This window comes from Dermacentor andersoni, chromosome 9 (genome assembly GCF_023375885.2).
Source record: "Dermacentor andersoni chromosome 9, qqDerAnde1_hic_scaffold, whole genome shotgun sequence".
Classification (NCBI taxonomy): Eukaryota; Metazoa; Arthropoda; class Arachnida; order Ixodida; family Ixodidae; genus Dermacentor; species Dermacentor andersoni.
Window position 1 is genome coordinate 101962633 of NC_092822.1, and position 72089 is coordinate 102034721.

The following is a 72089-nucleotide window of genomic DNA, read 5'->3' on the forward strand; positions in this document are numbered from 1 at the left end:
CGCAGCTCGCAAAAGGCGTATGCATGTTAGCCTCACGGATGCAGGCTCTGTGCTTGTTGCGCCATCTCGTGACGGCATGACGAAGTGCACCGGCAAAAAGGCGTCGCGGGAATTTTCGTATGTGATTTATTCTTACACAACGAAAAGCGGGTGACATCTGCCAGAGGCTTGTGAATTGAATGAATTTACCTAAAGCTTAGGATTACATTTCGATTTTATCTGGAAGTGAGCACTGTAGAATAAGCATACGCGTGCTACATGTTGATTCATGAAAGTAGGCTATAAGAGTGCGTGCGTGCAATAAAATGCATAAATATTTCGTAGTTCGAAACAATAAAGTGTTTCAACAACATGCGCGCAGAAGCGAATTTGTAGAGAGAGATTATCGATACACCCTTTCAAGTGATTGCGAACAGTTATGCGGAAAGAAGGTGTTTCCGAATTTCGGCGCATCAAATTTTCTTACGTTCCAGTAACACATCTTGCGGGTATGTTTTCAGGTCCAATTACCAAAGTTCGTCTGTTGGTTAGTTTCGAACCTTGCTCCTTCAGAATAGCCCAACGCTGTGCCCCTTAAAAAATGATCTACCCGAGGACACATATTGGCTGGAGAGAGAGAGAGAGAGATAGATAGATAGATAGATAGATAGATAGAGAGAGAGAGAGAGAGAGAGAGAGAGAGAGAGAGAGAACCTTCATTAAGATAAAGTGAAACCACAGGGTCCTACGACGGGCTCTGCGTGAAAGACGGGGAAACGGTTTGACAGAACAGCAGATATTCCCCTGAAAGTGCATTAAGTGCCCCCCAAAATTTAATCGCATGATAAGCTCACTTGATGTATGACGAAAGGAGAGGTTATTCGCTAAAAGTGACGAAACTGTAGTATCTATGGGTGCTGCTGTGCGACGTATTGTTGTGGTTTTGCACCTAGCCCATCCTGGAATTCCAGGAGGGAAAGGGATGAAACGTGGCTTCCACTGACATTGCCCGCGACGCCAACGAGGACAACTTTGGTACTTGGCAACACTGTGCGCCTAGTCTTCGAATCCTCAGTTTGACCGCCTACCATCTCAACAAAGATGCATTGTACGCCCGTGAGCAAAAATATGCAGACCACAGGGTCGCCAAAAGAATGAATTTCTTCGTAATTAACAGGCATAAAGGGAAACTGACGAGTGCACTAGAAAATCCTCAACGCCATGTTTGGAGTGCAGTCTTTAATTTCAAGTTACACTCACCGACCAAGGAGAAAATCAGTTTTATCGCGCAATTCCTGGCACGTATACTTTTGCTCACAGGTGTACTAGCACTTTGAAGAGCTCCCATTGATGTGTTGCTTACATGACGTATAGAGGTGAGCTATATGTATACTGAGCGAGATGAAGGATACGTTGGAATATGTGTGGTGTGCTGAGCTGTGTGATAATGCCCAGTGACCCAACTTGGCGTGAAATAGATTCATTGAAGAGCAGCACATACCCAGTGACCGATGTTAGTCCAATGATTAGTTCCGAAGTTGCGAGCCTAGTTTCGTCAGCACATCAGCAATTCTCAGTCTGGACCTCCACGGAGCCTTCAATAACGTTTCACATTCCGCCATCCTCCGACAGCTTAATCTCATTGGGGTTGGCGGAAAGACATATGACTACATATGTACCTTTTTATCCAACCGTACCGCAACGATACACATAGGCACAGAGCAATCCCTTTGATACGCTTTAGGTAGCTACGGCACGCCCCAAGGCTCAGTGCTGTCCCCTTTTCTTTTTAATCTTTCTATGATGCCGATGGCGCAAGCATTGCGGTCTATTCCCGATCTCAAGTTTTCACTCTACGCCGATGACATCACTCTTTGGACGACTGGCGGCTCCGACGGAGAGATTCAAGACACTCTACAGGCCGCAACAGACGCTGTCGTGGCTCATGCCGGGGCTATGAATCTCACATGCTCCCCTCAAAAATCCGAGCTGCTACTTCTGCCATCCCACCGGGGGGCCGGAAAACACATGTCTAGCATAGAGGTAATCCTAAACCACATCCCCGTTACTAGAGTGGACAGGCTCCGGGTGCTCGGTTTACACATTCAAAGCAACCGGCTCAACACATATACCCTACATACACTCCAGACCACAGTCGATCACACCCTGCGTCTTCTAGGGCGAGTCTCCAATAAACATGGCGGACTAAAGGAGGCCGAACTTCTCTGCTTGATTCAGGCCTTCGTTATCAGTAAAATTACATTCGCAACACCATATCTACATTTCCTTAAATCAGAATCAGATAAGATCGACACTCTTTTACGCAAAATATATAAATTCGCCCTCGGGGTCCCCATACGTACCTCCACTGAAAGGCTAATGCTTACTGGAACTTTCAACACACTTTCTGAACTCACAGAAGCCCACCTCACATCCCAATATAGCAGACTGTCTAACACCGCAACAGGTCGACACATTCTACAAACTCTTTCTATCACTCCGGCACCCATCATCAAGACTAAATACACCATTCCACATCACATACACGAGAACCTCTGCATCCCCCCACTTCCTAAAAACATGCACCCTGTGCATCACAAACAGCGCAGGAGGCAGCGAGCAAAGGCTCTCCAAAAACAATTCTCCACCTCTAAAGACGTGCTCTATGTTGATGCCGCCGAATATGCGAACAGAAATCATTACGCAATATCAGTCATTAACTCTCACGGGCAGGTCGCTGCGGCCGCCTCCATTCCTGGCTCTTCCTCGGAGGAGGCGGAGGAAGCGGCCATAGCCCTGGCCCTCACAATTCCAAATTCATCAGTTATCGTTAGTGACTCCAAAGCAGCCATACATAACTTCGGAGCGGGTAGGGTCTCTAAGCCAGCTTTCTCTCTTCTCTTGGCTCATCATTTCAATCAAACTGTGGCATTAACCTGGACTCCCGCGCATGCGGGCCTTGCCGGAAACGAGGCGGCTCATGCCAGTGCCCGAGGATTTACAGTCCGGGCTCAGGCATCAGATGCGTCGGACCTCGCCACGGAGGAGGCGCCGTTTACAGCGCGGGATCGACTTATTACTTACCACGAAATCTGCACACACTAGCGATTAGACCGCTTAACCTTTCCGCCACTCATGGGCAAATCCCCGCGTAGGTGTGAAGTTCTGTGGCGACAGCTGCAGACTCGCACCTTTCCATCCCCTTACCTCCTCCACCGCATTCATCCCGCCATTTACCTTTCTCCCTCTTGTAAATTCTGTGTCTCTCCCAGAGCAGACTTAAATCACATCATGTGGGGATGCCCTAAGCACCCCCTTCCCCCTTTCCTCAAGCAATTCATATCTAGTGAGGAGCAGTGGGAGGCTGCCTTGCGCAGCTCCAGGCCCGAACTTCAGGAGGCCATCCTGGAGTGGGCTGAGAGGATAAAGGAGGCCTACTTCAAGTAGTTCCTCCCCCCACCCTCTATTAGATTGCCCCTTCCCTTTAAAGAGGGATAAATAAAGTTTTTTCATCATCATCAACCTGATAGCGTGCCCGTCAAAGCATGGACTACCCAGTATACCTAAAGTTTGCGGTAACACCGTTAAATGGTTAAATAGTCCCCTGAAAGTGCGGGAAGTTCGTCAAAAGATCTAATCAGATTAACAAAATTACTTGCTGTACTGCGAAAAGAAAAAAGTTCAAGAGGCACTTTATTATCCCTGCGTAGATGAATGCGAAAGCAATTGCGACCCCCGCGCGATGTCTATGCCCTTTCAGACGTCTTAATTTAACGTCGCCTTAATTGACACCAAAGGTCGCGGGTCTGACTCCCAGCAAAGGTCAAGGGTTCGAGTGCCTTACTAAAATATATCTTAAATAACTGTTCTTAATTAACTTCGCCTTAACACCAAAGGTAGTGGGTTAACATGGATGCGTTTTTTTTTGCCAACTTAAAGCTTGGAAAAGCTTGTGCCGTGATTTAGCAGGAAGGTACGTTCACTGCTCATTTCTCTATAAAACATAGAAACCCTTCTGTCTCTTGCGTCGGTGGCATCATTTACGAGATTCCACCATCTTGTGGAAAAGCCTACATTGGGCCGACTGGCAAATGCGCGATCGAGCGCCTTCATCGGCACAAAGATACTTTGAAGGGAACGTCTTTCTCGGATCTTTCTGCACACTGCAAAGCACGTGGTCGTAGGCCTCTCTTCGATAGAACAAAGGCTACTGTCAAGAACGAAATAGCTCGTGAACCTGCAAAAGCCTTTCGCACACGAAAGATGTGCGATGATTGTAATTGGGAGCCGTCCATCTCTGTCAGATTCTGCTTTGCAGATGCTTGGCGATTTATTCCATGTGGCCTATATAATGTCATGCGCACGCAGATGGCCTCTTCCTTGTTGCTTTTTTTTTCCTTTTCCTAATAAACTTCAGTTGCTAGACAACTCTCGTCCTATGTTCGCTTTCTGTTTTGCCGTGGATTTCCGCGCTGATCCAAAGAATGCATCGATTTAAACTCGCCCAGCTTTCCACCTTACTGCAATAAACATAATGCAGTGGTATCTTTATATATACACGGTCTACTGGACATCGAGATATCAGGCAATCACTAATTGAGTAGTGACCTAAACTGTGTGATGAGATATTTAACAGCGTTAGGGGACACACTGAAATGGTTAAATTCCAATTTGCTCATTTTTAGGAGACTGCTAGTTTCGCCAAAAACAGACCAGCACTAGTTTCATGAAATAATGTGACCAATATTTCCAGAAAAAGTACATCGGTAACCGCATCAGTCCTTCCGACTGGCCCTTACTAACTTTTTAACATCAATTAACCAACGCACACGAGCACGGCGCTAAGTTAGTAGCGTCTACTACCTCGTCGGGCGATGATGTGACGCTGCGATTGTGAGTCATATAAAAAATTTAGACAAACTAGTTTCTTTCATTACGTTGGATCAACGGTCATGTGCTACGTCGTCCCACACACTTGCAGACTGTACCCTACAGGAATTTCGGTCTGTAACTTATTCATTATCAAAATATATGCTCACCGGTACAATTATTCCTCGTCGATTTGCGGCTATAAATGGTCTCGAAATTGTCCATAAAGTAAATGTTGCAGAGCTACTTTGATGCCCTTGTGTGTTCTCGTTTACCATTCGTTCATCTCTTTGCATACATAGTTGCCCGAAGTCGCTGTGCCATAATGTCACCGGTAAGGACTACCTCTCGATAAATGATGCCTAATGAAAATTTAACTAAGGATGCGGTTCACCTTTTATGCCGAATTTTTTTTTAAATTTTACCCTGCGCTGTTGCAATAGCATAAACTTAATGTGACTATGAAAGTGGCACTTGTAAACCACATAGATCCCACTGCGTTCAGGCTATATTAAATTCATTTGCGTTAGTAGCTTATGTCCACGTCACACGGGCAAACTAAAGCGCACTCTGAGCAAGTAAACTTCAGCGCGCTGAGTCATTTTCGCGGCGCGCTGCTACACTATAAAGAAAAGGGTTCTTGCAAGTTCATGGCGATGGCGATAGGGAGTCAGAAGGCAAAGCATATATTTGTAGCGAGGGTAGCTTTTTGCTGCTTTGTTTTTCAATGTGACACATTTTATTACTTTGTAACGTTATCAATTAAAACAAAAACAATGTTAAACATTGCTCCTCACTCTGCTTTCAATATTACTTTACGTATTTTTTACTCATTGCTAACGCGGCTGAACAGTTCGCCGCCTCGAAGTGTGTTCGCCGAACACTCTCCGACGAGTGCGCTCTGCAGTGAGTGTCACCAAGCGTTCCCGTGTGGCAGCCTGCGAATGCCCCTGTGGCAAGGGTATTAGTAAATGTACGGCAAAGATGCCAACCGACCGTGTTGTAGCGTATGTAGCTCAGCGTTGCATTTATAAACTCGTATGTCTTCCTCACTGGAATAGCCAACGGTTCCACGTGCGGCATATGCAGCTGTGGCGAAACACGCATTCAGTGTCTACCCCTGCTACAAAGCCGAGAGGCAAGTGCTATGCACAATGATAGAGAAACAGGACAGTCGCCCACTATAAGAACAGAGCGCCCTAGGCCCGCGCTCAAAAAAGAAAAAAAAAAACTGAGAAACTCAGCGCAGAAGGTTTTATTCGCACTACTCAGGCTCTTGAGGTCTACGGGCTTTCATGTCAGACTACGAGTGCCTCCTGCTACAGCTCTACAGTGTTGGATACGCGGTTATGTTGTGCTTTTCGCGTTATCGCTGTCTTCTCCCGGTATTTGAGTTTGAGCTTATTTAACCTTTCTTTTTTTTTATCCCTTCGCCCCTTCCCTGCACGCAGGATAGCCAACCGGAACTGCACCTGCTTAACCTTCCTGCCTTTCTCGAATAATTTCTCTCTCTCCCTCTCTCTCTCTCTCTCTACTACCAAGGTAGCCGATATCGTGACAAAACGTCGCTAGGATATTGTCACGACGGAGTGGCGGTGAAAAATCAGCTAGCACCAAAGCAGGGTCACGAACTTAACTCTCTATTGGGTGAACTTGTGCCCAGAAAACACTCGAAGAGCAATAGCGGCAAGCAGAATCGTTGGTCGTTGAAATCCAAAAAATGGGTGAGAGGCGCCGGCTATGTATACGTGACACATCGAACATTCCAGCGTAATCGCCAGGGCTCACACATTCCGGAACATAATGTACTAAGGTCCGCTACGTGTAGGGACGCCTTGCGCCGAGCGGTATATACTTGTAACAATGGTTAGCCGGGGCAAAACGGCCACCCAAAAAGGTAAACAATATACGCGTAATTCTTTTTAGTACATAAAATGAAGTTACAAAGAGTGCGAGTCTAAGTTAGGGCCATTTAGAATCTTCAGCAGGTAGTTAAATAGCTTTGGAATAGGGGCCCCGAGCGTTTGGGGCCCCAAATAAATAGCGTGGAAGCCACTGCGCATGCGCGAGACGCGAATTGCGCTTGGGTTTTGCGCCGGGACCACTATTTCACTGACTTAACGGCAGTCACAAAAGCTGCCACAATAGCTTTGCGTGAACAAACATGGCGGCACCCGTCGAAATGGCGGCTCTCACCTAGCACCAAACTGGGTTCAATTCGTGGTAACGCGAGAAGTTCGCAAGCTAGGAGAAGTGATTGCGGTTATAGCTTTCTCTCATCCAGCGTGTGTTATGAAGATTGATTCATTAGACGCCGCTGATACCGAATTCGATTGTCGATTTCAGGACTCGTAGGCCTAACGCGGCTTAACTTTGGTGGTGAAGGCACGTAACGATGGCTACTCAAAAGAAAGTGCAACTAATTAATTGCCGCTAATAGAATAACCTCTAAATTATAATTAAACGCGGAAACACGAATGCAAAAATTATTCTTACAACAGAATGGCGTTTTATTTATTTATAATAGCTTTTCTTTGACGCCGTATAGTGGTGCTGCAAGCGCAAGACGCTATCCGCAAACGGAAAGCCCTATTCTAAAACTTAAATCCTGCGTGCCCAACGCTAATATCCGTAAAGCTCTTTAGGAACCCCAAAAGTTACCGGCCCCTATTCTAAAACTATCTAATATTAGTAAGTAAAGGTAGTAAAGACAGTTACTAAGAAGGCTGTACTTTTTGTCACATGTAACCTGTTAGTATTTAGTTAGTGTTGCTATATGCAGATACCTTTTTTATTTATGAGTGTACATGCGAATAATAGTACTTCATCTGCGCCGAGTTCAACTTCCAGCCTGAAGCGTGGAGCTCCATGAGTTCGAGCAGCGTGCTACGCGTGCGAGGCGACACCCCCGACTGCAGAAAGGCGTCGCGCATGCGGTCAATCAGCATCTCCATAAGCCGTGGCGTGGCACACTGCACGGCTTGGCCGGCGACGGTCAGCGTCCACCACAGGCACTCCATCTGCAAAGGGATTGAAGTGCGCTTCCTGTAGTGAAACAAGGTGTTGTGCTAGCTTCAGCGCAAAAGCTTCGACTGAGATGTACACCGTTTTATGCATAACGGGCAACACTGTGCACTCTAAGCGAGTAGCGCGTCCATATAAGTCTCAGTCCGCGCGCTTCGCAGTGCAGCAGCGGTAGACGATTGGTGCGTTCAATCGTGCGCATGCGTTTCGCATGGGATCCCGAGTTTCTGGTCTTTTCCGAGTGACTATCTGCACCAGAAGACCCGGACTTGCTCCCAAAAGGTCAGAGAGAGCAATCGCGAACTCCGCCGCTGTTTTTCTGTGCCCGTAAGACCCCATTGTGCTTCTTTAGGGTACTTCCTTCCCCCGGCCGCACGTAGTCGAGCTGGGCCTACTTTAGGCCTAGCGCGACAAGGCGCGCTTCGGCGTCGCCACCGGCCGCCCGAGGCCGTCACCGACGTTACTGTGATGCGCTACGCCGTAGACGGAGAAGAAATATTTCCGGAAGAATATGAGGACTGAAGCCTATGGGAACAGGCTGCAATCAAAGCCCATGATCGGGCTCGTCCGAAGAATAGGGACGCCAAGGCCCCCACAGGAGACGGCTACGACACCGACGGGCGTCACCGGCAAGGCCACCCAGACAAATGGGGCGAGCCCATCGATAAGACGCCCCCCCCCCCCCCCCCTATCAAAAGAAACCGCTCCCGTGCTTGCCAGAGAGCGACTAGATTATCGTACACCGACCGAGAGACTGACTTCGGCTCCGAGACTACAGGGACACTACGCTCCTGTGCGCCCTCTGCCAGGACGTCGGAGTGAACTTTGGCGAAATCAAACACGACCATGTAAGGATCAGCCCTTTTAAGAACCCCTTCGATGGAGCGCTCCAGAAAATACGCGGTAGTACAAAACATCAAAATATTAGACCAAATCTATTCAACATGTGCCTACGTGACGGCACCGGACCACAGCATCAAGGGGATAGCATATCACGTTCTGGAAGACCAAAGCTACGCCGAGATCATGGACGAAATCATTATGGTCAACCCGCAGCTAGAGATTGTGGACGCAAGAAGGATGGGAAAATAATCAAAAACCCTTCTCATAACCTTCGGCAACACCAAGAGAATCTCAGACTCCATTCGATTCGGCGGAGGAATCCACAACTGCTACCTCTTCCGACCCAAAGTGGAAGCATTCTGCAACTGCAGAAGACCGGGACATCGCTCGGACGTGTGTCCGGAAGAACGAAGAAACCTATGATACAGGTGCAGCGAACAGCACCCGATGCAAGGTGCATCCCGTGCAATGGACAGCGCTTCACGGGATCCAACCAATGTAAGGTCAGGCACGAGAAGCCGCCCTCGAAGGGAAACAAGAAACGGAGTGGCAAGCCTCAACTGCAATTTCAGCGACCGGAAGAACAGCGAGCTCAACCTGGCCACGCGCAACAGCAACAGCGAGACAGAAGCAGATAGAGAAACCCAGCCCAGGGCAACGACCGAGGAAAACGAGACCGCTCAGAGTCCCACCTGGAGCTCCCGAACGCGTGACGGGAAGGAGCGCCACAACAGGTGAGCGGAACAGCACAATCATTCAACGAGAGTAATGTAATTAAAGAACTTGAAGCAATGATATCAACGCAGGAAGATCTCATTCAGGAACTACTGAAGGCAATAACATAACAGCAGCAAGATAGCAAAGCAGATATTGCTCGACAACCAGCGATCCTAACACAGGAACCGCGGAGAGCCTCCCTGCCCCCGTCAAACGCATCGACGAGGTCACCTTCACCTGCAAGATGCCCACCGGCAAAAAGGAGGTTGATAGAAGACACAGAATGAAAAAAAAAATGGCTGTGGCTTAGCTAAGGTTAAGCCCAGGATGCGAAGCATACTAGCCTTTATTTTAGTTGTTGAACCACTGTTTAGCCTGGTGAACTGCTGTTGCTTGGCTATATTTGGTTCGGCTAGACGAAGAAACAACTAATGCGTTACTCTGCTTCGCCTTCAAGAGTGGAACGCGACAGCGTTCCCGTCGACCCGCCAAGGGGTGTAAGACAATGGGCTACGGCGCAGCGACTACGCGCCCCGCGTTGGACGCGGTGAGCGTCGAGCAACGCAGCGTTCGGCGCGGCAACGAAATGTGCGCCTGAGCAAGCAACGCACGCCTGAGCCTTAGAAACAGCTCGTTTCTAAGGCAACACCACATTCACTAGAGGCGCTTTTGTACCGCTTCGAAGCATCGTACTCGTGGCTCAGTGGTGGCGTCTCCGTCTCACACTCCGGAGACCCTGGTTCGATTCCCACCCAGCCCATCTTGCAAGAGTTGAGCCAAAGCCACCTAGAAAAAGCGCAGCTGCTTATATACCGCCGCGACGCCGCGAGCGACGGCGCGAGTTGGAGCCCCGTTTCTCCTCTGTCGTGACGTCACGGTGTCACGTGGTATTGAAGGCGACACCGCCGCGCCTGAGGAGCTGGGTTGAGCTCTAGTAATATGCTTCGCATAAAACAGAATCAAGATTAAGTAATGAGCCGATTACGAACAGTGGAAGCCAGATTCGACAAAACTGAGGAAAGCCAAACACTATAGAAGAAATCATAGAAGCGCGCTTGACAACTATCAGAAACGAGACCAGGAAACAATATATAACACCTTAGCCGGTCAAGTAATAGTCCTTACAAACACAGCAAAGGCAACAAACCAGCTAGGACGGAAACATGGCAAGCAACATGTTAAAGCGATGGGCCAACTCTTCTCGACCCACCACAGCGAGATCCCTCCCCCTCCCTAAAGCCAGTCATGGCGGAAAGGCCAGACGGAGAGAAGAGTATCAGGGTGTTTACCAAGATGACATATTTAATTTCCCTGAGTTTTCCAGGTTTTCCCTAAGTGCCTTTGCAAAATTCCCTCAGTGACACAGAACTTTCTTTCATGTGAAGACGGGCTGACACCATGTCGCCCAATGCTGTCACTATCTAGTAAGCATGTTAAGAAGTAAAACAAACGACTTAATCCAGTTTGTATAGTAAGGAGTAGCGTTTATTTTATTCAATATAGAAAAATCAAGGGAAGGGTTGGTAAAATGTGCAGCGAATAAAATATATTCAAGAAAAAAAAAACATGGTGAAGCTCATTGCAAATCGAGTCGAACGTCTTCAAATACGAATAACGAGAGTTGCATACAGAAGGAAATATTTTCGAAAATGAGCGATTTCTATCAATTGATAGCAAGCTCATTGGTATTAGGTCCGAACTTTGTGACAAGTGAGATTCTCTCAGCAGCTGGAAAGTCAACCTCCACTGTCCTAACCTACGCTGGGCCTGTGCACAACGCCTCAGTGCTTCATTTCACTGCTTTAAAGAGCTTGGCTTGGATGAGGGACACCTGCACTTGGCGTCAGACAATACTTCGTTTTTCGAGCTCAAGCTACTTCAAAGAAGCAGCGGCACACTTCGTTTGCCTCTCAATGCGTCGGTATTTTCTGTTCTTGTACTCCTTCCGCCGCACGTTCGCCCCACGTACTATTTTAAGCATCCTCTTGGTCAGTCGTACAGCCAACGTCCGATTTTTCGGACTCTCCAGGGGCCGCGAGAACATCCGAGAAAAAAATAAAAGCAATGCATGTCCATAAGGGCTCAAATTGCCATAGGCACATCCGAAAAAGCTCTGAAGGCCTGCCAGTATGCTTATTAGGCCTATCCGTGATCGTACTATGACAAGAGACGGCGGGTGCACGCATGTGTAATTACGGAATACTTACTGTGTCCCGAGGCAATTGCCCCTTCTCACGTTTGTTAAGCTTTGCCGTAATACTTTACGTACGCTTCACCGTGTGACATTATTATCTGCAGGTGAAGCTGGCCTTCAGAAACCAGGATTATGCAACGCTCTGTGCTTTCCAAGCTTCAAAGCCAATCGCGAGGAATACAGAGGCGGAGTCGCCACCATTGCTGGCATTGGCGAATTCGTTCAATAAAAAACACGGCACCGAACGGCAAGAATCTTGATATCGAACGTCGAAGGAGCTAGGCTTCGCGTTGCCGCGGTGGTGGCTACGGCTGCCAGCGGATCTGCATGCGAAGGCGCCGGTTTGAGGCGGCGAGAAAATTAAAACGGCGGTGTTGGCTTTGATTAATGCCCCTTTGGACCTTCGGTCACCGCAATAAGTCCAGCAAGTCGGACGACGAAGGGCCCTTGCGTCCGAAATTTCAGACGTTCTTATACATTGACTCCATGGGGTACGTGGTGGTGCCGCTAAGCCTCCCGGATTATCGGGCATGTCCCAAAGATCGGGCATACGGAAAATCGGCCGTTGACCGTAGACTGGCAACTACAGCCGACGATATGGCATCAATGACAATTAGTTACGATTCCTCTCTTTTACTCAAGCCAGCATCAGGGCGACTGTCGTTCCCTTTCAATAAAATGACAGCTAATTATCCCTGACAGAAGCACAAATTCCCTGAGTTTTCCTTGAATATTTCCTGACTATTCAGAATTCCTGAGAATTTCCGGCTTTCCCGTTAGGTAGACACCGTGGAATACGGCGATGGAACTGTACGAGCTTCCGCGGAAAGCGGCAGAACCTAGAACTCCTCATTAAACCTCGAAAAAGAAACAAAAAACAGATGTCAGAGACCTAAAAGAAACAAGGAAAAGTAAAAGTTCGGGATTATAAAACACACGAGAACGCCAAGGAAGAAAAACCACTCACGGCCTTCTTGGGCCACAGGAATCTAACGGCAATAGACAAAAATAAATGGAATGGCGCAGACTGCCTCCTCATAAAGGTCATACCGCTAAAATGAAGCAAGGACTCGCTCTTCGTCGTAACACATATACCATCCCCAAAGCGGAGAACTCCCCTTTAATAAAAGCGATGAACGAAGCCAGAAAAATCAGTAGAACGAGTCCTTTACTAGTAGTCGGAGATATGAACGCACAACATATGGCATGGCGTTATAGAACAAATTGAAAGAAAGGAACTAACCTCTGGGAGCATATTCAGGACGAAGTATGCGCGCCTCTGACGAATCCGGTGCCGCCAACTAGGACAGAAAACAGCGTGCAAGGCAAAATCATGCCCTGACTTCACCCCATGCAATGCACAATGGCACAAGTAAATGCACAATGGCGCAACACAAACGAAAACCTAGGGAACGACCATTACATTATAGAGTCCACTATACCGAGCAGCACGCTGAAGAAGAAAAGAAGGGTGACACGAGTAGTACACTGGGATAAATTCAGAGAAAGGTGACTGGTTCACGCACATGGCAAAAAGATTGAAAACCTAAATGAATGTATTCAGAAATTCTTGAAGGACGCGGAGCACACCACCAAGAGGATAGAGATGAAAGCCGAAAACAAAGCCGCTGACAGTACATTATTACACACGTGACAGGCAATAATAGCTTACAAAAAAGATGGATGAAGCAGAAACAGAGCAGAAAACTAAGGATTAGAATCGCCAAACTAAATAGAGAAATCGAAAGCCATTCTCAAAACTTAGTAAAACAACAGTGGGTAAAAACATGTGATCAAATGCGCGGAAAATCGCGGCTCAAAGACATGACATTATCAAAGACTGCTTTTAGACCCAGAAAACAGCTCAGACCCGGTCGTCCAGCCCAGAGCCGTGGAGTGGGCCACCCAGGTCGCCCTCAGCCATGAGCTGATGGCCACCTAGCACGTAATCGTCCGCACATTCGTTCTGACAAAAATAAAGTTTTTCCATCCATCCATCCATGAAAATACTATTCCATAGCGATGCGACGAAGAAATGATAACGGAAATCCAAATCAGATACCTATGCACTACGAAAAACCAGACGCTTCCCAACTACATCGGCAACCCCAACCTTGAACTCGGTGAAGACATAACGGCAGCAGAGGTAAAGGTAGCCATGCAGAAAATTAGATCGTCCTCTGCTCCAGGAGCGGATGGGGACACCAACAAAATACTAAGAAATCTAAACGAAGAACCTATTCAAGAGATCACGCAGTACTTTAATAAGTGCTAGAAGGATGGATAGCCAGAGATGTGGAAACACGCCAAGGTAACTTTGATACCCAAGCCAGGCAAGAACCTTGAACTAAGCAACCTCAGATCCATATTCCTAACATCATGCTTAGGGAAGCTTTGGAGCACGTGGTGCTATCTAGGTTACATGACCACATGGACAAGCACAATTTCTTTCTGCACATGGTAATAAGCTTCCGCCCCAACCTATCTACGCAAGATATAATTCTCAAGCTTTAGGAAGAGGTAATAAATACACCGAATAACACCAACAATAAAGCAATAATGGCACTAGACCTCCCCAAATCCTTCGATACTGTCGCCCACATTGCCACCATGAATTCCCTCTCCGACGTAAACATTGGAGAGAGAATATATTCATACAAAAATGCTTCTCGAACAGACATAACGGCGGAAATCACTTTCGGAAGCATCAAGTCGGATGCACTACAATTAGGGGAAGGTACACACCAGGAGCCGGTGCTGTCGTCCTTTCTTTTCAACTAACCCTCATACCCATGGCTAAACTTGTTGCCACCGTACCAAACCTATCCTCGGCACTCTACGCAGACGACATCACCCTCTGACAGTGAGGGGAAACGAAGGTGATATCGAGAGCACGCTACAGATGGGAGCGGATATAGTGACCGGATACGCCAGGAGAGTCGGGCTCGCATGCTCCCCGCAAATATCCGAACTCCTAATAGCCAGACACAGACCAATGAAAAGCAATCCACCGGTACAACTGGATATTAAGGTTGGTTGTACAGAAGCTCCAGAAGAACAAACCTTGCGAATCCTGGGAATGTACGTTCAAAACAACAGGGAAAACACAAGGACGCTAAACAAACTGGGAATGTACATTCAAAACAACAGGGAAAACACAAGGACGCTAAACAAACGAATTGCGTGCGTTGTACTTACCAACAGGTTCACAGGACGTATAGCTAACAAACACCAGGGAATTAAAGGAACAGATTTGAGGAGGCTAGTACAGGCGTTCGTACGTTGCCGAATAGTATACACCCTCCCGTATCTCAAACTTCAGGCAGCAGAAAAGAACAAGGTTGAATGCTTCATAAGACAACCGTACAAAGTTGCCCTTCACCTCTCCAAGAATACATCAAGAGACAGGCTGCTAATGTTAGGCATACACAACACGCCTCCCGAGCTGGTCGAGGCGCCCAGAACCTCACAGTACGACAGACTAAGAAAAACACCCACAGGAAGACACATTCTGAGGTCCTTGGATATCAGGTCGCGAGCTAAATGCGGCATTCGTTCGCAAGCACTCAGCAATATATATATATATACGCACATATACAAACGCGCACGTATATATAAGGAGCAGCACCGCCCTCGATCCCTCGAAATGAAATCCTGACTACGCCTGCGGCTCGAACAGCTCAAAGGTTCGCGTGCAAACTCGCATTACCTTGCAACAAAAAGCAGTGCAATGTTTTTCAGCATGCATATTAAGTTTTCTCACGGAGGCCGGAAGGCAAGAAATGTTTTAAAGGGTGTTTAAAGAAAGCTTCACAGCAGAGCAGAGCTGGAACATAACAGTGAACCTATAATTAACTCTGCTCCCTGCGGGAGCATATACAGGGACACTAATCTAAATTAATATCAGAACATTACAGGAGAGTATGACAACGTAGACCGCAATATTTTGTGGGATATTCTGAAAGGGGAAGGCTTAGGCGACGATTGTCTACAACTTTTGGTAGGGATGTACCTATTCACAGCACTTGGATTCCGACTGCCTCTCAAGGTCACCGATTGAACCGCCGAGCGCCGACGAGGATGAATACGCAAGTTTTTTAGGAGTTGTTGATCGGGCCGCCATCTCTGGGCAACAGGAAGACGACCGGGGGCTCAGCTGACTCAGAGTTCTTGAAATGGCAAGCTACGACTCTCTCTCGAGATTATTTTCAAGGAGCCTGCCTTCGTTCTGTTTGCATAATGGAATTCTCTACAGGAAAACTTCTCTTCCACCGGGAAGAGCTATCTGCTAGTAGTTCCCGAAAATCTCCGCCACGAAATCTTGCAAGCCTGTCATGACGAAACCACCTTGGCTCACCTCGGTTACATGTGAGCATTGGTACGAATCAAAGAAATATATTACTCGCCAAGGTTCCCAGCAGAGGTGAAACATTAGGTTAGAATTTGCCTTGAGTGCCAGCGACGCAAAGTACCATCGACTAAACCCGCTCGGCTATAGCAACCCGTTGGACTATTGGAAACGCCGTTTGCTCAAATTGGAATGCACTTTCTTAGCCCCTTTCCAATATCTCACATCGGCAACAGATGCGTCATATTCGCGACGGGCTATCTCATCCGATAAGCGGAAACTAAGGCGATCACGAGCGGCACTGCAGGTGAAGCGAGACGATTCTTTATCGAGAGCATTGTCCTTAGACACGGTGCTCCTGCGGTCGTCATTACCGACAAAGGAACCGCATTCACAGCTGAGCTTTTGCGCATTGTGCTCACGCTCAGTGGCACAGCGCATAGGAAGACGACAGCCTATCATCCACAAACGAATGGGCTTATAGAACGCCTCAACAAGACTATCGCAGGCATGCCTTGCACGTACGTCGATGTGGAGCACAAGTGGGACAACATATTGCCGTACGTCGCATTCGCATATACTACGGCACGCCAGGAAACAACCAAAATGACGTCGTTTGGTTTGATCCATGGTCCTGAAGTCACTACGATGCTTGACGCTATGCTGCCTCATGACTGCAATGATTGACACGAAGATGCCGCAGAATTCACTGAGCTCACCGAGGAAGCATGACAGCTCGCGCGCGTAAGGACAACCACACAGCAAGAACGTGACGCCCGACGATACAATTCGTCGCTTATACACCCGGGGAAAGAGCCTGGGTTTGGTATCCGGTACGACGCCGAGGCCTCTCTGAGAAACTTCTACGACGATACCTCGGACCATACAAGGCTCTGCGCCGTATTAGCGACGTGAATTACGATGTCGTGGGTGACGGTTCATGCAGCTCCAAACGCCGTCAACAGGTGCCTCAGATAGTGCACGTGGTGCGCATGAAGGCGTATCTTTCTGAATGATGTGGACACCGACAAGCTGTTTATTGAGTCTGACGACTACCATTTGGTGAGCATCAGGACGATCTTCGCTCTGGAGGGAGGGTGATGCCGCGTCACTATTTGTGCCCACTACACCCTGGCGGTGACAAAGACGACGACCGGAGCCGCTCGAGAGTACGAGCACGACAAACAAAAGACAAAGACGTTCTTTTGTGCTGGCCTGCACCTTGCACGCTCTTTTCGAGTACAACGCGGTACTGATATTTGCCGCAATAAAGCCCCTGTGCTTTGTGACCTGCGACAATATGTACATTTACAGATCAAATATTTATCCGCGTTGAGCGCCTCTAGCCGAAAAATATAAATTAAAGTATGCGATTGAATTACACTACTTGCGAGCTTCATATTGGAGCACGCCGCGGTTCATTTTTCGCCTTCTGTGGCGATCGCTGGAACTTGAGTGTGCGGGGCTGGATACGGGTTCTTCCTGGAATTTTTCCAGCTCCATTGCGTCACTTAGTGGCTATGACAAGTGCTTGCTTAATGACTATGGAGTTGGGCTGCTAAGCACGGGGTCGCGTGATCGAATCCCGGCCACGGTGGCTGCACATATCGACGGGGGCGAAATGCGAAAACACCCCTGTACTTATATTTAGGTGCACGTTAAAGAACCCCAGGTGGTCCAAGTTTCCGGAGTCCCCCACTACGGCCAGTCTCATAATCAGAAAGTGGTTATGGCACGTAACACCACATAATTTAATTGAAAGTTATCTTAAACATTGAGGAAGCTAAAAAAAAAAGAAAGGAGCTGCATAAGGTAGTGTCAGAATTGGGGGCTCAGTCCCATCTCTCGAGATCCGTTGCCAAGATTGGAGTCCGGCATGAATTCGAAGGTAGCTGGCCCATGCCGTCGTCCAACTTAAACACGCTGAGGACGTTGATGAAGGGAAGAACTGCTTCTCATCGAGAACGAGGAAAATGGGTTTATTTACAGAATTTAAATCAGTCTAACATGACTGCTTAAGAAAAAGAGTGTCAGTCCAACATGACTGCTCAAGAGAAAAGTGTGTCAGTCCAACTTGACTGCACGAGAGAAGTGTGTCGAGCCTCCGCCCAACAGCCGTTTTTAAACACTCGGTCCTCCGGCGATGCAAGGCAGCGAATGTTCGTTTCGTCATGGCAAAACTAGCCGCCTCCCGCGACAAGGTGACGCGAGCGTTCGTTTACTCATTGTAAATTCGCCGCTGCCCCGCAGACCGGTTTACGCACACACACACGCAAACACACAGGTGCGAAGGACTGGAGCCGACGACAGAGGGGAGTCGTTCCGGGAAGCTCGGAGACATTCTGGGTAGCTCGTTGTCCCGCCGCGGCTTGCTCATGCGTAGCAAAATCAGGTTCGCGCTGGGGACCTCGGGCACAATAGTGCGTCAGTCGAACACGTTTCGTCACAACGGAGATGGGGCTCGTAGATGGAGGCGGTTTTCAGCACAAAGCCCGCTTCTTCGAACGCAGTCTAGCTGCAGCGACGGAGAGTGGGGGATGCGCGCCTTGTCCCCCAGTCGTAAATGGGTGGCAATTTTTCCTTGCAGCTCGCCATTCTTAGGGCCGATTTACGCTCAAACCGCCCATGGCCGCACGCCGCACCGCAAGCCAGCGGTCTGCCAGTAATGGCCGACGTGACGTCACGAGGGGCGGTCGTGAACTTTTGCCTCCGTGCGGCGCCCGCATAAACATGGCGCTGGTTCGTAGCGAAGCGGAGTGCGAGGCCTAGGCCCCTAGGCTGCAGCGGCAGTTTGTTTTTTATGTGGTTTATTGTGATCATTGCAAGAGCTATTCAGCACCTGCAAAGCTATTTGTCTAACGCAACAAGCAGCTGCACCCTTCCTGACCTCTTCAGTACGTGCGATCACCAAAGGAAACAGACGAATGTGTGTTGCGTTTACGCGATGGTCGGAAGTTATGGAGCCGCCGATTTCGTGTATTTTGCCGTTTTTTGCATGTGCATTACAAACGCGAAGGCCATCGCATACACCTGAATTCTAATCATGACACTAATTCGGTACACGCTAAAATGAAAAGATTGCGATCGCCCTCCTCGGCATATGGTGTTCGTAGGTGTTGTGCGTGCGCGCTTCATCGATACGAAGATTGCAAGTTTGTGCAGTACTGGTTTGTGTTTCAGAAGTGATGGCACGATGTGTAGCGATGAGGTTCATTATCGCCTCATCGCAGTCATTCGTAATGTGCTGTTTGTGTCTAGCTTCGTGTGAGCTGTTTTGCGGGCTGCGATGCGCATTGGTGACCGCGAACACGTACAGAACGTTCGAGCGCTAGGGTTCTTACTTTTACGAAGCGTAAGTGTACTGTGATATGTAGTACGTGCAATGCGTCGCAGTGGTGCTAGGTGTATAAGTGTTCGTTTTATGCAATATGCACATGTTCTGAAGTGAACAGTGCATAAGCGTTGCGGGCGAGTTTTGGTTCCGGCCCTTTCTGCCTCGTTCACGTATCTTGTGTGTTTTTCAGGAGTTATTTCTGTGCTATGACGGTGTTTGTAATCTGTGAGGGCAATATAAGGAACAGCTTAAAAGTTACATGAGTACATGCGCGCTGTCGTGAAATGTGGACGCGCGTGTGCACTGTTCTCATGAACGCAAATTTCGGGCACTCTTCATTTTTGTCATGTGGACATTGGTGTAAACAGCAGAAATCCTGAGGCGTATTTCTAGATTAAGCAAAGTATACATTCTTATACTGAGAGATGTGAGCGCCTTGCATGTGCAAGAAATTCAGCTGCTTGTTTCTTGTTAGTGTCTGAGTACACACTGTTAGTGCCAACACCAGTGGCACAGCATGATAGGCATATAATGTGTGAAAACTAGATACTTCATTTTGATTCTTGACAATTTGCATTTTTCGATAAAAAGCCATATGCATGTAACAAAGCATGAAGATGACAACACAACTGGTATGGTCAATATATGATTCGAGGATTGTAGCAGAAGAAACAGAGGACACAGAAGGAACGACTATAGTCGGATACAACTTTAGAAAAAAGGGAGGCCCCGCCCAGATGACCACAGCGTGATGTCCAATTGCCTCCGTGACTAAAATAATTCCACTCGAAAAATTGTGCTTCTGAAACATGCAATTCTAGGTATAAATAAAGACTTTTGTATTTTGATAACTGGTTTAGTAGAGCTCTCATGTGCTACAGCATATGCCAGATCGCGACCGCAAAATAACCCCTTGTCTTCCACAACGCTGCCCGTCGTCTGCTCTTTAGCTTCATTGCAAGTGACAAAAGTAGAAAGAGCAGCTCTGGCTTTTGCACTTGTTTACATGTACACGGCACATTTACTACTCCTGTTCCGAGCTTCAAATGAATCGATTTCTATTGAAGAAGTACTTTAATAAAACAATGCATTTATCGCAACCATTACAAACTCAAGATGCTCGGTGTCAGCGAAAGCACAGTGTTCAAGGTGAGGAGGGAGGTTAAAGCTTCGCATATATCGGGTGGCGAACTGTTGACGCCCTCACAAAAGCGCCCACGAAATGCGGAGAAAAGACGCAGCACGAAGTATGACACGTGCACACCAAGGTCGTGTGCACGATTTCTTTCGCCGCAACGAGATACCGACGGTCGAGAAGATCACTAACGAGTTCTCGAAGCATATATGGTGTTATGTTTGTGCCCTGGGATTTGTCTGACGGAAGGCCAGTGCTATGGTGTGTCGACCGTGGAGGCAGCATGCATCCCCGCATGGTCCCTGCTTCGGGCACACGACTACGTGCACGGCTTGGGTTTCCCTGCGGCTGCATGGCGTCCACGACGGAAGCGGCCACCGAATCACAGTCTGCTATTCGGCCCCTCCCCGTGCTGGCAGCAACGCAACCCCCCCTCCTTTGACCGGCAGCGCCCGCACCACGAACGACTCCCACTGTGTTTGGGACGGTTTCCAAAGGAGGGCTGTGTTTCGACCCTGTGCCTTATCCCCTTTGTCCTATGCGGGCCATAAAACTTCCCTGGTGCACCATTCTGACCGACCACTAGATCGTCCCAACGCCACAGCACGGTTTGAGGAAGTGCCGGCCACCGAGAGCGGTGTTAGGACCACGGAGGCTGCCCAGACCCTCTCTCTCTCTACCTTGTTTCGTCCTTAGGGACTGTCTGGGGAATCTGTGGACTGAGGGGTGTTATTTAAGCAGCTTGCAGCTGCTCCGTTGGTCTCTCTCCTGCTAACGACGACATGTAAACATTGTATAAAGAATTCTTCACCGAGAAAGCTCTCCTCGTCTCTGACTCTGCGGGAAGTGGGGTCCAGACCTCCTGCCAGCCACACATACCTCGACACACGCAACAATGGATCTCCCGTCACTGAAGCGGTGTACTGTGCGTCACCTGCTTGTCGAAATCTGATGCAAGCACAAGAAGAGGAGCCGCAATTCGCTGCTGATCGACCGGTATGACATCGCTGAATGGCGGAATCGCTACCTCCTTGACGTGGAGCGCTATGGGCAGAAGGCCGAAAGATCTTTTTCCTGGACGAGACATGGGTGACGGCGGTACGCACTGGGTCGATCGTGTGGACAGACATCGTGGTGCAGACGCGCGGACACCTATACACTCAAGCAAATGGCCTGTCGACGGGTCTGAAACAACCTTCTGGAAAAGGCCAGCGCCTGACTGTGACGCACATTGGCAGCGAGGATGGCTTCGTCGACAGCTGCTTAGATATATGCCGAGGCCAAAAAAGAAGCGGCTACCACGAAGAAATGGACGGCAATCACTTCGAGCGATGGTTTAATGATGTTCTGCAGAAGTTGCCTGCTGGCAGTGTCATTGTTTTGGGCAATGCACCTTACCATTCCCGGCGAGAAGAGAAATTGCCGACAACAGCTTGGAAGAAGGAAAAAATACAGAAGTGACTCAAAAGCAAGAACATCACCAACAGCGAAAGGTTGGTTAAAAAGCAGCTGCTTGAGTTGGTAGCATCTGTAAAGCCACGCTTTCTGAGCTACTTCGGAGACAATGCAGCTGAAAGGGCTGGTTGCATTGTACTCAGGCTCCTACCGTACCACTGCGAATTTAATCCTATCGAGCTCGTGTGGGCAAAGGTAAAAAATGGCATAGCTGAGGACAACAGAGGCATCAAACTGTCCATGGTCAAATACGTCTTGAGGGGGAAAATCAAGCACGTAACGGCGGAAGACTGGAGGAAGAAACTTCACCATGTGATGGACCTGGAGGCAACGTTCAGGCTTGATACGTCTGGAAGTGACCGCATCCAATCCATCATCATCCAACTGGGTGAAGATGACAGTGAAGAAAACGACTCCGACTGCGAGCTGTCCGGCATTGAGCCACTCGATGAAGCATAACAGCTTCTTATTAATGAAAGAACAGCCCTTATTAGGGCTACCAAAATATTGCTGGTGGGTTCGCAGCAGCCAAGCATTCTGTCGTGACCTCTCAAATAAATAAGCATTTCATTTGGTGACATATTCCTTCTAATGGAAGCCCAATTTTGAAAAAGCAACGTCCTGCACAGATCGTGCTCAATATAAGTATTGGCATGGAAACATGCTGAAATGCTGGAAAATTTGAATGCAAATACAGTTGTTAACCCTGAATAACTATGTGGGGCCCAAAATGCTCATTCGGGCAGCTACTGTCCAACTTCACACGAAAAAGCAGTAGTCACTGTGAAAGTGACAGCCACATCAATGTGCACGCCAAAGCACATTGTGCTTTGCATGCAGTTGTGCTGCCCCTACTGTTATTTCCAGCCCGTTGAGATGAATAATGCCAATGTCAGAAGCCCCAAAATACTCTATTGGGCAGCCACCTACGAGCATGACGGGTCCTGTGATGAGATAACAGTCGTCAGGGCACGCTTGAAAGGAACCTTTAGCATCTGCACTTCAAAGCGCAGCCACGTCGTAGACATTGTAGGTGAAACAGCAGCAGTCAACGTGAAATTGACCGCTACTTTTGGCAGTTTGCATGCAAAAGCACATTCATGTGGTCGCATTCTTTATTTTGGTTATATGGCTCAGGCAAGTAATATGGACAAGAGAACACTTATCAAACATCATTAGCTTAGTGAGGACCAAAATACTCATTCGGATAACTATTAATAGCAGTAGTCGAGGGCACGCTTGAAAGGCATCATTAGCAGTCTACACATCAAAGCACAGTCAAGCTGCCGCCACTGTTGGTGAAACGGCAGCAATCAACGCGAAAATGACGGCCACTGTTGGCAGCTTGCATGCAAACACACATTAATGTTGTGCCATTATTTATTTTGGTTATCTGGCCCAGGCAAGTAACGCAAATAAGAGAACAATTATCAAACATCATTAGCTTAGTTAGGCCCAAAATACTCAGTCAGGTAGCTATCAATAGCAGTAGTCGAGGGCGCGCTTGAAAGGCACCATTTGCAGTCTGCACTTCAAATCACAGTCATGCCGCAGCCATTGTTGTATTTGTTTATCTGACCGGGCAAGTAACACTAATGTTAGTACAATTATTCACTCTATATAGCTCTCCTAGCATTGTTTGTACTAAAAAATGCTGAGTGAAGTTGAATGTGTTTTATTGAGGCAATTATTTAATTCACAAGCCATCGGCGTAGCGATTGACGGCCAGGTTCAGACAATGACATTTGTGAAGTAATAAATGGTGAAAGTTGCAAAAGCTCTCAGTGCACTGCTTTGCCGGGCTCCATTCACTGAAAAATGTCTTTGCAACGACGAAAGCATCAGACAGGAAATGATACCCCACTGCACAATGTTATTCATGTTGAATATTTTTGCCATCATATGTGGTGGGCAGCAAAACCGTCTGTTTACTAAGACTGAATGCATGAAAAAGGCAACAGCATAGCAAGGTGTTGTTTTGCAATATGCAGCCTTTCATGTGCACTTCTGGCGAGCTGCCACATGCACTGATGCATAAACATGAACAGAGGTAAGAGGCAAAGTTACTGTGCAACCCACATGACGCTTTTAAGAAAATGTATCTCTAAACCTTTCTGTTTTCATAGGCGATCAAAATTCGTTTTGAACAAGTTGGTTAATCACATTGCAGCAACAACACAAGAAGCAAGGACAGAAAACACAGCGAGTAGGCAGATTGAGAAGACGAGGTAGACCAGTGAGACAGGTTTTAATGAGATGGAAGAGGCCAGCCCTGCACTGTACAGATGATGATGATATGTAGTGTTTATTGGCGCAAGGGCCAAGTGTGGCCAAAGAGCGCCAAGGCAGTGGTGATGAGCACTGAATAGACTAATGGCTGATGTGACGTGGCTGTAGAGAGGCCTAAAACTCAGAGCTATAAATTGCTTAAAATACATAAGGAATAAAAATATGAGAATCACTGAAGTAGGGCATGATGTAAGTATGGGATGTACAACAATGGTGTTATAACGTTACATGAATATAAATCGACAGGTGATTGTTGACGAGTAGCACAAGAGCCTCAGCGGATACCTTGAGCACAAGGGCCCGGAGGCATGTGCTATACCAAAGGTTGACATTGCAACCGTGGCCTCTCGCAAGAGGCCGTGTTACGAATTTCTCGGACAGAAAACGTGGAGCGTGTCAACGTCGCTTAAGAAGGCCAAGGTAGATTGCATGTCAAATAGCGGTTCTCTGCCTAGAAACAGTGCCAGGTGAAGTGGTATACACTGACTGTATGCTAAAGGGAAGTGTTTTTTCCTCTCGACTTGTGTTTCGCGGCATTCTAGGCAGACATGCTGGACACTGAGTGTCTCCCCACATCTACTACACATTGGACGTTCACCGCCACTCAACAAAAAGCTATGTGTACCGTAAGTGTGCCCTATTCTGAGACGACAGAATAGGACATCACTTCGTCTGGACTTGGTCAGTGATGGCCAGTATCCTAAATGTGGCTTAACTATGTGGAGTTTATTAAGGGTTTCAGCGTCCCATTTATGCTGCCAGTAGGTTCTGAGTTTTTTCCGTAAGTATGGCCTTAGGTCTGAGACCGGGACGGCTACGGACATGTTGCAAGCTTTTGTGTCTACGGACGTAGCAATTCGGTCTGCCAGGACGTTACCTTCAATACCTCGGTGTCCAGGCACCCAGCATATCGTCACATGTTGGCCAGAGACATACATAGTACAGAGGAGAGAGAAAAGATCTGCAATTACTGGATTTGTGTGGTTGAAGCATGACATCAATGTTTTCACAACGCTTAATGAGTCTTTGTATATGACCGCCTTATGTAGTTTTAACTGTTTGATGTGTTTCGCAGCCGACCACAGTGCATACGCCTCTGCTGTAAAGATGCTTGTTAGTGCTTTGAATGAGATTGGTTAATGAAAATGTGTAATGACTTCACTAAAAAAGGACTAGCTAAAACAAATGCTAATATAAAATAAAAGGACAGAAATAAGAGTAACCGCAAACCCGCATGGTGGCAGGCACGTATTCACACACAAACGCGAAAACTAAGAAAAACTCAAATATAAAGAAATGTGGGAAATAAAAAAAAATTGACAAATGCAAGACAACACACACATTTACGAACAGACGCGGGTAGAGATATTATAGGAGTGGGTTCACAAGCTGCTGTGCCTACCTTCTCGTATGTTTTTTTTTTTACCCCTCTCTTAACACTGTCTTGGGAATTTTTAATTGCAACATATCACGAGAATCAAAAAGCAGCGCGAAGCTATGTTGGGGGAAACCATATCGAGCGCTGGCAACACAACTTATGCGTGACTGTGCCACAGCACGCATTCTGCAGCTTGCGCGCGCGGTGAGCACTGGTAGAAAGCAATCAATCGACGGTGCTACACAATGCTCGAACACCAGCGTTAGACTATCTCACTGCTGACAATGGTCGTTCACGCTAAGTTGATGGTGAGACATCTTTGCGTTGGAGGCTTCTTTTGCAAATATTTTCTGTTGAGACGCTCGTAAGTTTGTTTCATGCGCGCACGCTTTTCTCATTTCTCCTGAGAATAGTTTTGCTCCATCGCTTCACCCCGTCCGACGAGAAACGCAGAGACACTACACGAACACACACGCCGCTGACAGTAGGCACCAGACTTTGGCAAACTTTTCTCGTCATAACTATGAAGTACAAGTCCTGAAAAGGAACGACAATAGGTTAACTCAGGAGATCCTTGAGGCATTCGAGATAAGTAAAACAGGAGCGTAATGTGTAAGCACACTGTCAGTGTCCTTGACAAGAAAGGAAGTCACCTTTTTGAGACAGCCTCAGATGTATAAGAGAAAAGATATGGCGATGAAATCAATAATAGTGGGAATTTCAATCAAGAAATCAGTTGACAGTGCAGCTGCGTACTCGTCTAGTCGTTCCTTCTGTGTCCATGTTCCTTAACTTCTGCTGCTACAATCCTCGAAGAATAACCAAGTAGCCCAGTTAAACACCCTTTTGTCAATATATGATATTCTGTTGGCTGCTGGAGCATGTAGTGTGTATGTAAGTGTTGAAACGATTATTTTAAGCTGTTGATATTGCATAAGGATGTGTGAATATTTGCAACTTTGTAATTATGCATTGAATAGTGCCCTATTCGATTCGGTGGTCACTTTTTGTAAATGTGAATATTTTTTTCATACGTTTCGGGTATTTCAAAATGCCAACTGCACCCACATAAACACTAAATTGCAGAAAAGTATGGTAAATTTTCACCATGACAGGCGTGCTATAGCCATAAAACATGAGAACTTGCGTAGAGGAGCAGGCTAGGTCACTCAGGCAGCCACACTTTACAGGCTCTACAGTGATCATTTGCATCCTCTGAAGAGCCCTGTGCATGCGAATAAAGTACTTGTTTGCTCGCATGCTCAGTTTGTGTTTTTCAAGTACAATACTTAGTAAGGTACTATACTATTACAGAAACTTGCTAACTTCAAAAATACAGGGATATAAACATCAGTTTATGTTAATAGTGATAATGGCAATTCATGTTTAGAAAAGTATTCGATTCAATTTGCTTCTGGTACTATACTATTCGGCCCTGAAAATCCTTATTTGCTCACCTCTAATGTTGCATCTTTTTTGTGCTGTCTTTGACATGTGCATTGCAAACAAGACTCACATAAATGTGCACTCAGAGCATATTACATATAATTAACGAAAATTTCCCAGTGGGCTAGTTGGTTCGACATAACACTGTTGCGCAAAGTGACGAAGGGACAGGACTTAAGAGAGAAAAACAATGCACGACACCCGAGTGCAAACTAACAACTGTCTTATTTTTCGGAAAATAAGACAGTTGGCGCCAGACAGAGTCTGGTGCCTACTGTCAGCGGCGTGTGTGTTCGTGTAGTGTGTCTGCGTTTCTCGTCGGACGGGGTGAAGCGATGGAGCAAAACCATTCTCAGGAGAACTGAGAAAAGCGTGCGCGCATGAAACAAACTTACGAGCGTCTCAACAGAAAATATTTGCAAAAGAAGCCTCCAACGCAAAGATGTCTCACCATCAACATAGCGTGAACGACCATTGTCAGCAGTGAGATAGCCAAGCGTCTAACGCTGGTGTTCGAGCAGTGTGTAGCACCGTCGATTGATTGCTTTCTACCAGTGCTCACCGCGCGCGCAAGCTGCAGAATGCGTGCTGTGGCACAGTCACGCATAAGTTGTGTTGCCAACGCTCGATATGGTTTCCCCCAACATAGCTTCGCGCTGCTTTTCGATTCTCGTGATATAACCTTCGTATAGCCTACTCGCATGTTCAGGGATGTTCTTCCCAGTCTAACCACACCATCTATTGTCATTCATTAAGCTAATCTCCTTGTTAGGTGATATAGATGGCACATGGGGTCATCTTACTACATTTCAGCAAGATCCCCATCCTGTGGAAGATACGGCATGAAGCGCCATGTATGGCAAGGTCTCAGGGTGCTTGTCACAGACTGCAGTTGTATAGATGGTCGCACAGTCAATCATTTACGCACATGCCTGTTTGGCGCATGTAATCAGCCCAACGTGTCAAAGGTATCTTGTAGACGATGTCTATCGTGCATTTAGTCAATCCTTTAACGTGGTTTATAGTGCATGCATTCAGGGTATTCCTTTCGCTGGTCATTCCATTTACTTTTGAGCACATTTCCTTTAGCTTTTGTCGTGCTGTGAGGACCACTCGTTCGCTCGGTTAAACTGAGCGAACGAGTTCAGCGAAAGATGAGAGCAAAGGCAGCATGCAGTGGGAGATTAAAAAATCGGCAAGTGAGAAGAGGCATGAGGAGGAAAGTGGATAGGAAGGTGCAACAGAACCATGAGGCAGTAAGCAGAGGAGTGTATGTCGAAAGCATGCGAATAAAAGTGAAGTGCAGTGACGGTAGCTATGAGATGGTGCCAGAGTAGCACGCAATGTCTGGGAGGATTGTTGGCGATGGCTTCTGTGAACCATGCCTACGCGTCACCCATGCGCTGGCTCACGCAATCTCCAGATTGGCAAGGCAGTGGCGCCACACTTCGCTCCGTTTGCAACATGCCACACGAGACCGATTGTCCTTGCCCGCGAAATGACAACACATGTAGAGCTGCACTAAAATTTCGTATTAGGGAGTATCGTAATTGTCTGCGATTTTTTTTCTGTCAATTGCATGTGCTCTGCAGTAATAAACATTGCAGAAGCATCGCTGGTCGCTTATGCTCTTATGCCTCTCAATATAGGTATTGTATCAAAGAAGATTCCTTGCTTTGCACACGTTTGTTTCCAGAGCTGTCTGCACATTTTACACTTTATGAAGAGGGGAGGCTAGGGAACAGCTTAGAAGTTATATCACTGCTCCACGTATTGCAATTATTCATTTTGTGCTAGGTGTCATGTGCTGTAATGTAAGCTATGCAAATGCTCCTTATGAAATCTTTTGCACATGGGGCGACACAGCAAAACACCTTCTCTGCCATTACCCAACTGTCACATATCTGTACACGTGTACATGTGTGATAGCGTTTCCCTTTCTGTCATGCGGGCCATATTGCGATCACATCACCCTCGCTCACTATGTGTATATAATCGTTGGCCGCCAAGCTGTGGTGTACTTTTTTGTCCTTATATTCCTTGGCTGTCATTCTGCCACGTTAAGTTACTGCCATGCAATAAAACATGTTCCAAGTTCAGTCTGCCTCTTCGTTCATGGAAGCCCTGGAACATGACACCAACTTTTCACGCTAACAATTTGTTCTGTGAGCTGTACTCCATCTCAGTAGTTCCTTGCCACACTGGGGAAGCTGCAGGGCTCCTTAGTTAATAGGAAGGCTGAATGACCCTCAAGGTGTTTTCATCGCACCGCACCGTCTGCTCGGTGTCTGCTTTCCATCCTGTCAGCACATGCTCCATTCTTGGAGGATTGATGAAAAAAATGTTTTCACTCCATAACCAGAAGCTTTGTTTACGTGCATGCGACAACGGAGCTTCGCTTCACCTGCACACTTTCCCTCCATTTACCTTGCAGCCACCTTAATAAACAGAAAGTATGAACGCCCTCATAAATGTTCACTTGCGGCGCAGCGTCTGCTCGGCGTCTACTTGCTGGAATGAAAGAAGTTTAGGAAATAATCTAAAGCTCTATTTTACTGACTGCAGCATTTATAATGGGTGCGAAGAGGGTGTTGCGACAGAAAGCCTGTGGTGCAAATTCAAGGAAATGTACTAGGATGCTGATCGAAAGTTTTATAGGTGTATAGTGCAAAACCACATTTACATACAGGAATGACATGACACTGGCCATAACTTAAAGCAACGGTTCATGGGGCCCACATATATGGGCACATAAACATGATTCTCAATACAAGTTTGACTTGATATGATAGTCACTTTTCAGATAGAAGTGACATGATGACATACTGGTAATCAGTAAATAATGATCAGTTGTATAATACTTGTGCTCAGATACAATAACGCATCTCTGAATCACAGATATCACGTCCCATCTGCCCTATGCAACTTTGCCTCATGAAATGGGAAACTCATTGATATAATCAGTTACGGATTATGCCAAAGTGTTATGCTGTTTCTTGCAGTTTTGTCTTTCATGAGTATTTGCGTAATGTGAAAAACAGTAGCCTGATGTTCTAAATGTTATGTATACTATATGACAATACTATTCTTTTTCCGTTATCAGAGGAGGCTTTTGTGTCAATATATAAATTGGAAGTTTTTTAACAACGAATATGTGACAAGTACTTGCATGTGAACAAGCGTATGCAGCCTTCCAAAGGCAAGCACGGTAACGAACGTATCTTTTAGCCGTATTGACACAACTTTCCCATAGGCTTTTTTTTGCCTAAAGCCAACCACCCATCTCGATCTAGCAGATTTATCTTTTATGTGACAAGTCTGTGCTGTTTTCCTTGCAACAAGTCCTTTTACATGTGTCCACAAAACATTGGCCCTTCATTATGTTTATTTTTTCTAAAACTTTCATGTTTTTTTGGAAACAATTTATTTTGCATTTTTGGAAGCTCTTCATACAGCAGCCATTATTTCTTGGAAAGCTTCTTTGCAACGAGACCCTAAAGTTGTTGATGCACTATTCAAGTATTTTTTTTATATATAACATTAGTAGCCTTGCATTTAAAACTTATCCTTTGTGCCCAGTAGTTAGCTCTATTTTGCACTAGTTGGTTAAAATGTAGTACCTAAATATACCGAAATAAATATTGCTACTACAAGTACTCACGTCGTCGTGTCACTATTCAATATTTGACACTTACTATTTTTGTTCAATTTCTGTTTGAAAAAAATTAACATTCGCCCACCTCACAATGCACGAAGATGCGCCCAAGCCATATTTGTGATGTAAAAAAGAGGTGAGGCGTGCAGACAGGACACGAAGAGTAGAGAAGTGGACTTCTCTACTCTTGCTACCTGTCTGCACACCTCACCTCTTTTTTGCACAATGAACCCTTACCAACTAGCTCAACTTTCTGTCATTCTAAGCCATATTTGTGCTTTCTGAAGTCTTACTTTGCTGCAAATAATAGTGGCAAAAAGCAGCTTTTCAGAGAGAACTTAATTTTGTTGTTCTGTGTATCCTGTTGTTCTGCCATAAGTATAGTGAACTGATAACTATATCGCATACACACAGCCTCTCAATGGAACAGACATTTATTTGATACACATGAATTTGCACCCTGTTCATCTAGATTTCAAAATTATGCTGATTGTGGCTAGCCTCTAGTATGTACAGAAGCATGTCTACGATGTGGTCTGAGGGTACACGTGCAGTGCTACTGTGAAGCTAGTTATAGTTCTCACAGCAATGCACCAAGTAAGGTTGTTGCTTCATTGTTATAAAGAAAGACAGCATCAGCTAGGCTGTAAGGGCGACAAAAATGATTTGTGCAATTCTCCAAACATACAAACAGAATATAATATGACTATAATGCCATGTGCTGGTTAGTATATCAAGTGATTAAGAGATGATGTAAGGGCTGTTTGGTTAATCTGGTTTATTTGTCGTGTTAAAACATAGGCTGTGAAGGTAACTTCAACATGTCGAGGTTGTCAACATGTCTAATTATTTACGAAATTGGGGAGGTGGCAGTGAGACTCCCTGGGAAAGCAATACCTCAGTTGTACTAATGGTATGGCTTGATTATATAATTTCATCATTGCTTGTTTAGAAATATGACGGTGGGTTAGAACCTATGAAATGCCACAACAGCAAGGCTGAACATCCATCCTTACTTCTCAGAGGCTTAAAGAATGATAAACAGTTATGCTTTAGAGCATATTTTGGTAACAAATATATGCCATCTTCATTTCAGTGGAATGGAAAGAGGTGATTGAGCACAGCCATGCTATTGTAGCATGCATGAAGGAATGCAGGAGAGCCTGCGGGCTAATATATGTTAATAGAGTGAACAAGTAGCTGTGACTGGCAAGATTAGTTTACTCCACAGAGGATGCTGCAGTAAGGTTTGTGCAACTGTAAGAAATACGAGAACGAGTGAAAGATTACTTGTAATATATAGCAGATGTAATATGGCAGATGAGAATGTGCACCCAATTTGCCACTACGCATTTTTTCTATTTTATGTTCAGCACAGAGTGTGAGTCACTATGTCTTCTTAACTGGAAATTTCTGCGTTCCGTTTCACAGTGTTTATGGGGCTACCTGCATTCATTTGACTACTTATGAAGTGATTGGATAATAGAACATGCCCACATTACAGATTTACACAGAACATAATATGAATTCATCATAGAGCTCCACCCAAGAAACTGTCTGTCGGTTATGAAAACAAAAAATGGCAACAAACATCCCCTTACTTTCTTGTGCTGCCCTGCACATGCTGCTAATTAACTAATGCCTACGATGCAGACATTCTGTTCTTTCATTAGGGGTAGGTGCAAGTTGCCCTGACAATGAACCTGCATTCATTGCCTATAAGCTACTGCATGTTGGAATTGGTGTTACAGCAGGCATGGCAAATGTTCTCCCCTACTTGTGTCTTGTGCACCATATGAGCCAGAATTTCATTTCATTGTCGTGTACCTGTTTCAGCTGTTACTGATTCAGAAAGGCAAAAATAAAACCACTTACTACGTCAACCATTTCGCATGCAAGATCACTGCACTCATTGCAAAGCTTACTAGAGAGTTTTAGATCAGGGGGATGCAATCGTTGAGGCTCGAAGTACTAGGGGGCCTCAATGCTTGCATCCCCTTAATCTAGATCTCTATAGTCGCTTGATGATCTTGCTTTGCTTTGAGATGAAGTACATGTACTGTGCACCTGTCTGTTAGCCTATGCACTTCTCTTTCTTTTTAATGTGGCTGTGCATTAGCTGGCTAGGTTGTCACTACATGAATGAGATTAGGGCCATGCCCAACGCTATCAAATAACATTACTTTGCTATAGCTCACTGACTGTGCACGCTTCTTTTTTATCAAAGGAAAAGAATAAAAAAGAGAATGCATGCATAAATGATGTTGACCGCAGCAAACGGTCTCAAGGCAATCATTCTTGATTGTCGCCATTGCTGAGAGAGCAAGCATGCCTGTATTCACTTTGACCACAGCCTGTACATTGTTTAAATGCTGATAGAGGTATGGATAAATAGTGAAAGGGCAGCAGATTGGTGACCCAGGCCTTTATGCATGGGCATTGCTGCCTTGTGTGCCCTGTAAACCTCTGTCATCTCTTAAGGCATGAATGACATAACACTACTTCTATTGGCAGGGACATTTTTAGCACCAACAAGAAATGTAAACATTAGGTGAATTCACGCCTATATGGGGTGTCTTTTCAGCTATATGAATTAATATTTGTTTTCATGCAAACATTCTTCTCTTGAAAACATATCTGACAAGCATCTCTGCCTGAAGAAGTAACCGTGATATGTACATATCACTTTTATGTATGTCATAATTGCAATCAATTGCTCAAGACGTACTGATGGCTAGTTGTTTAGTCATGACTTAACATGGCAGTGCACTTTGAAATAATGACGTAAAATAGAATGAACAAATGCTAGCTCTGTGCGCTCCTGTATGTTCATTTGGTGTTACATCATTGTTCAGAAGTGCGATGCCATATTATATCATGTAAGCAATTGTAGGCTCACTATTAACTTGACAGCTACTAAAGAGACCTCAGCAGCAAAGTGCAACTAAATCAACAAGCCACTGTTGATGATTCACATGCGTGCTCGGTGACGAAGTGACTTGTCAATCAACACAGCTGTATTCTGTGATAATAGAACCATCTGTATAGGAGTATGTTAATAGATAATGCTGCGGCGCTTCAGCAGGCTACGCTGTTGCTGTGAGAGATCCCTTGCTCATTGGCTTAGATACACCTGTGTGTTCATGTATGCGCGTTCTTCCAAGCTGTTACGTACAGGGTCTGGCCCCATCCGTGAAAGGAATGCGCATTGGTTGGTGGCAGACAACAAACAGAGTTTATTTTCTACAAGAGATCCAGATGAGAGCCGCATGTGTTCGAGGGGGCAAACTCTCGGTCCCTGTCTAGTGGCCGAGACGCTGGGGGTGATGGAGAATTCTTGGAACTCGACTCGGGGCAGGGTCGCTTCCTGTTTCGTCTGCACTGGTGCCTTGTCCAGCCGAGGAGTGGTGGTGCATCGCTTGTACACAACATTTTCCTCCCTTCTCAGATGGAGTCGCCGTAGTGATCCGGAGGGTGTCGTTCCCGCAGCGGGCACGACTCTGCAGTTGTGTTTGGCACGGTCTCAGGGGCAGTGCCAATCTCTGGTTTGGTCACCGATGATTGCGAAGGCTTCAGCATTCCTGAGAGAGTGGCCTCTGACGACGTGGAGTTATCTGCTTTTATCCCAAGCATAAATGGGAGCGGGACACTGCTCGCGGTTAGCGTACAGCCCTTATCCTGTGTCGCCGAATCTTCTGTGGGGTGTCTCAAAACACTGGGCTTGATGTGGTCACATTGTCATCACACTAACCTGTTGGGGCCTTTAATGAGCCACGATCTGTGGCCTAGCTTTTCCAAAACCGTTCTTTCTGTCCAGATCGGATTCCCTCCAAAGTTTCGAAAGAAAACTGCTTGTCCGACAGCGAGTACTCTCGACTTTGTGTCCCTGTTGCAGTTGGTATGGATTTCGTTCGCTTTTGCTTGGGGCTGAATGCACGTGAGAGCTGTATCAAGCTCACGCCCGAACCCAAGTGCAGCTGGCATTTCACCTGTTGATGTGCAGGTGGTGTGTCGCTCTAGAAAAAGTTGGCCAGCCTACACGCGAATGTTCCGTCCTTGTTTTTGGCTAATGCTCATTTTGTTTCAAAAGCCATCCTTTCTGCTTGGCCATTTGTTGTAGGATGGTACAGTGTGCTTGTTACATGGGTCACTCCATTCTTCTTTAGGAAGCTCTCAACTTCTGCTGAAACGAAGGATGGCCCGTTATCAGTCACAAGCTTTTTGGGGAGCCCAAAAGCTGCGAAAAGGTTCCGGAGTTCCTCAATCAATGTGGCAGACCGTGTATTATGTATGGAGCACACTCCCAACAATTTGCTGTATGTGTCCACAACAATAAGCCAGCATTCTGCCTTCTATGGGACCAACGAAGTCTGCGTGAACTGTGTCCCAAGGCCTTCTGGTGCGTTCTCATTTGGGCACTGGTGCACTGGCTGGTGCCCTTTGGTGTTGACAACGAGTTGCGCAGCTTCTAGTGAGCCGTTTGATATCTGTGTCAATGCCTGCCCAACAAAAGTACCTGCGTGCACATGCCTTCATGACCACAATTATATGGTGGTTTGCAGATGCGAGTTTAAGAAGGTAGTTTCTCGCTTTTGTGTTAGAGTTACCATCCGGGAACCTCTAACAAGGCACCCTTCCTGCGCTGAAAGCTCAGTCTCCAGTTTCCGGCAGGATGAAAACTGTTCTTTTGGCAGTTTATGAACTTCGCCATTTGAAACAGCCTCCAGCACTTGGGACAGAACTGAGTCCTCTCGAGTCATTCGTGCTAGTTGACACAGTGAAAGCTCGAAGCTGAGCATGGTAGCCAACATGAGCACGTCTCTTGGGGGATAAGTTCAACTTGTGCCGGTAGTGGAAGTCAGCTTAGAGTGCCCGCATTTTGGTGCAGTAGGCCAGGCTTGTACAGCAACTTGTAATCGTACGTTGCTAGTTTAAGGCACCATCGCGTAATTCTTGATGAAAAGACCCGGGGTACTTGCTTTGTTTCACTCATGATTCCAATCAATGCCTGGCGATCTGTTATGGTCACATGCCGGCCAGCTATGTACTTATGAAAATGACTGATGCTGTAGATTACTGCTGCACTTTCTTTGTTGAGCTGGAAGTAGCTCTTTTCGGCACTTCCCAGTGTTCATGAACTGAATGCAATGGGCGCCTCTCGGCAAATAGCATCTTCCCGAGCGAGGACGGCATCAACGCTGTACGGCGATGCGTCCACAGACAAAAGAAGGGGCTTCGTCCCGTCGTAGTGAGCGAGCACTGTAGATGCACGAATCATCTCCTTAAGTGCCTCGATCGAAATTGGCTTGATGCTTGCTCTTCCACTTCCAGGGCATGTTTTTCTCTAGGAGCCTATACAATTCCACCACGACCATTGCTCTGTTCTCCAAAATGCAGTCGTCAAATGAAATAAGGCCCAGAAAAGCCCTTAGGGATGTCTTGTCAGATGGTTTGGGTGCTTGAAGTATAGCCTCAACCTTTTTCTCGGTGTTGCAAATACCACTGCCATCAATTCGATGTCCCAGAAACTAAACTGACGTAATTCCGAACCTGCACTTTTCTTTCTTGAGGCGTAAGCCTTTCTCAGTTAGTCTCGACAGAACCTGATTCAGACGCTGTGCGTGCTCATTTGCACTATTCCTGTTGACAATGATGTCATCAAGGTGAACACTCACCCCTGGAATTCCAGGTATCTTTGTCTTCCTCAGGCACTGGAAGATAGCTGGTGCAGCGTAAATTCAGAACGGGAGGCATTCCACCCTGAATAGTCGTTTTGTGGTGTTCACTGTGAGCAGTGCTGCTGTTTCTTCATCAACTTTCACTTGCTGATATGCTTGATAAAAATCCAACACTGAGAAGAGGGTTCCACCATGTAGGTTTGCAAACACTTCATCTGTAGTTGGTAGCGGGTAAGATGCCTTCTTCGCTGCTGCATTAACAGTAACAGTATTAACAGTACTCCTGTAGTCACCACAGACATTGAGTGTACCATCGGTCTTCTGAACAAGTGCCAATGGGGCTGCCCATTTGCTATGCTGCGTTGGTTTTAGGATGCCTTGGCGCTGTAGATGGTCAAGCTTATGTTTCATAAGCGCCTGCAGCACCACTGAAATCGGACAAGCCTTGCAAAACATTGCTGTCGCACCGTCTTCGAGTTCCAGGTGAACTAAAGGACCTGTGTAGCTTCCAATGTCTTCCTTGAAGACATCTGGGTGTCATCCCACGACCTCTGTAATTTCTAGTGCTGGCTCTCCAACGTGGTTGATCCCCTTCATCTGAATTTGAAGTGCCAAAAACCAATCTCTTCCTAGGAGGTTGCACCCAGTGCCCTTCATAACCAACAATGGCAGCAGATAGTCCTTTGATCTCAACATCACATGAACTTGTGCGGAGCGAAGGACGTGTAATTGCTTACCTGACCATGTGCACAAATCGAGCGGCTCGCATGAAAGCCACAGAGTGTTTTTCTTCCACCTTCTGTAGTCCGTGTCCTCGCTTATCAGGGAGCATGCCGTACCTGTGTCCACCTCAAACTGGACTGGCTTTCCCTCCACTATCAAGTCCACGAGGAACTTGGGGCAGTGTGTACGTACACTATCTGTGTGCAGCTTGCAGCAGGATTTGCTGACGGGTGGTGGTTTGACACTGTGTGCCCGTAGCTGCTAGTTGTCGGAGCGTGGTTCCGTGTTTTTCTTTTTCTTTGAGATGCAGGCATGCTCGACGTGACCTTCCTTGGAGCAGAAACGGCACTCGGCTGTCTTGAATTTGCATGTTTCAGGGTCGTGCAAGCCGTCGCATCGATAGCAATGTCGCGCTGACGTATGCTTGCCTCCTGGCTTGATTTGCGACGTCCTGTTAATTTCCCCGAGTTTGCCACTCCTTTGATATCTCGCTGATGCCTTGACGCACTTTCCGCTGACAAAACTTAAGTCCACAGCGCATTGAAATGTCAGGCTTTTTCTGCGAACAGTCTCTGCGGAAGATGTTCGTCCCAGACGCCGCGGACGAACCTGTCCGGCAGCATCACATCTTGGGACGGCATAGTTCAGTTCGCCGCTGAAGCGGTCGTTTGGGTGTCAGGTGACGCCGTCGATATTGTAGCCGAAGGCAGCGCTCCGAAGTGGCAGTCGGCTGTCAAGGTTCCGAGGGCCGCAGCGTAGCTGCTGATCGACTCGGCTGGCCGTTGGTCGGGTCTTTGAAACACGTACCGGCTCTAAAGCTCGGATGTCCTGTTGTCGAAGTGCCGCCTAAGAAGTGTCACTAAATCATTTAAGTTGACTTCTGCCGCGATCTTCGGCGCTATATCAGCGCGCGCACACGGTGTTCGAAAGTGTCGGCTCCACAAAGCGTGAAGAGAAGTGCCCGCTTCTTCGCTGACGTCGCTCGCCACGAAGTAAAACTCGAGGCGCTGGATCCACGATTCCCATGATTTGCCCGAGAAAGGCTCGACAGCGCCGTGCATTCGTCCTGTAGCCATGGCCTTAACTTCGAAAACTTGTAGATACAGCTTCGCAACTCCTGCCTCATCGCCAGTGTTACGTACGGGGTCTGGCCCCATCCGTGAAAGGAGTGCGCATCGGTTGGTGGCAGAAAACAGACTGCGTTTATTTTCTACAAAAGACGCAGGCGAGAGCTGCATGTGTTCGAGGGGGCAAACTCTCGGTCCCTGTCCGGTAGCCGAGACGCTGAGGGCGACGGAGGATTCTCATAACTCGACTCGGGATGGGGTCGCATCCCGTTTCTCCGCGCTGGTGCTTCGTCCAGCCGAGGAGCGATGGTGCGTCGCTTGTCCACAACTCAAGCTTTCGCTAGCACAGCTATAAAAAGTGCGCCAGCGCGCCGTACACAACCGAGAACATAGTGACGTATGTTGTCGCAACATTATGCGGTAGCAATAAACAAATAACAAAAAAGCGGCACAGGTAAGACGACTGCACAGTGTTCCAAAGGTGGGTCACCACGTCAATGCCACACATGCAGCGCAGAAAGTGAAAGTGCAGGAGTCGCGTTTTCACCATGATGCCGAAGCTTCAACCTACATCGACAAAAATATGCTAGTGTCGTCTGCTGCTGTTGGCGATAGTTGCCGACTTCGAACAGTGTTGCTCTGCGCACTGCCGAATGTTTGCCGGCTTTCAACAGACGTCGCGTCCCCAAAACGAAGTGCGTATGCAGGCGCATTCGAACCGCTCGAGCTAACTAATAAAAAAATAACTAATAATACAGCAAACGTTATAACAAAATCCTGGCATGGTGCGAAATAATGCTGGTCGCCAGCACTCGAGGCTGCCAACTCGCTGATGCATGTTGCCAGTTGCTGGTTACCTATTTGGACAACCAGAGGGCGCATGCGAACCGCGCCGCATCATGCGGTTTCAGCGTAAATGCAATTTTGTGACCGATCGCGACGACCGCCCGTTTTTCACGAACCGCATGCATGCGGTGCGGCGTGCGGCGATGGGCGGTTTGAGCGTAAATCGGCCCTTAACAGCGCCTCCATGGCCCGAAAAATCTCGACTGTCTAGCGCTGACAACCGCTAGGCAGGAAGAGAACGGCAGGTGGTCAGGGGGGGATTGATGTCTTGGCTCGCAGCGACCACTTGTGTATTGATGTCACCGCCCCAAAACATCCAACAAGGACAGGCAACTGCAAAATGAACCCCACAACTCGGCTCTGCGCCGAGATGACGTGCATTGGCTCTCACCTTAGACTCGCTAGGCTTCAAAAAAAAAAAACAACAACAGAAGTGCAGAAACAAAAAATGCTGCATTTCGCTATGCCAATTTCTGAAGCAAATTCCTGCTGACGAATTCAGCACTCATGGATGGAATCCTGCTAAATGAGAGGGGATCTTCTTCGCTTAATAAAATTAGCACTAGCAACCCTAAAATTTAGGCGGGACCCTCAAACGCAGAATTCAAATTAGCCTGCTCAAACCATCCGCATTGCTATGCAACTTTCCCTTCTTATATCTAACGGAGAAGTTGTACTCTTGGAGAGTGAGGCTCCATCGGAGCAAGCGGCCATTTTTGTGTGACATTTGATTGAGCCACGTCAGAGGACAGTGGTCGGTCTCGAAGATGAACTTCGCTCCGTACATGTAACACGACAACTTCTGTGCGGCCGAAACTAAACAAGCACATTCCTTCTCTGAAGCGCTGTAGGCTTCCTCTCTTATATTTAGTTTACGGCTGGCATAGAGGATAGGATGCTCCTCGTTATCGTCGCCGACCTGACTAAGTACCACGCCCATAACTCTGTCGCTTGCGTCGCATTGAACTATGAATTACTTTGTGTAGTCTGGCGCGCGAAGTACAGGGCGGGAAACCAATAGCGTTTTCAAACTTTGGAAAATGTTCTCTTTGTCCTTATCCCAGTGTACCTTACTCGGTGCTCCCTTTCGGAGGGCGTCTGTTAATGGACTTGCCATTTGCGAGTAATTCGGAATGTACCGTTGATAGTACCCCACAAGTCCCAAAAATGAACGAAGGTCCGTTTTCGTGCGCGGCTGAGAAAATCCTCCAATCGTAGCTATTTTCAGCTCCGCCGGCCGTCTCATGCCCTGACCGACAACATGGCCCAGATAAGTAACCTGCGAACAACCCAACCTACACTTTTCCGCTTTCATCGTCAAGCCGGCTTCCCTCAACCGCGAGAACACCTGTTTGAGGTGCGATACGTGTTGCTCCCAGCTGTCCGAAAAAATTGCCACATCATCAAGATAGGGCAAGGCGAACTCCTGCAAGTCTTTTAGGACAATATCCATTAACTTAGAGAAGCTAAACGGCGCGTTCTTCAGCCCGAAGCTGAGTGCGAGAGGGCGAAAAGTGCCTACAGGCGAGATGAATGCTGCATAGCGGCTGGCACTTTCTGAAAGGGGAACTTGCCAGTACCCCCGCACGAGATCTATAGTTGAAATGTATTTAGCAGCGCTAACTCTTTCAATTCGTTCCTCAATGTTGGGTATCGGGTACAGCTGATCCCTAGTGATGGCATTTAACTTCCTGTAGTCAACACACGGACGAGGGTCCTTGTTAGAGGTTTCTACCAGTATTAGCGGTGACGTGTAGTCACTCTCAGCGGGCTCAATAACTCCCAACTCTAGCATGCGCTGTATCTCTGCCTCCATAATCTCTCTCTGTCTTGGAGACACCCTGATCTTACGCGGCTTTGATCTTACTGGTTCGGTTGATGTCAGCTCAATTTCATGCGTTATCAGTTCGGTTCTACCCGGCCGATCGCTGAATCTGTCGAGATATTCCCCTAACACCTCTTTTAGCTCATCTAGTTGCTCGGGTCTTAGAGCGTGCGAGCTTACCGAGTGCTCGAATACTTCTTCTAGACGGATTTCAGAGTTGGAGGTCGCCCTATACTCCTTAAACTTGGTACTAATGCCATCCGGCTCTTTGATGGTATAGTTAACGACTCCGCTCCGCTCTACATACGGCTTCATCAAATTACAGTGATATAGCCTCACTTCCTTCCTGCGACGGGGCATTCTCAAAGCATAGTTAGTGTCTGAAAGTTTGTGCAACACTTTAACGGGCCCGTCCCAGTGAACTTCAAGCTTGTTCTTTCTTGAAGATTTGAGGATCATTACCTGGTCTCCGGCGTTAAACGTGCGAAGCCTTGCATTCTTGCCGTAATAGAATTTGGCGTTCTTTTGAGCTACTCCCATGTTCTTTCCGACTAGTTCATGGGTTGCGCTTAGCCGTTCCAGTAAATTTAGCACGTATTCAACCACTGTTGGACTCTCCCCTCTTTCCTCCCACATCTCTCTTAACATTCTCAGTGGAGAACGGAGTGTCCTCCCATACACTAGTTCTGCTGGTGAGAAGCCTGTCGCTTCATGTGGAACCGTTCGCAAAGCAAACAAAGTTGCCGGCAGACAGTTCTCCCAGTCCTCCTTATGCTCGTAACAGAGCGCACAAAAAACTCGCTTAAGCACCGAATGCCACCTCTCTACACTGTTTGACTGAGGGTGATAGAAAGAACTGTGTATTAACTTTACTCCGCACTTTTGCAAGAATGTGGAAGTCAGTGCGCTCGTGAATACTGACCCTTGATCTGCCTGAATTTCGGCTGGAAACCCAACTCGTGCAAACACTTAAAAGCGCGTCTACTACTTCGGTGGAACTGAGCTCTTTCGAAGGGATTGCTTCTGGAAACTTGGTAGCCGGACACAGCATGGTAAACAAGTACCTGTAGCCCGATTTTGTTTTTAGAAGAGGCCCTACCGTGTCTATTACAAGTCGTCTGAAAGGCTCTGTTATTAAGGGCACTACCTTCAGTGGAGCTTTCCATGTCTCTCCTGGTTTACCCGAACGCTGGCAGGCGTCGCATGATCTTACAAAGTTTTCTACGTCTTTGAAACAGCCAGGCCAGTAGTATTCCATAAGCAATATTTCCTTTGATTTGTTTATGCCTAGGTGGCCGGACCCCCCATTTCCATGACAGAGGCTCAAAAGCTCTTCTCTGTACTTGGTAGGTACGACTAATTGATCTAGAATCCTACCCCTTCGATCTCTGTAGTGCCGATACAACAATCCTCGTCTCTCATGTATCGTCACGTTACGCCTAGCAATGCCTTCTTTAGCTGTGTGGTGTAATTTAGCTAAGCTCTCATCATTCTTTTGCTCCGCTGCCAGTGACTCTCTGTCCACACGTAAGAGCTGATCAAAGTTCTTTGAGGCCGGTGATAATAGCGACCCTGTCTCGCTTGTGAGTGCGTCAGCTTGCTCTTCCTGCAGGCTAGAACTTTGACACTCAAGTGCTACGCTGTCATTGAGCTGGTCAGCTGGCAGGCTCTCCTCAACTGTTCTTTTGTCCCTCGGGCATAGCTCGGATTCGGGCATTGAAGTTATCCCCTTTTCTGCTTCCGCTGGAGGAGCGTGTGCATTTTCCACCGAAAGCGCCGCGATCTTACGAGCTTGGCCTCGGGTCAATGCTTGTACTATGCCCTCTCCCAGTTTGAGCCCTTTGTCACACAGTAACTGATTCGAACGATTCGAAAAGATGTAAGGGTACTGAAGTGACAAAGATTTGGAAACTGCAGCCTCAGTCTCTAGCCCCCCGAATGGTCCATTGATTTTGACTTTGGCCATGGGCAGACACAGGCTGTGTTCTTCTACACACCTGTTTTATCCATGCTACTTCCCCGGTGAAGTCATCTTCCGTCACGTAAGACGGAAGGACAATGTCCATCGTGGCGGCACTGTCTCTTAGCATTCGGCATGGTTTTCCATTAACTTGCAGGTCGTGAAGATATGGACTTAAAAGTTCCATATTCTCATTTTTTTCCTCCACGTAGGAGAAAACTACGCTAAGGTTCTCGCAGTTTACAGCTATATGTCCCAGTTTGTGGCATTTGTAACAGCGAATTGGTCTAAAAGATCCGAATTTTCTTTTCTGTTCCTTTTTTGCGGTTTCTCCGTTAAGTTTCTCCTCGCTCTTTTCTGCGGGCTTTTTCGTCATGTCTACAGGCTCCGATCGTCTAGTCTGCGCACCCTTTTTGAACGGAAATGGTTTCCGCGGTCCATTTCGACCGTCCCAGTTTCCCTTCTCGGCGTTCAACTTTCTACGGGTTGCGTACTCTTCGGCTAATTCAGCCGCCCTTTCAACAGTGTTTACATTACCTCTGTCTTGCACCCACAGTTTCACAGCTTGGGGGATGGTTTTGTAAAACTGTTCTAGACACATGCACTCAATGATCAAGTCTCTGCTGTCGTACGCTTCCGTGCTTTCAAGCCACTCGACTAGGTTGGCCTTTAAGCTATATGCAAACTCCGGATATCCCTCGCTATCTTTCTTGCCTGTGCTCCTAAACCTTTGCCGAAAAGCTTCGGCTGAAAGGCGGTATTTCTTCAGGAGACTAGCCTTAACTTTTGCATAATCATATGCATCCTGTGCACTCAGTCTGGCGATTACTTCCGCCGCCTCACACGGCAACATAGACAGCAACCGCTGTGGCCATGTATTCGGGCCGAAGTTCATCTTTTCGCAAGTCCTTTCAAAATTGCTTAGGAAGAAGCCTATGTCGGTCCCGACCTCAAATGGCTTTAATAGCCTGTCCATGCGGTACGATTCTGCCTCACTTGATCGTCCCAGAGCGCCTTCACTTCCTTGAGACAACTCGAAACGTTTGCTTTCAAGTTCAAGTTGCATTTTTCTTAACTCGCGTTCTTCTCTTTCTTTTTCCCGTTCTTCTCTTTCTTTTTCCCGTTCTTCTCTTTTTTTGAGAAGTTCCAATCTCATTTCAATATCTTCCTCACTGGCCTGTTCGGAAATATGCAATAATTCTGATCTTAGCATTTCCTCGCGTACATCTAGGCCCAGTTCCTCACCAACAATCAACAACTCGTCTCTCAGCAGTGTTCTTAACCCCATGACTGCTGCTTTACTGCCTTGATTCTGCTCTCTAAATCTAGCTAGGAAAACACAACCTAGCTAACACACAACAATCTAGCTTCCCTACAGTTCTAAACAGAACAACCACAAAATGAAGCCTAGAGAGTCAAAGCAAGAATCAAGCACTCACCGCAGATACAGCACCATGTCGCAAAGTCCATCTCACCGCTGTCAGCCAGTTGTCAGGATTGGGGGCTCAATCCCATCGCTCGAGATCCGTTGTCAAGATTGGAGTCCGGCATGAATTCGAAGGTAGCTGGCCCATGCCGTCGTCCAACTTAAACACGCTGAGGACGTTGATGAAGGGAAGAACTGCTTCTCATCGAGAACGAGGAAAATGGGTTTATTTACAGAATTTAAATCAGTCTAACATGACTGCTTAAGAAAAAGAGTGTCAGTCCAACATGACTGCTCAAGAGAAAAGTGTGTCAGTCCAACCTGACTGCACGAGAGAAGTGTGTCGAGCCTCCGCCCAACAGCCGTTTTTAAACACTCGGTCCTCCGGCGATGCAAGGCAGCGAATGTTCGTTTCGTCATCGCAAAACTAGCCGCCTCCCGCGACAAGGTGACGCGAGCGTTCGTTTACTCATTGTAAATTCGCCGCTGCCCCGCAGACCGGTTTACGCACACACACACGCAAACACACAGGTGCGAAGGACTGGAGCCGACGACAGAGGGGAGTCGTTCCGGGAAGCTCGGAGACATTCTGGGTAGCTCGTTGTCCCGCCGCGGCTTGCTCATGCGTAGCAAAATCAGGTTCGCGCTGGGGACCTCGGGCACAATAGTTCGTCCGTCGAACCCGTTTCGTCACAACGGAGATGGGGCTCGTGGATGGAGGCGGTTTTCAGCACAAAGCCCGCTTCTTCGAACGCAGTCTAGCTGCAGCGACGGAGAGTGGGGGATGCGCGCCTTGTCCCCCAGTCGTAAATGGGTGGCAATTTTTTCTTGCAGCTCGCCATTCTTAACAGTAGGCAAGAAGAAAGCTTGCCAAAGGAAAGAGCAAGTTGTATACACTAAAAGATAAGCGTGACAATGCTTCGGCTATTTCATCATAATTGTCATCGGTTATTTCAGTGATGTAGCAAAGGCAGTAAACGGGGCGAATAACTGTACCAGTTCGAAGTTTAGTAGGCAACATTCGGTCAAATAAAGAAACCAGAGTGTTGTAGGACGATCTTCTACTTATCACAATTGCTGAATGGTACAGCCGTGGTCACAGCGCTGTGCCGATGACAAGCGGACACACCAGCACCACATTTCCCGCCATGGTGACATGAAACTCCATACGTGCGCCGCGGTCTACGAGATCGCTCATGCGTGCACGATTTCGGGGGCCCCACCTGCACGGTAATGCACGACATAAACTCACCTCAGTGTTGCCGCCAACCGTTGGCCACAGAATGACGAGGGAGCACTCGCAGACGAGCGCCGCCAAGTACACGCTGTCACTGGTTGCCTTGATGCGCCTCAGTCCCAGGAATAGCTCCGTCACCAGGACAACGTAGGTCGTCCAACGACGCGGGCATCCTTCGGGCGCATCCAGCAGCTCCCCGCGCCGATGGAACCATTTACGGACGGTGTTGATGAGAGTCCACGAGAAAGCCGTCGTCTTGGCCCTCTGAGGAGGGGATGGAAAGGAACACACAAATAGAAAGCAGACTCAACTCTCAGTTTTAGCCCGTGCGAGACATGCACGGTTTAGTCGACATTAGTTGTTACGAAACACATAAATGTTCTTCGGGGAACGGCTACTGCTCTTGCTAGGTCTGTATACTAAATGTCTGATGTATATACACATATACATATAGGCACATATCCAGTGGCACTGAGTATGAGCGTCCCTAAAGATCTACGTGCTTCTGGAAATGAATTTCTTTAACGCAGGCTGTATATCGCGGAATAGACTACAGGATAAAGCGAGCGCAATGAATGTCTCCGGAGTGCTCCGGTATCAACCCCCGCAGAGAGGGATTGCGCTGAAGCAAAGCGATCCTGCCATTACATTTCTAGCAGAATTTTTTTGGACGTAAACCAGTGATGTATATTAAATGTAACACCTACTTCAGCCGACTGACACAAGAGGTTCGTGTGCACTGGTCCTTTATTAAAATGAAAATGCGAGTGCGTAGATGTCGTTAAAAAAATTTACGCAGAAGCACCTCTGGGAGTTGCCTAAGTATGCGTAAGTATTGTGCCGCTTGCTCACCTCCACAGCAGTCCGGTGTCATTATCAATGTTATCAAAATCAAAAGAGGAAGGATCCTTTTCGTGCTTCAGAATGGGAATTATTATAGCCTCCTTCCAAGCAGAGGGGATCTCTCCGGAAAACCATATAACATTGTAAAGGGAAAGGAGGGTTTTCTGTGTTTCGGATGGTAGTTGTTTTAACATCTCATATATTACGCGGTCTGAACCTGGGGCGGATGTATTACAGCAGTTCAAAGCTGCCTGCAGTTCTGCTATGCAGAATGGTTCGTTGTACGCCGCACTTTTTGCACATTTTCTTTCTAATTTTTGCTTCTCTATTCGTGTTTTGTAATTTAGGAATGTTTCGGAGTAGTGGGACGAGCTGGATATGTGTTCAAAGTGTGTACCAAGAAAGTTGGCTTGATCTTCCAGGCTTTCTCCGTGGCTATTTACTAAAGGCAGGGAATATGTTTGTTGCCCATTGACTTTTTTCACTCTATTCCATACTTTCCTCTCATCTGTGTACGAGTTGATGCTTGATATATACTTCGCCCAACTCTCTCGTCTTGCTTGTCGGCGCGTTCTCCTCGCCTGGGATTTGACGTGCTTAATGTTTTCCAGGTTTTCTGCTGTTGGAGAAACGCGAAGCATCGCCCACGCTTTGTACTGGTTCCTGCGTGCTTGCCTACATGCATCGTTCCACCAGGGAACACGCCGTTTGGAACCAATGCCGCTCGCTTCAGTAATACATTCACATGTGGCATCAAGTATAAAAGCTGTAAAATATGCAACAGCATCATCTATGGTTATACCGGACATCTCAGACCAGGTCATGTGTGTAAGAGTTCGGTACTGTTCCCAATCGGCTGAGTCAACCTTCCACCGAGGGACCTGCGGGGGAAGTTTATCTTGTTTCGGCGTAGTTAGGATTATTGGGAAGTGGTCACTCCCATACGGGTTGTTAAGCACATTCCATTTAAAATACGGTAAAAGTGTCGGCGATAAAAAGCTAAGATCTATGGCAGAGTATGACTTGTTGGCCAGGTTAAAATATGTTGGCTCCTTCGTGTTTAAGAGACATGTTCCAGAGGAAAAAAGCACCTGTTCAATGACGCGACCTCGCGCATCACAGCGTGAATCACCCCACAAACTACTGTGTGCATTGAAATCACCGAGAATCATATAGGGCTCTGGGAGCTCATCTATTAATGATTCTAAGTCGCGTCTGTGAAGCTGATAATGTGGTGGTATGTACAAAGAGCAGATGGTAATGAGTTTATTTAAAAGTACGGCTCGAACGGCCACGGCCTCAAGGGCCGTTTGGAGCTTCAGATGCTGACACGCTACACTTCTATCAGCAATGATGGCTACACCGCCAGATGATGCGACAGCATCCTCTCGGTCTTTCCTGAAAGTCATGTATTGTCGGAGGAAGTTAGTGTGTTTGGAAGTTAGGTGGGTTTCTTGAACACACAGTACTTTAGGTTTAAACTTACAGAGCATTTCTTGGACATCATCTAGGTTTCTTAATAGTCCTCTAACATTCCACTGTATGACGTCATCCATGTTTAAAAAGAAATAGTGCTGTGTGTCTCAAAAGTGACATTACTTTACAGAGCCTTTGTTAGGCCCTGTAATTGGTGTTTTGTCTTTTTTGGAGCGGTCAAGAGAACCTCGCCGCTCCTGCGCCGCTACTTGCGCCGTTTGGCTTGGACCGGTGTCTATAGCCTCTTGCGAGGCACGGGACACCCGCTCCAGAGAGCGATGTGTGCGTCGCGTAGACTTCATCTCAAGCGATGAAGTCTTCGTCCCTACCGGGGCAGAGGTCGACAAGACCTCTGTGGCCTCTGCGGTGCCCTGGCTTCTGCCGGAGCTTGAAGAGGCCACTGGCGTGGACAGTTTGAGAGCTGGCAGGGCAGCGCTGGCTGCTCCCACCGTAGGGGCGGGTGGCGCTAGCCTCTGCACGCTAGGCGTGGTCCGGGCTGCCGCCAGAGGCTGTTGTAGTGCCGCCCCCCGTTGCACCACTTCAGCGAAAGTTGTTTTTAGTGAAAATAACGAGGAAACCCTTTGTCGTGCTTCACGGAATGTTATGTTCTCCTTAAATTTTACAGCAATTATTTCCTTTTCTTTCTTCCAGGCTGGACAAGCTCTGGAGTATGCAGGGTGACTGCCGTCGTAGTTCGCATAATGTACCTCGTTATTGCAGTCGTCAGCAGAGTGACCGGTTGTGGCGCACTTTGCACACATAAGTTGTCCTCGGCAGCTCTGGGATGCGTGACCAAATCTCTGACATTTGAAGCAACGTCGCGGGTTCGGAATGTAGGGTCGAACATGAAGTTTTACATAGCCGGTTTCAAGTGTTTCGGGTAGAGTAGTTGAGCTGAAAGTGAGTATAAAATGCTTTGTTGGAATTTCATTGTCATTTCGTCTGATTTTGATGCGCTGCACATGGATTACGCCTTGGTCCTTCCATCCATCCAGGAGTTCTTCTTCATTCAATGTCATTAGGTCTTCATCTGATACTACGCCTTTTACTGTATTCATGGTTCGATGTGCGCTCACAGAAACAGGGATGTTACCAAAGGCTACGAGGTGTGCGAGTTTGTTGTACTGTTCCTTGTCTTTTAGCTCGAGGAGCAAATCCCCACTTGCCATCTTTGTTACCTTATAGCCAGCTCCATTGGTCTCTTTTAGGCACTTGGCCACAAGAAATGGTGAAATTGTTCTTGCTTTTGTAGATAATTGTTCGCAGGGAAGTACGTGGAATTTCGGGCAAGTTTCTTTGCTTTGGAATGAATAGAGAGGTTGCATCGGTGCGTACCCTTTCCGAGGCACGATCGGGGGTAAACGGGTTCGAGGATCCCATAAAAAAAGTGATTTGTTCGGCAACGGCGTCTGCCACCCACCACGGAGCCCAACAAGGGGACGTGGCAGAACATGTAAACAAGTCTGCACAGCGCCAGCAGTATGCCGTTACTATAACCCAATATGGTATACCCAAGGTAGGACAGCCACACCAGGTTAACCCTTGCCGCCAGGAAAAATTTGAATTGAATGGAAAAGATGAAAGGACAGGAAAGATTAAAAGTAGAAGAGAAAGACGAAGATGAGGGTAGAGAGAGACAGGAAAAGGCGACTGCCGATTTCCCCCGGGTGGGTCAGCCCGGGGGTGCCGTCTACGTGAAGCAGAGGCCAAAGAGGCGTGTTGCCTCCGCCGGGGGGCCTTAAAGGTCCGAACACCCGGCATCGGCTCAACCCCCAGGATCCCCCTTTCCCCGGACACGGCTAAGCCGCGCACGGCTACACGCGGGAGGGTCCAACCCTCGTGTGCTCGGGTCCGTGGTGTCGCAACACACCAAACGCCTGCTAACGCAAGCGCCCCTGCGGGGGATTTACCATACTGCGTTTCCTCATCCGTTCATTTGTTTGCCGATGATTGCGTAATTTTCCGAGAAATAACAAGTTCAAATGACGCCGCTCTTCTTCAAGCAGACATTAACGCAGTCTTTGAGTGGTGTAATATATGGCTTATGAAACTAAACATTAAAAAATGCAAATTCATGCGAGTGTCTAGAAAGAATACTAGTTTACCCACTTAACACTTAAATAATTCACTACTCGACAGCGTATCTTCATATAAGTACCTCGGAGTTCACATCAGTAGCAGTCTAACATGGGATACTCACATCTCTCATGTTGTCTGCAACGCTAATCACACGATCGGATATGTTCGTCGTAACATTGCAAAATCACCTTCGACTTTTAATCTAATGCTATATAAAACACTCATTCGCCTAAGTTAGAATATGCCGCTTCGGTTTGGGATCCGCATTATAATACTTTGGTACATACGCTTGAAATGGTGCAAAATAATTCGGTCCGTTTTATACTCTCTAACTACAGTCGAATCGCGAGCATCACGGTAATGAAAACTAACCTTAATCTACCTACACTTGCTTCTCGACGTGCGATGCTTCGCTTAAGCCTTTTTCACAGACTGTATAATCATCCCTACCTGCGTGATTTACTAATACTTTCTCCCCATTACGTTTCGCACCGTTTGGATCATGCTCATAAAGTTGGCATTCCGTTGTGTAAAACAGAATCATTCCTACATTCCTACATACCACGTACATCAAATGATTATAGTTGCCTTCCCAAATTGGTTTGAGATCATGAAAAATTTGTGACTTCATTAACCAATGCTCTGTAACATCTTGTTTTTGTCTGCCTCTTTATAGCTATTATTGTATAATTACAAAAACTGGACTGCTTCTTTGTATACATATAGTATTTTTTGTAAGATGTATTTTGCCTCTTCATAACTACTATCGCATAATTAGAAACATTGTGCTGCTTTTTGTAGTTAAAATATTGTTGTTTTTCTGTGTTTTGTGCCACTCCCCTCTGTAATGCCTCTTGACCCTGAGGGTATAATAAATAAATAAATAAATAAATAAATAAATAAATAAATAAAGTGTAAAGGCCAAACGCTTGCAAGCAGATAACACAGTCCGTTGATGAATTGGCCAACTTACTCCAATAAAGAAGACGCAGAGGCAGGCCACCGTTCCCGCGTTCTCATCGCCTCGTATGACGCTTTCGCAGAAGGCTTCCGCAAGTGCCACCCACTGAACGGCCTTTACCACAGCCGGGTCTGTATCACAGTGAAGCCAAGAAGCTCACGTCAGCACACTGAATGCACCGAAAATTCCACGAGTTTCTCCTTCAAAGCTGCAAGCACATAATTATAAAAGCATCATAATCTACTGGACATTACAAACTCCACTAGACTTCGGATATGTTTTTTTTTTCTAGTGGCGCAATATTCTGACAATAAGCGAGATCAAGTTGCTGTAGGATCGAGAGGTGGCAAAGGACATCGCTTAGCACGTAAACGTAATAGCACGGGCATGTTGGTGCAACAAAGAAAACATGTTCCTTACTTGCATACGCATTATATATTTCCTACACAGGCCGGCGAACTAGGCCACAGTACTCACGAACTTGTTCGTGAGTACACGCTAGCAGTAACGGAAAGCTATCGTTCCTGAGAGGGAAATTACCTGCTACACCGCTACATATCAAGCAACATGCTTACTAGACACTTCTGTATACTTGTGTAAGCATGTATATCTACTTATGAAATAAATAATCTGAAACTGAAATCAGGTCATGCTTATAGTACAACAATTTGATCTGGAGTCCACATAAAAGATATCTCATTAATAGAATAGAACGTATGCAAAAACTAGCAGTCAGATTTATACATTCGGGTTACTCAAGGCAGTCTAGTGCTTCAGGTTTAATCGCAAGCGCGAACTTTAAACCACTTTCACAGAGATTTGCATGACTAAAATTCATTTACCAATTACACCAAAGCCATTTGAACACAACGCATTCTAATTACATGCGAGACACGAGCACTGATCGAGACGGACTCATTCCAAAATAATCCGCCAACCATAAGGTCATGTTAACGCTCACTAATACTGCCTTTTTCAGTCGGCTATCTTCCATTGGAACAATTTGTCTAGTGATATTGTGTGTTACGATATCATTGATTCTTTTACAAACCTAATACAGTATTGAAATTTCCCCGCAAATAATTACCAATTTTTGTACCTTCTACTACTGACCCATTTATGTACCCACTCCTACACGGGCCGTGATGGGCCTGCAGTATATCAAAAGAAAAAAAATAGAAACCAGCGAGGCTATCGAGTGTTGCGACATCTGCCCAACACAGCTTCGCTGTCCTGTAGATAAGTTGTTACCGTGTATGGCTTTCTCGACGATGTCCCGAAAGTCGACCGGCTGTCTTTGGCTCCACGAAATGGCTTCGAGGCAAAAGGAGCAACTTTCCGCGTCCGTCTCCTGGCCATTTGTAGAGGCCGGCAGCGGTGAGACAGGTGCAGCCTCGAGGTCAGAAGACTAGGACAAAGTAGGCACCGAGCAAATGTCACGTTCAGTGCAACTTTTGTATTTTACGACAATGGTGACTAATGCGGGGGAAAGATGTGTAGATTATAGGCGAATTAAATATAAATATTTCAGAGGAATCAATAACAAACATGGGAAGCGAAACGATATTAAACGCACTTCTATCGTTGCAGTGAGCACAGCCAGCATAGTGACCACAGAGTGCAAAGCTCCAATAGCTTTTTTGACACTAGGGTTCGTGAGCGAACGCCAACATATTGATTAGACAAATTTGACACAAATGACATTACAATGATAGACTCATTAGAGCTTTAATAAAGGATAAATGCTTCGAAGGTCAAGGTAATCCTACTTCGACCTAAAGAGATTAGCAATTTCGCCCGAACGGCAAAGCACTGATAGTGCATGGCTGCACACAAAAGCAGCAAGCAGCACACTCCCTTCCCACCGACCACGCGACCGAGCCTTTCGATTTCGCCGCCTGACTTCTGCCGTTAGTGGCCCCCAGACAAAAGTTCAGTTTACAGGCAACCGTTGTATACCAAGGAGCAGCTTGAGCTTCGCTAGACAAGGAAATCGCGGATGACGAGCTATTAGTTGTGCGAGTAAGTTCTGAGCGGGAAAAAGACGAAGGAGTTCTATACAAATAGGCTAGGATGAAAAAAATGTGTAGCATACCTAATTAGATTAAGCAGCCTAGGTGACTATTGGTCACCGGCCAGTTTCAAAGGAGATGCCAATAAATCATCATAGTCACCCAGCGCGCGGACAAACACAACGTCTTTTCATCGGATTGGAAGCCTTAGTGCTATAGCGCACTAAAACATGCTTCGCCTTGCCACGACAGGCAAAACGTAGAACACGGATCTGCGAGCGCATGTCGAACTGCATTCTTGCTCCCTTTACCGAAGCAAGAACCTTCTATCGAGACATAGCACACTGCGCATGCGCGTCCTTCCATGCTTGTGCACCTGCCAGTGCTGCCGAACTACAAAGCAGGTTTTTCCCTTACTCGGAGGAATGATTTAAATAGATTAATTCCTAGATATCTCCAAAATGTGGTTCAGTTATGATTTATGTAATGATAAATATTCGTGCTACGCAAAATACTGCAAATTATATACTTTAAGTTTACTTTTAAGCTCGTATTGAAATATTACAAGTGTGAAGTCACTGGTGAAACATAGGGTTTTATTTTATGGCGCAAAGGCCAAGCATGGCCAAACAGCGTCAGGCTAGTGTTAATAAGTTGGCAATTTAATAGTGAATTATGAGAGGTACATATGATATGGCTCTAAAATGACCTTAAAAACAGTCGCTGTAAAGTGCGTAAACTGTATATGTAATAAGATTATGGCAATGACTAATGATGTCTACTATGAACATGAAATATACATTATAAAAGGACAATTACGAAATATACCAAACATGTTTACGAAATATATCAGCGGTAACAAGCACTACTGCCTTGAGTGGATTGCACACGATAGCTGCGCATCACTGCTATAACCCAATGCGCCATACTCAAGGTTGGATATACTGCAACAGGCTAACCCAAGCCGCCTGGGAGAGAGAGAAAATTGGGGGGAAATGTGATTAAAGAAAAAGTGAAAAGGAAAGTTGATCGGAAAACAATAGATTGAGGAGAAGGACAGGAAAGGACGACCACCGATTTCCCCCGGAGCCCATCCCAGAGCTTTGGCGCACCAAACTCTGGGTGTCCCCCCTCCCCCCCTCCCTCGTAATATGACGAAGGAAACACATGAAGGAAGAAGACAGGCGTGTGCCAAAGCGCAAGAAAGACGGCTTGGCTCCCGTTCTGGGGTTTACTATGTTGATGTAGCTGGACCATCTCCCAGGGGATATTACACGGCGGCGGTTATACATAGGGGAACTCAGGTGGATGGACTGTCACTTAGAGCCGCGAATCCAAACCAAGCCGAGCAGGCCGCTATCGCCTTGGTGGTTGGATACCCGAAATCGCAATGCATACTCACACACTCTTGAAGGGCTTGTGAAAGCTACTTGGCAAAAGAAATCTCTCCGCTAGTCAACAAAATTCTTAGACTCTGCATCAGGGACCGAGATCCCGCGCCAAAACGAATGATCTGGACTCCAGGCCATCAGGGCCTCCGAGCTAATGAAGCTTCACATGCAGCGGCCCGCGCACTCATTTCCCGGGAACCTCCTTATTGCCCTAAACAGCCTGAATGTCCTACTCCTCTACTACGGTTCAGTGCAATCCGAGATTACCTCTGCGAGCAGCGCCGGGTGCATCCCCCTCCGGCGAAAGGCCTATCCAAAACAGAAGAACGCGTCCTACGGCGCCTCCAAACTAATACGTTGCTCTGCCCAGCTATAGTTAAATATTTCGATCCAAATATCAATGGGCAATGCCAGCACTGTGGTAATTTGGCAGATATCACATGGTCTGGGCCTGCCAACAGGATCCCAAGCTATCCCCTATTTCCCACCCCACTCGAGAGGTCGGGGAGGCGGTCCTGCTCAGTAGCTCTGGACTAGAGGAACAACGAGGTCTGGTCCAACGGGCTCGAGCGGCGGCTTCGACCAATGATGTCCCGGACTAAGGACGACACCTAGTTTAGTGGAGCTCACGAGCTTCACCCTCTCTGTTGAATAAAAGATCTCACCACCACCACCACCCCGGATGGGTCAATCCGGGGTTGCTGTCTACGTGAAGCCGGGGCCAAAGTGGTGTGTTGCCTCCGCCTAGGGGCCATAAAAGTCCAAATATCCGGCATCAGCTCAACCGCCCTGGAACCCCTGTTCCCCGGACATGGCTAAGCCGCGCGCAGTTAAGCGCGGGAGGGTCCAAGCCCCGTGTGCTCAGGTGCATGGTGTCGCAACACACCAACGTCTGCTGACGCAGACGCCCCAGCGGGGAAGAAGTCACTGAACCCAAGCTTAAATGATAAAGCAGCGCATGTTATTCTAACAACATTGCTTCGCGCTTCACGCCCTACTCACAGGAGACTTCAGCATGTGTAACCCTTGTAGTTTTCCTATGGCATTTCGCACCTAGAGCAAAGTGCCAAGGTTACACGAAACCATATTCAAACTGTGAATATGGGCTCTGGAACTCCCTTGCAGAACGCAAAGTCGTCCAAACAATGCGCCACTCCACAAAACGTATGTAAAAGCTGCTAATCATATTTTGGCTTGCCGTGTACTCGCGTAGCACCCCCACACTTACGCTCTTCAACGCATTTGTAGCTGGAGAACAGAAATACGAGGGTATTATTTACATTTTCTTTAAACGCAAAACTCGCCCAAACGCGTGCACTGGCACTTTGGACAAGGTTGATCTTCCTGTAGCTGGTTCCTTGTAAATTTTTGTACAAGTTTGCGCAGTCGGCTAGTTTAGCGCCACGACCGCATTGCCGTGCTCGGCGCTAGGTACAGGGGCGCGCTTACGCCCAGATGTGCCTGTGGTGCTTTGTTTGATGTACCAGCATACGTTTTCTTTACTGTTCAGAGATAAATATTTCACTCATAGTGCACAGACATCGACAGTACACGTAGAAGTACGATACGGAGATTGTAGTAGCACTACGTTCGGAGGGATCAAGGCGTCGAAAGCCCGTTCTTTGCTTAGCGAGGGGCGCTCAATGCGCTGCTGTATGGTCAAAACTCAAACTTTGTATGCTAATGCGAAAGTAACTTGCGGTGACTGAAATCAAAGCACGCTGTCACGTAAGCAATTTCACCGTTTCTATGTCCTAGCTCAAAATTTTCCTAGATTTGAACAAATCTAGACATAGGAAAATTTTCCTAGCGCATATTATAGACAGCACTGCTGCCCACTCAGGCATCAGTATTTTACTAGCCTGCTGTCGGAATCGCTATGATTGCAGAAAATAACGCTTCGAGAGCGGTGTCTGTTAATGCCATTGTGGCAATGCACTTCACCCTCCACTGACCGAAAAAGATAGCAGTAATTTGCAATCATCGCGATTGCGGCCGCACGTCGATAAAAAACGGGCATATAAACAGGCACACGACCATGAAATGACGCGCATGCGTATTTCCGTCTCTCGGTATAAGGCACTTACTTTGCTAAAGGGCAGAAGAATGCAGCTCGGCACGCGGTCTCCGATCCTATTTTATTTGGCCCCGACCTGTACGTTACTCTTGGCCGCGATGACGTTCTGCTGAGGGTTGGTTGAGGTTAGGTTTGAGACAAAAAGCAGCGCTCATGTGCAGGTCATTTGGTTGAAAGCCGCTACGACATGCGCGCATGTAAATCGCGCCATCACAATTGGTTGCAGGCGCTGCTTTTGCCACTGCTCAAAGCTCAGAGCGCTGTGCGGTACAACCGTTATTGGCCTGGGTGGTCGTTACGCATACCCAAAGGCTCTGGGGGATCGGCCATAAAATGGGTGGCTCATTTTTCGAACGCTCGTTTCGAAAAAGTATAAGTGCGAAGAAAATTAACAACTTGGAAGTAGAAACGAGAGAAGCGCGGAGCACCCACAAAGAGGAAAAGAATAGCTTTCTCACCGAGGACCCTGGCCGCTGCGTGCCGTAGGACGAAGACGAGCAAAGCATCCCGAGCAGGCACGGTTCGATCCAAGCAAGGCCGCACCGCCAGAACAAGAAGAAAAATCCAAGAAACGATTTGCGCAGTAGAAATGCCACAAACAAATGTCACTCTTTTCCGTAGTTTAGCAGGTTCAGGGGGCGTCTTTCATAAGTATAGTCACTGGGCGGACTCTTGGCTAGTTTCGTTTCTATCGCTATGCCACCTGCCGCATATAGCAGACGCCGAAAAAAAGGTTTCCAGGAATATCTTCGACATATTACTACTGCAGCTTTTTTTTACGCGTATCATTCCACTGAGAGAGTAAACAAAGGAACTTAAACAATTTTTCTTTCCTTTGAGTTGTCACCCTCAGTCATCGTGCCAATCGAACGCGATTGCACTTGCGCCTGCCCCAGCGGCGCGTCGTGGTGTTATCAATATATATATTTTTTTCTTGTGTCACTGACTTTATCGGCTTCGCTAACTCTACGCTCAGCTCGTGTGTTGCCGATTTCACCTCTGGACGCCTGCACAGCGTTGGTGCTTTCTTCAGGACGCTTTTTGAGGCAGCTGTAGTGGTTGCAGGGTTTCAGCGATCAGGAAATTTTGCTCGATCTCGTAGAAGACACGATGCCGGCTAACAATCAGACCTAATCCCCGAACAATTCTGTTTGCTATGTGCTGCGGTGCAAGAACTCCAGCAGAAAGGCGAGCAGTTTCTTGTCTCTCTTTTTTTTTTTGCTGTCGCTTTTCGGCAGTCGTAAAGTGAGATGACGTTTTACTTTCTTGATCTGAACCATCGTGTTAGCTTAGCTAAAACGCGAATAGAATGCGCGTCACCCTTGTGCAGGGCGCAGGAATGGCGCCCACCGGAGCGCCAGCTAGCGACATCTAACGGTAGCTGCTCGGCTCGAGACAAGTGTCTGCGCACGCAGCGTCTGACGCATCTATTCTCGACCCCAGCCACTACCATTAGACGTCGCTGGTTGCCTGTAGAGCGCCCCGGCGGCGGCCGCAATTCGCGTGCTCTAAACAAGGGTGACGCGCACTGTACAAGTGCCTAGTAAACAAACAAGCACGCCTTTTCAGCGTTCGCGGTTAAAAATTCTGCTTGGCAGCTAATAAACTAAAGCATAAATTTCGTTGCAAAAACCGGTTTGCTTTTTACTGGCGCAGTTTAACAAGAACGTGGCAAACTTGGGTTCGGCGACGCATATAGAAAGCACTCCGGACCAAGTGGTTGTCCTGTCTGGTTCATTTTCTCTTTGTCGCCGTGAACTTTACACTGCCGTCATATTCACCGTGAACCAATTAGTCCATTTGAACGTCCCATTTGAAATAGAAATTTCTATGTCCCTCACATAATACATCATCTGCCGTGTGGCCAGTTTGCTTGTGTGTGCAAACAGGACCGTACGCCTGTTCCTATCACTCGTCGTTCTCAGTGTTTGCGCGCACCGGCAAGCCACACATCTCGGAGGCTATGAGCGGTCTTCTTGGGACTGCCGCAAGGAAACGTGCCTACAGGGAAACACGTAGGGTAAGCGGGAGAGAAGAGCCCGAATCCAGTACCTGGCTCACACGCGCCGACGTGCCACCGGTGCAATCTCAGAGGTCACACGTTCTCGGAGGGCACGCAAAGTAATTCGCGGCGGAGCCGTTAGATGGCGCAGCTGCTCATAGGGAACAGCTGCCGGAGGGAAAACAGGACAAAAACGATACCGAAGCAAATGTGCGCCGTCGGATTAGGCGTTTGTTTCCTGAATAAAAAAAAGCCCGAAAATGACTCTGCATATCCTAATGGAATGTCAACTTATTCACTCAGCGAGATCCGTAGAGAGTGTCCAACTTCAAGAAGCGTTGGGTTCAAGAAAGATGGAAGGAATAAGTGGTCAGCAGTCAAGAGAAGATGCGATTATAGTACTGGGGGCGGGGGAGAATTCAGGGAAGAGATTGATAGGACCGCAGTCATTCCAAAGGTGGGTAATGATGCACTACAGTGGTCTGGGTGCCGAACCGAATCAAGACTAAACCAAAAACTGCCGCTGAACCATCATTTTCAGCTGAACCGGAATTATAGTGCACTAGAGTTGGGGTAGTGGGCCGAGGGTGAGGCACGGGCAGTAGGCGCGCGTGAAGCTGAAAACCCGGAAAATCATTGCGGCCGCGAGGCGGCACTGCGGGGCCTTTCACCTGGGACCCGCCATGCCACCGCCGCGCTCGCGCGTTGTCCTGTCGCCTGCCCTCGTCCACGTATTTGTGTTATACTGTGTTTTGTGCGCGCATTTGTTATTTCGTGTGCAGTTTTTTCTCTGACCGATGAGGTGAGATGACGAAGCCTCGTCGGAAGAACTACTGCTTCGCTCCCGATTGCAGAAGTGTGTATAGCGGCCTGAAGAACGCGCCAAAGTTGTTTGGTGTCCCCGAGGATGACGAAAGGTGCTGTGTTTGGAATCGGAACAATCGCCGTGCTTATAGGCCCCTGGAGCTGACTGACTCTGTGTGTGACATATCCCACTTTTCCGGACACGTACCAATTAACTAGCGCCACAAGCGGCCCCGGCACGAAGCTAGTTCGTTTTCAATGGAACAAACGGGTTTTTCGCGAATAACAAAAGCTGTAGGTCGATTATTGAAAAAGGCAGCTGACAGACATGTTCTGGAAGACAATCCACACGAGCCAAATGCAGTGGTCACTCTCCGGCAAGCAAGAATTTTGTTCCCAGAGTGGTTAAAGATTCAGCAATGGAAGCCTATGGAAACGACGAAAATTTGTACTGTATTTTCGAGACAAAACGGTAGCTGCAGTAAAACTACGGCGTCTATCGCTAAAGTCGCTGCAGCGCATGTAGTCATGAGACACAGCTTTCGATTGATGCCTATCTTGACTCTCGACACATACCGCAACATTGTCCCTAAAAGCGATTTTTGACACACAGTCGTGCAAGTTCACGTGGTGTCGATAAAAACCCGAGCGTATCCGATGCGGGAACATCGGAAGCCGTGGCCGAGTCGTTTAATCGCTCGCACCTATCATTCCGCGCCATGCTGGCAGCGGTTCAATGCCCTGCTGCGTGATTGCTTTTCTTTTACGCCCCGAAAGACTGAGTAAGGCAGTCTTCCACCAGATGACGGAAACACAAAACTCAAGATTTGGTTTCAGTTTTGGTTTTTTTCAGGAGGGGTCTTCGAATATTAAATTTTCGATTTTTACTTCCTAAAACGTAGGAATGGGTTAGTTATTTGTTAAGTCATCGCTTTTATTATCAGCTTTTATTCCTTGGACAGCATAACAACAAGCATGCGCATATCCTAGTGTTGCGTTAAAGAAAATACTATCGTGCCTCGTAGCAAGGACATACTCAGGAATTCCGGACATTGCACCTTCACCGTGCTGTGGACTTGAGTTGTTGTTGCTGAGTGGTTGTAGGCTACTGGTGGGATTAGCCTTGCAGTTGCTGCCGGAAATTGCTCCACCGTAGCGACACTTAAAATACATAAATCATATAAATCAGACACAGACCTCACAACTACACATAGTCACTCCTAAGGTCACCATGTGGAGGCCAAATCCATGTCCTGCAGGTAATTTAAAAGAAGGCGAGAAACCTCCTTCCTATCTAACTGGTTCCCGCGCGGGGAAAACAATGTCCTGAAGAGAATTGTGAGGAATTCCTGTCTTCTTGAGGGACTCGAATAACAGACTCCTTTTCGCATTATACAGAGTACTGCACATAAGGTAATGTTCTATGTCCCCACACACACCACACGTTGAACATAATGGAGACAACGCCAGGCCAGTCTTATACATCCACGACGGGGTACGGGCAGAGCCCGTGCGAATGCGGAGCAGTAAAGTGGCTTGGTTTCTATTGAGACCCTTGGTCACACATGGCTTGTGAGGTGAGCTCCACAAAGACGTGAAGTGGCACGACACCACTTCTCTGAAGAGTGTCTTGTCCTCTTGAGGCACTTTTCTCAATGGCTTCCCAGATAGCGCTCTATAGGCGAGGCTGTCCGCCATCTCGTTGCCTATGATACCTATGTGCGAGGGCACCCATTGGAATCGTATGGAGAAGCCTTTGATATGGAGATTGTGCACGGAGCGTAGGGAGCTTGGACATAAGGCATCAGTAGGGAACCCGTGGTCTAACATTTGAAGGGCGGATTTCGAACCTGTAAGAATGACAATAGGTTGAGGCGTACAAAACCGCAGCTTCTTTAGGGCTGCCTCATTGGCAACGTTTTCGGCCGTTGTGGAGGACACGACTGCAGTAAAGCGAACCGACCACTCGTACTTCAAAGAGGGAATGTGAAAAGCCGCTGCACTAGATCCTCTGACCTGATCCACAGAACCATCAGTAAAAATTTGAAGATGACGTGCATATTCAGTCTCAAGATGTTCCAGTACGAGCGAACGCGTTGCCGCCAAAGGAGTACTCCGCTTAGCACGAACACGAGGAATTGTCAACGAACAATCGAGGCTCGCGAAAGACCAAGGTGGTTTCAACCTCTTAGTTCGACCTCTAGCGTCAAGACCCAGGTAACCAAGAGTATTAAGGGCCAAGAACGCTCGGCACTCAGATCTCTTTCGAAGGCTCTGTAGAAGGGCTCGCCCGGCTATCGTCTCTTTGAGGCGGCCAATTTGCATCAATAACCTTTGTGAAGCGACTAGGCTAAGAGATTTCGATAGAGACTCATAAAGTACTGCATTGTTAGGAGCAGTCTGCGGAACGCCAAGAGCCCTCCTTAGGCCCTTTCTGTGCAAAACCTCAAGCCGTTCCAGCTGTGAGCCACCGAAACTCGCTGGATGGTCACCCCCACAATTAGCGCAAGCAAAATCTGCCTTGCCGGCTTTGTAATCGCGGGCGCCACAACATCGTTTGCAACGTTGATCTTTGATGCAAACTTTGGCTGCATGCCCAAAGCGTTGGCACTTAAAGCATCGGGGAGGAGTTTCAATGAATTCTTTGTCTGCATGCTTGGTAAAACCGAGGTCGATTTGTTCTGGGCGCTCGGTGTTGGGAGCAAACGTTAGCAAAACAGAGTTAGTAGGCTTCGCTGCCCATTCTTTTTCTTGAGTCTCCACCCGGAGCATCATACGTTTGATGTGCCAAACATCTTGCGGTTTCAAGTAGTCAAGAAGGTCGCTTTCCCAATACCACACTGGTACTCCCCTAATAACACATGTGTTACCCATGTAGGAGTGGGGCAACCGGGCTTTAACTGTTATGTCACCAATCTGAGCGCACCGGAGAAGAATGTCAACTTGCTCTTCCGTTGCGATATCTAGATGACGAGCACCTTGCGTTGTGAAGCGACTGCGAATTGGAGCAGATCCCCGCAATACTTTAATGGCTTCGAAGAGCCTAATAGGGTTCCGCTCTCTCAAATCAACACCATTCTGTTTGCAAAACTACCACTTGGATTCCGACCGTTCTTTGCTTCCGATGACTCACCACCTTAAAGCCGTCTCTGTCCAGTTTCGCCATATCAGCCACTTCCTCGTCAGGGTCGACGATAGTTGAGTCGTCCCCACTGAGCGATGATTACGCATTGGACTGCTGATCGTCCCTGATGACTGGCAGCTCCACGCCTTGCGAGGCCATGGCCACGTCCGCCACGCTGGCTTCCTTCGGATGGCGCTGTCCCTTTTAGAGATGCCGGCGCCAGAGCAGCCATAGGGACAGTACCGCCTTAAAGATGCGGCCGTCTTCCAAGGATATAAATAACTCACTCAATGAATAGCAAAACTTATGGAAAAATTACAGAGATGAGGTGACAACAGATCGAACAACGTCGTCTTCGTGCTGTGGAATTTCACGGCAATGCAACTTTTTGATAATTGGCTATTATACAGAAATAAAATTGTTTAAACTTTTGCCCATTCAGGTACGCTTGTGCTGTGCAATTTCACGGCAATGCACACGCGTACCTGAATGCGCAAAACTTTAAACAATTTTATTTCTGTATAATAGCCGATTATCAAAAAGTTTCATCTGTCTGCGCCAAGAGAGTAGCCTTTTGTAACAACATAGGCGTTTATGGCACTTAGTCGGAACTTTGGTGGTGCGTTAAAGCAGTGCTTTGGTCGGGAATTGGTGATCATGTCACACGACAGGAGCAAATGGTCTTCCACCCTCCTAGAAGGGGCATATTGACTTGAAGAAGCGCGAAATTTAAACCTTAAAGCGATTTATTACAACTGGAGTTTTGAACGGTAATTGGAGAACGTTTCCACGCGCATGTTTTTATGAGGCAGCAGGGAAGGAGAGGGAGTGTATATCGGTGTGCACGCCTTGAGCGTGGGTGCGTGTGCACTTGTACTTGCGTGTGCGCGCGTGTTTGTCTCGGTATTTCAATATGCGTCCGCATAAGTGCGTGTATGCGTGTGGGAGCATACGCGTGTTTATGCGTCTGCAGTTCCGTGTGCGTGCGTGTGCACACTTTTGTGCGTGTTCATGCGGGGGTGTGTGTAAATGTGAATGCGGGTGAGCATGTGTCGTATCTCTCACTGTGTGCGTTTGCGTGTATGTGAACGTGCGTTCGTGCGTGCATTTTTCGTGCGTGTGTACATGCGTGGGCGCGTGTAAATGTTAATGCGGGCGAGCATGTGTCGTATCTCTTTGTGTGCGTTTGTGTGAGTGTGCGAACGTGCGTGCGTGCGTACATTTTTTGTGCGTGTGTGCATGCGTGGGCCCGTTTAAATGTGAATGCGGGCAAGCATGTGTCGTATCTCTTTATGTGCGCGTTTGTCTGAGTGTGTGCCAAAGTGCGTGCGTGTGCACATTTTTTCTGCGTGTTTGCACTCGTGGGCGCGTATAAATGTGAATGCAGGGGAGCATGTGTCGTATCTCTTTGTGTGTGCGTTTGTGTGAGTGTGTGCGAACGTGCATCTGTGCGTACATTTTTTGTGCGTGTGTACATGCGTGGGCGCGTGTAAATGTGAATGCGGGCGAGCATGTGTCGTATCTCTTAAGTGCGCGTTTGTGTGAGTGTGTGCCAAAGTGCGTGCGTGTGCACATTTTTTCTGCGTGTTTGCACTCGTGGGCGCGTGTAAATGTGAATGCGGGGAGCATGTGTCGTATCTCTTTGTGTGTGCGTTTGTGTGAGTGTGTGCGAACGTGCATCTGTGCGTACACTTTTTGTGCGTGTGTACATGCGTGGGCGCGTGTAAATGTGAATGCGGGCGAGCATGTGTCGTATCTCTTTATGTGCGCGTTTCTGTGAGTGTCTGCAAAAGTGCGCGCGTGTGCACATTTTTTCTGCGTGTTTGCACTCGTGGGCGCGTGTAAATGTGAATGCGGGGAGCATGTGTCGTATCTCTTTGTGTGTGCGTTTGTGTGAGTGTGTGCGAACGTGCATCTGTGCGTACACTTTTTGTGCGTGTGTACATGCGTGGGCGCGTGTAAATGTGAATGCGGGCGAGCATGTGTCGTATCTCTTTATGTGCGCGTTTGTGTGAGTGTCTGCCAAAGTGCGCGCGTGTGCACATTTTTTCTGCGTGTTTGCACTCGTGGGCGCGTGTAAATGTGAATGCGGGCGAGCATGTGTCGTATCTGTTTATGTGCGCGTTTGTGTGAGTGTGTGCCAAAGTGCGTGCGTGTGCACATTTTTTCTGCGTGTTTGCACTCGTGGGCGCGTGTAAATGTGAATGCGGGAGAGCATGTGTCGTATCTCTTTGTGTGTGCGTTTGTGTGAGTGTGTGCGAACGTGCATCTGTGCGTACATTTTTTGTGCGTGTGTACATGCGTGGACGCGTGTAAATGTGAATGCGGGCGAGCATGTGTCATATCTCTTTATGTGCGTGTTTGTGTGAGTGTGTGACAACATGCGTGCGTGTGCACATTTTTTCTGCGTGTTTGCATGCGTGGACGCGTGTAAATGTGAATGCGGGCGTGCATGTGTCGTATCTTTTTATGCGCGGGTTTGTGTGAGTGGGTGCCAACGTGCGTGCGTGTGCACATTTTGCTGCGTGTTTGCATGCGTGGGCGCGTGTAAATGTGAATGCGGGCGAGCATGTGTCATATCTCTTTATGTGCGTGTTTGTGTGAGTGTGTGCCAACATGCGTGCGTGTGCACATTTTTTCTGCGTGTTTGCATGCGTGGACGCGTGTAAATGTGAATGCGGGCGTGCATGTGTCGTATCTCTTTATGCGCGGGTTTGTGTGAGTGGGTGCCAACGTGCGTGCGTGTGCACATTTTGCTGCGTGTTTGCATGCGTGGGCGCGTGTAAATGTGAATGCGAGCTTGCATGTGTCGTATCTCTTTGTGTGCGCGTTTGTGTGCGTGTGTGCCAACGTGCGTGCGTGCGTGTGCACATGTTTTCTGCGTGTTTGCATGCGTGGGCGCGTGTTAATGTGAATGCGGAGGAGCATGTGTCGTATCTCTTTGTGTGTACGTTTCTGCGAGTGTGTGCCAGCGTGTGTGCATGCGTGGGCGCGTGTAAATGTGAATGCGGGGGAGCATGTGTCGCATCTCTTTATGTGCGCGTTTGTGTGAGTGTGTGCGAACGGGCATGTGTGCGTACATTTTTTGTGCGTGTGTACATGCGTGGACGCGTGTAAATGTGAATGCGGGCGAGCATGTGTCGTATTTCTTTGTGTGTGCGTTTGTGGGAGTGTGTGCCAACGTGCGTGCGTGTGCACATTTTTTCTGCGTGTTTGCATGCGTGGGCGCGTGTAAATGTGAATGCGGAGGAGCATGTGTCGTATCTCTTTGTGTGTACGTTTGTGCGAGTATGTGCCAGCGTGTGTGCATGCGTGGGCGCGTGTAAATGTGAATGCGGGGGAGCATGTGTCGCATCTCTTTATGTGCGCGTTTGTGTGAGTGTGTGCCAACACGCGTGCGTGTGCACATGTTTTCTGCGTGTTTGCATGCGTGGGCGCGTGTAAATGTGAATGCGGGCGTGCATGTGTCGTATCTCTTTATGCGCGGGTTTGTGTGAGTGTGTGCCAACGTGCGTGCGTGTGCACATTTTGCTGCGTGTTTGCATGCGTGGGCGCGTGTAAATGTGAATGCGAGCTTGCATGTGTCGTATCTCTTTGTGTGCGCGTTTGTGTGTGTGTGCGCCAACGTGCGTGCGTGTGCACATTTTTTGTGCGTGTGTACATGCGTGGACGCGTGTAACTGTGAATGCGGGCGAGCATGTGTCGTATCTCTTTTTGTGCGCGTTTGTGTGAGTGTGTGCCAGCGTGTGTGCATGCGTGGCGCGTGTAAATGTGAATGCGGGCGTGCATGTGTGGTATCTCTTTATTCGCGGGTTTGTATGAGTGTGTGCGAACGTGCGTGCGTGTGTACATGCGTGGACGCGTGTAAATGTGAATGCGGGATGCATGTGTCGTATCTCTTTATGTGCGCGTTTGTGTGAGTGTGTGTCAACATGCGTGCGTGTGCACATTTTTTCTTCGTGTGTGCATGCGTGGGCGCGTGTAAATGTGAATGCGGGCGTGCATGTGTCGTATCTCTTTGTGTGTGCGTTTGTGTGAGTGTGTGCGAACGTGCGTGCGTGTGCACATGTTTTCTGCGTGTGCGCATGCGTGGGCGCGTGTAAATGTGAATGTGGGGGAGCATGTGTCGTATCTCATTGTGTGTGCGTTTGTGTGAGTGTGTGCCAGCGTGTGTGCATACGTGGGCGCGTGTAAATGTGAATGCAGGCGTGCATGTGTCGTATCTCTTTATGCGCGAGTTTGTGTGAGTGTGTGCGAATGTGCGTGCGTGTGCACATGTTTTCTGCGTGTTTGCATGCGTGGGCGCGTGTAAATGTGAATGCGGGGGAGCATGTGTCGTATCTCTTTGTGTGTGCGTTTGTGTGAGTGTGTGCCAGCATGTGTGCATACGTGGGCGCGTGTAAATGTGAATGCGGGCGAGCATGTGTCGTATCTCTTTATGTGCGCGTTTGTGTGAGTGTGTGCCAACTTTCGTGCGTGTGCACATTTTTTCTGCGTGTGCGCATGCGTGGGCGCGTGTAAATGTGAATGCGGGGGAGCATGTGTCGTATCTCTTTGTGTGTGTGTTTGTGTGAGTGTGTGCGAACGTGCATGTGTGCGTACATTTTTTGTGCGTGTGTACATGCGTGGCGCGTGTAAATGTGAATGCGGGCGAGCATGTGTCGTATCTCTTTGTGTGTGCGTTTGTGTGAGTGTGTGCCAACGTGCGTGCGTGTGCGCATTTTTTCTGCGTGTTTGCATGCGTGGGCGCGTGTAAATGTGAATGCGGAGGAGCATGTGTCGTATCTCTTTGTGTGCGCGTTTGTGTGAGTTTGTGCCAGCGTGTGTGCATGCGTGGGCGCATGTAAATGTGAATGCGGGGGAGCATGTGTCGTATCTCTTTGTGTGTGTGTTTGTGTGAGTGTGTGCGAACGTGCATGTGTGTGAACGTGCATGTGTACGTACATTTTTTGTGCGTGTGTACATGCGTGGCGCGTGTAAATGTGAATACGGGCGAGCATGTGTCGTATCTCTTTTTTTGTGCGTTTGTGTGAGTGTGTGCCAACGTGCGTGCGTGTGCGCATTTCTTCTGCGCGTTTGCATGCGTGGGCGCGTGTAAATGTGAATGCGGAGGAGCATGTGTCGTATCTCTTTGTGTGTACGTTTGTGCGAGTCTGTGCCAGCGTGTGTGCATGCGTGGGCGCGTGTAAATGTGAATGCGGGGGAGCATGTGTCGTATCTCTTTGTGTGTGCGTTTGTGTGAGTTTGTGCCAGCGGGTGTGCATGTGTAGGTGCATGTAAATGTGAATGCGGGCGTGCATGTGTCGTATCTCTTTATGCGCGGATTTGTGTGAGTGTGTGCGAACGTGCGTGTGCGTGCACATTTTTTCTGCGTGTTTGCATGCGTGGGCGCGTGTAAATGTGAATGCGGGGGAGCATGTGTCGTATCTCTTTGTGTGTGCGTTTGTGTGAGTGTGTGCCAGCGTGTGTGCATGCGTGGGCGCGTGTAAATGTGAATGCGGGCGTACATGTGTCGTATCTCTTTATGTGCGCATTTGTGTGAGTGTGTGCGAGCGTGCGTGCGTGTGCACATTTTTTCTGCGTGTTTGTATGCGTGGGTGCGTGTAAATGTGAATGCAGGGGAGCATGTGTCGTATCTCTTTGTGTGTGCGTTTGTGTGAGTGTGTGCGAACGTGCATGTGTGCGTTCATTTTTTCTGCGTGTGTACATGCGTAGGCGCGTGTAAATGTAAATGCGGGGGGGGGGGGGGGCATGTATCGTATCTCTTTGTGTGTGCGTTTGTGTGAGTGTGCGCGAAAGCGCATGTGATTGTTCATTTTTTCTGCGTGTGTACATGCGTAGGCGCGTGTAAATGTGAATGCGGGCGTGCATGTGTCGTATCTACGTGTGTGCGCGTTTGTGTGAGTTTGTGCGAACGTGCGTGTGCGCATGAGTGGGCGTGTGTAAATGTTAATGCGGGTGAGCATGTGCCGTATCTCTTTTTGTGCGCGTTTGTGTGATTGTGTGCGAGCGTGCGTGCGTGTGCACATTTTTTCTGCGTGTTTGTATGCGTGGGTGCGTGTAAATGTGAATGCAGGGGAGCATGTGTCGTATCTCTTTGTGTGTGCGTTTGTGTGAGTGTGTGCGAACGTGCATGTGTGCGTTCATTTTTTCTGCGTGTGTACATGCGTAGGCGCGTGTAAATGTAAACGCGGTTGAGCATGTGTCGTATCTCTTTGTGTGCGAGTTTGTGTGAGTGTGCGAACGTGCGTGCGTGTGTACATGCGTGGGGCCGTGTAAATGTTAATGCGGGCGAGCATGTGTCGTATCTGTGTGCGTGTGCGCGTTTGTGTGAGTGTGTGCGAACGTGCGTGTGTACATGAGTGGGCGCGTGTAAATGTTAATGCGGGCGAGCATGTGTCGTATCTCTTTATGTGCGCGTTTGTGTGAGTGTGTGCGAATGTGCGTGCGTGCGTACATTTTTTGTGCGTGTGTACATGCGTAGGCGCGTCTAAATGTGAATGCGGGCGAGCACGTGTCGTATCCCTGTGTGCGTGTGTTTTTGTGAGTGGGTGCGAACGTGCTTGTGTGCGTACATTATTGTGCATGTGTACATGCGCGGGCGCGTGTAAATGGTAATGCGGGCGAGCATGTGTCGTATCTATGCGTGTGTGCGCGTTTGTGTGAGTTTGTGCGAACGTGCGTCCGTGTGTACATTCTTTGTGCGTGTGTACATGCGTGGGCACGTGTAAATGATAACGCGGGCGAGCACGTGGCGTATCCCTGTGTGTGCGCGTTTGTGTGAGTGTGTGCGAAAATGCGTGTGTGCGTACATTTTTGTGCGCTTGTACATGCGTGGGCGCGTGTAAATGTTAATGCGGGCGAGCATGTATCGTAGCTCTGTGTGCGCGTTTGTGTGAGTGTGTGCGAACGTGCGTCCGTGCGTACATTCTTTGTGCGTGTGTACATGCATGGGCGCGTGTAAATGCTAATGCGGGCGAGCATGTGTCGTATCTCTTTATGTGTGCGTTTGTGTGAGTGTGTGCGAATGTGCGTGCGTGCGTACATTTTTTGTGCGTGTGTACATGCGTAGGCGCGTCTAAATGTGAATGCGGGCGAGCACGTGTCGTATCCCTGTGTGCGTGTGTTTTGTGAGTGGGTGCGAACGTGCTTGTGTGCGTACATTATTGTGCATGTGTACATGCGCGGGCGCGTGTAAATGGTAATGCGGGCGAGCATGTGTCGTATCTATGCGTGTGTGCGCGTTTGTGTGAGTTTGTGCGAACGTGCGTCCGTGTGTACATTCTTTGTGCGTGTGTACATGCGTGGGCACGTGTAAATGATAACGCGGGCGAGCACGTGGCGTATCCCTGTGTGTGCGCGTTTGTGTGAGTGTGTGCGAAAATGCGTGTGTGCGTACATTTTTGTGCGCTTGTACATGCGTGGGCGCGTGTAAATGTTAATGCGGGCGAGCATGTGTCGTAGCTCTGTGTGCGCGTTTGTGTGAGTGTGTGCGAACGTGCGTCCGTCCGTACATTCTTTGTGCGTGTGTACATGCATGGGCGCGTGTAAATGCTAATGCGGGCGAGCATGTGTCGTATCTCTTGATGTGCGCGTTTGTGTGAGTGTGTGCGAACGTGCGTGCGTGCGTACATTTTTTGTGCGTGTGTACATGCGTGGGCGCGTGTAAATGTGAATGTGGGCGAGCACGTCTCGTATCCCTGTGTGTGTGCGTTTGTGTGAGTGTGTGCGAACGTGCGTGTGTGCATGAGCGGACGTGTGTGAATGTTAATGCGGGCGGGCATGTGTCGTATCTATGTGTGTGTGCGCGTTTGTGCGAATGTGTGCGAACGTGCGTGCGTACATTTTTCCTGTCGGTGTGCGTGCGTGGGCGCGTGAAAATGTGAATGGGGATGAGCACGTGTTTTCTCTGTGTGTGTGTGCGTTAGTGTGAGTGTGTGCGAACCTGTGTGTGTGCATGAGTGGGCGTGTGTAAATGTTAATGCGGGCGAGCATGTGTCGTATCTCAGTTTGTGTGCGTTTGTTTGAGTGTGCGCGAATGTGCGTGCGTGAGTAAATTTTTTCTGCCTTTGTGCATGAGTGGGCGTGTGTAAACGTGAATGCGGGCGAGCATGAGTCGTATCTCTGTGTGTGTGCGTTTGTGTGAGTGTGCGCGAACGTGCGGGCGCCTGAGCACGCGCGTGTGTGTAAGCGAGCTATCGAGCATATACCTACTTACGCCTACTCTTGCGGATAAATGGCACGTAGAGTTCATCTAAACTCATAGTTAAATCCACGAAACAAGAACGAATGACAATATATGGATAGCATTATCTCTTTATAAAAATGAAATCTTCGCAAGAAGAAGAAAACGCAGTTCCCTTCGACTCTGTGAAGTATGTCCTGCGAAACTGTGTATTTGTGCCCCTTAATGGCGAACTGCTCCTTCGCCGCGGGTAGGCCCGGCATAGGACTATGTTCGGGATTTTTTTCTACACGCGGACATGATAGTGGGGAAAGTAGCCCTTAAGAGGAAGCTTTAGCTCGAGTACTCGTATGTAAATACATGCAAAAGGAGAATTCGTTTTTCTCGGCAACCAGTGCACGAAATTTGACGAGGTTTGTTGTACTTTAAAGAAAAGCTAAAATCTAATGACCGTTTGTTTCTAATATTTGATTTAGGTCATCATTTGTTCAGTAAAAATTGACAAAAATTGAAAATTTTCAGGAACATAAACCGTCAGACTTACAACTTTGTCTTTCGGCAACGAAAAATGATATCGTAATTCTGTGCATTGCATCTAACAGTACATCTGAATCGGACAAAATTTATATATTGCGCATCAATCTAAAAAAAATTTTAGCAATATGGAAATACAGCTTTTGCAGAGCCCTTGTACACAGCGTAAAGAATTCAGGTAAGATATAAATCGGTATATCGAATTTGTCATCTTTGAATTATCTAATGAATGCTGTTGACAGAACCGCGATATCGGTTTTTGATGCGGAGTTATTAATTTGTAAACTTTCTGCTACTATTCTTATCGCACTTTCGGATTTTAGAAAATTCGTTTACCAATATTGAGGCCCTAAATGGAAATTCCGCTTGCAATAGTCACTAAAATTTACCACTCTCTCTCGAATCCAGCAAATTTCATTAAAATCGGTCAAGGGGTTACCTCAGAAAAACGTTTCTGCGTTTTACATTTGTTTGAATAGGCCTCGTGGAAGTTGGGCCCGAGCTAAAGCTTCTTCTTAACGGCTTCGTTGTATAAAAAAAGAATTAAAAAGAACAGTAGAAGGATCGACATTTGGGCGAGTTGGTACTGGTACTGGTATTTTCCGAACTTTCGAAATCGTGTTTTCGCAAGACGTCTGAGAGTTTCTTAAAACAACTGGAGCGTTTGAGAGCGGCAAGTTTTCGAGAGGATGCTATCCGCATGACAGTACAGAAGCTTGTTAAGCGTGCAAAATTAGGAACACCCACAAGAATGAACAATCCATAGCCTGCCGACAAGAAGGAAAACTGGTTGTAATTCTATATGTGCATATACTATCACACATTCTCAGGAATGTAGCAGGCAGATTTGATATAAAGGTTGTTTTTTCGGCCCCTAACAAGTTGATCAAGATTTTTGGTAACATTGATAGGCAATTGGCCCAGGCTGCCTCCACTCATGCTGGGAAAGGCTGTACTGTTACGTATACTTCCCCGTTTGGGGACTGTAGCATGGGAGTTGTTTACGAGCTCCATTTTCCTGTGGTCACGTATACATCGGTCAAACAGGTCGTTGCCTGAATATTAGATTGTCTGAGCATAGGCGCTCACTAGCGAGTAATGCCTGCTCGCATGTCGCGCGGCATTGAGCTGAGCATGGCCGCACTCCAATATATAAAAACACCACAATACTTT

The 72089-nt window shown here is 47.6% G+C and overlaps 1 protein-coding gene across 1 annotated transcript; it reads right to left on the bottom strand.

Moving 5' to 3' along the window:
• Positions 1 to 6467: 6467 nt before the first annotated feature.
• Positions 6468 to 56969, bottom strand: LOC129383999 (MIF4G domain-containing protein-like). The gene is made up of 5 exons (XM_055069029.2): positions 56726 to 56969; positions 52039 to 52195; positions 50800 to 50918; positions 45444 to 45692; positions 6468 to 7868 (listed from the first exon to the last, which is right to left on the bottom strand). Exons 1-5 carry the CDS (start codon positions 56771 to 56773, stop codon positions 7644 to 7646), a joined length of 798 nt encoding a protein of 265 aa, XP_054925004.2. The 5' UTR covers positions 56774 to 56969; the 3' UTR covers positions 6468 to 7643.
• Positions 56970 to 72089: the final 15120 nt, after the last annotated feature.

What these genes read in the sequence shown, in the direction of transcription:
- LOC129383999 (XM_055069029.2), bottom strand. Translation starts at nt 56,773, where the DNA reads ATGCTTTGCTCGTCTTCGTCCTACGGCACGCAGCGGCCAGGGTCCTCG. An exon ending in CGTCGAGAAAGCCATACACG is followed by an intron (nt 50,919 to 52,038) that starts GTAACAACTTAT and finishes ACTGTGATACAG; the next exon opens with ACCCGGCTGTGGTAAAGGCC. An exon ending in CGGTTGGCGGCAACACTGAG is followed by an intron (nt 7,869 to 45,443) that starts GTGAGTTTATGT and finishes ATCCCTTTGCAG; the next exon opens with ATGGAGTGCCTGTGGTGGAC.